At 36.2% G+C, this 72,089-nt stretch overlaps 3 protein-coding genes across 5 annotated transcripts in view; 2 read left to right on the top strand and 1 right to left on the bottom strand.

Annotated features, from left to right (window-relative positions):
- The window catches only part of LOC121413967 (von Willebrand factor A domain-containing protein 3B-like), a 73,841-nt gene extending 50,011 nt beyond the window's left edge, over positions 1-23,830 (bottom strand). For 2 of the 3 annotated variants that reach the window (XM_041606997.1, XM_041607014.1), the window contains exons 1-17: positions 19,831-20,294; positions 17,395-17,631; positions 14,957-15,054; positions 14,231-14,481; positions 13,433-13,592; positions 10,019-10,188; positions 9,450-9,661; positions 8,878-9,080; positions 8,000-8,154; positions 7,196-7,334; positions 6,125-6,355; positions 5,441-5,775; positions 4,613-4,878; positions 3,608-3,721; positions 3,179-3,233; positions 1,445-1,601; positions 1-169 (exon numbers count right to left, since the gene is read on the bottom strand). The exon at positions 1-169 is cut by the window's left edge and continues 1 nt beyond it. In XM_041606997.1, the coding sequence (XP_041462931.1) occupies positions 1-169; positions 1,445-1,601; positions 3,179-3,233; positions 3,608-3,721; positions 4,613-4,878; positions 5,441-5,775; positions 6,125-6,355; positions 7,196-7,334; positions 8,000-8,154; positions 8,878-9,080; positions 9,450-9,661; positions 10,019-10,188; positions 13,433-13,592; positions 14,231-14,481; positions 14,957-15,054; positions 17,395-17,631; positions 19,831-19,879 (3,001 nt within the window). In that variant the 5' untranslated portion in view covers positions 19,880-20,294. Of the gene's footprint in view, positions 170-1,444; positions 1,602-3,178; positions 3,234-3,607; positions 3,722-4,612; positions 4,879-5,440; positions 5,776-6,124; positions 6,356-7,195; positions 7,335-7,999; positions 8,155-8,877; positions 9,081-9,449; positions 9,662-10,018; positions 10,189-13,432; positions 13,593-14,230; positions 14,482-14,956; positions 15,055-17,394; positions 17,632-19,830; positions 20,295-23,664 lie in introns of those variants that run through there. The other variant, XM_041607005.1, reaches the window with a different exon arrangement.
- A 1,331-nt stretch (positions 23,831-25,161) lies between these two features.
- Positions 25,162-33,783, top strand: LOC121413959 (transmembrane protein 272-like). The gene is made up of 6 exons (XM_041606986.1): positions 25,162-25,349; positions 26,385-26,490; positions 27,690-27,806; positions 29,353-29,412; positions 30,224-30,442; positions 32,545-33,783. The coding sequence occupies exons 1-6, from the start codon at positions 25,332-25,334 to the stop codon at positions 32,727-32,729; spliced, it is 705 nt and encodes a 234-aa protein (XP_041462920.1). The 5' UTR covers positions 25,162-25,331; the 3' UTR covers positions 32,730-33,783.
- A 5,957-nt stretch (positions 33,784-39,740) lies between these two features.
- LOC121413951 (hyaluronan mediated motility receptor-like) lies at positions 39,741-70,059 on the top strand. The gene is made up of 22 exons (XM_041606975.1): positions 39,741-40,002; positions 41,705-41,812; positions 42,847-42,935; positions 44,068-44,160; positions 44,756-44,944; positions 46,753-46,842; positions 47,622-47,733; positions 53,852-53,917; positions 55,432-55,606; positions 55,971-56,165; positions 57,756-57,975; positions 59,082-59,183; positions 60,075-60,248; positions 61,013-61,123; positions 61,345-61,518; positions 63,398-63,496; positions 64,890-65,170; positions 66,797-67,093; positions 67,787-67,843; positions 68,579-68,627; positions 69,115-69,291; positions 69,765-70,059. Exons 1-22 carry the CDS (start codon positions 39,960-39,962, stop codon positions 69,924-69,926), a joined length of 3,063 nt encoding a protein of 1,020 aa, XP_041462909.1. The 5' UTR covers positions 39,741-39,959; the 3' UTR covers positions 69,927-70,059.
- The last annotated feature ends 2,030 nt before the right edge of the window (positions 70,060-72,089 follow it).

Raw genomic sequence — 72,089 nt, 5'->3', positions numbered from 1 at the left:
GATCCCTCTCTTCTTCTGAAAGAGCATTCCAGACGATGGTGTCAAGTCTGCGTCTATATAGGTTGAGGGCGCCGTTCACCTTGTCTTCGTAAACTTTCAGATCGACCGCTCCTGGGTTGATCAAGTTTATCTCTTGTTTGTTGCCAGTCACATGGGCAAGAGGAAGAACCTAAGAAGTGAACACAAGAAATATCATTTTTAAAGTTCAAACAATCCTTGGATACAAATGGGCTTCAAAAAAAACATTTTTTACAAATACACTGCATGCACTGTTCAGTTTACTTTGAGACATATCTTTCAATTCAAATCAATTGTTTTTATTTTCCACTTTCAATTGTTCATATTTACAATTGTTATACAGTTGACATAGTAGCATATAATCACATTTGAAGTATATATGAAGATTAACATAATATTACAATAGACAATTTAAAAAAAATGTTTTATGGGGATTTTTCATTGCTACTTGTATGATCAAATTCAGGTTATCCAGGAAAGCATTTCAATATCTGTGGAGAAAATCCATCATATCAGAAAGAATCAAATGAGAGGAGCGATCTAAAACTTGTTTTTATCAAAAGCGGTTATTGAATAAAAGACTTTTCGAAAAGTTTAGAAAACTCTTGTACTTTCTATGGGGATCTTCCAATTGGCAAACGTGCTTTAAAATGGCTGATTTTGTGGACAACTCTCGATTTGTTTTGTACACAAATTTTCAGATTTTCCTCATTATCTTTCAAATTGCATCTTGCCTCCTGAGCACAACATATGTCACGGGAAAATATAATTCACAACACATATGTCAAGGTCAGGAGGAGATAATGTGAAATATGTAAAATAAAGGGGGAAAATTTGAAAATTTGTGTACAAAACAAATGGAGAGTTGTCCAAAAAATCAGCTATTTTGAAGCATGTTTGCCAATTGGAATCTCCCATAGAAAGTAGACAAGAATTTTTAAAAGTCCATATCTGGCTTAGTTCATAACTGACTTTGATGAAACATGTTTCAAATTGTTCCTCTCATTTTACTCCTTCCATTTAGATTGCTTCTCTTCTTGGGTTCTGGTTTCCTTAAGGCTCTCTAGTGTAGACAACATGAATAATAGATGAAAAGCAGGGGGGCAGGCCCCCCCCCTGACGAGTCACAACCCATGCAAAGGATGTATCTGTGCCCCCCCCTTGACAAGCTTGAAGACCTTTTTATCATTTTTTTTGCTTGTCAATTTTTTGGGCGGACAAATTTGCCCCCACCCCCAGTGAAAAATCCTAGGTACGCCACTGCTAACAGTAAATGATACAAAATGACAATTTGTCCAAATGTTTGGTGGACAGACTGGTTGAAGATGGAACAGGATTAACCACATGAAATGAGATGAAACAGCGGTAGACATAGCACGTGTGCACCACTCGAGAATTTACTGAGGAGACAAGCGCTTCTTCTTACCTCGTTGAAAACTTGAGAGATGACGTATTTATCAAGTATGGGCACATATTTTGCTTTTTGTTTGACCATGGTACCCCCTAAAGCATCGTAGATGGTCAACTTCTTGGCTATCAAACCGTTCTTCTTTAACCAGCGCTTGGACGACACTTGAAGCGGACTGTAAAGGAGACGTAGAGATATTTTATTTCATTTAATATTCACACATGTAAATATATGTCATCATTGACAGTGACACAACATTGGATCCTGCAACTGCTCTGGGCTATAATTTGTCTGAGCTGTAGGGTTAGGGTTGCAATAGGGTTTTATGTTGGGTTTAGGGTAAGGTCTAGTGTTAGGGTATGGTGTTTAATCCATGATTTAAAGGGGAATCCAACCCAAATAAAAACTTGTTTTTATAAGGAAAAGAAAAATCAGACAAGTTGATAGGTGAAAGTTTGAACAATATTGGACAAGCAAAAAGAAAGATATGAATTTTTGAAAGTTGTAAATATTGGTAATCACTATACCCATGGAGATTTCAAATTGGCCGCATATAGTATGTCTTAGTGATGTAAGGCAAGGACTACTCTTCCATGTACTCCAATACATATTATGGCTAAAATGTCATTTTTCCCAAAAGTTTTATTTCAAATTATATTTTTCTTTCATGAGGACATAAAACAATATACTACACAGGTTATATTTAGATTACTGCCCCAGGGGAATGGGTACTTAGGAGAAAACCACAAATCCCTGATAATAAAGTACATGGCCTATGGGAAAGTTGTCCTTGCCCCTTGTCATAATTTACTTACCCAGTTGCCAATTTGAAATCTACATAGTATTAGTGATCTCAATTTTGAAGCAGCCATAACTTTCTTATTGCTTGTCCAATTTCTTTCAAACTTTCACCATTCTGTTTAATTTATTTTTCTCCTTCCCAACACAACATTTTATGGCCAAGGCTGGACTCCCCTTTAAATTAGTTATTTGATTAGTGTTTAAAATTTACAGCAGAGCACTAGTTGCTGGAGCAAACATCATGGAACCTCATAACATGACAAATCATTGTTACATTTGTATTTATATCCTTCAAAGAGTGTATTCATTTATAGAAGACTCATCATAAGCTCTTAGAGCTTGAAGAATATGTTCAAATAGAGAAAAAAAACATAGGTCAGATTTAATACAACTATTTCACCTTTATCATGGTTTACTCTTCCTTCCTTAATAGCAATCACAGTAAGCGATATCAAACCATTTGGATAGTTCGTTGGGGCTGACCGGATGACAGGTATTTGCAGGACCTTTCTTATTACAAATTGCTGTGTGAGGTGCATTTTAATAATTTTAATAATTGATTATAAAAAATCTAAATCATGTAGCTCATCTCTGCATCTATGTTTTTAATCATAACATAAGATTCACTAATATCATAAAGAACAATTTCTTTTCACTCAGATGAATGGCATTGATAGGCTAATAATCTGTTTTAAAAATACATGCACCATATCATCACGAGAAAGACGGCTCTTTCATTGTATCATAATTAATCGTTGACACATAAGTCAGATGTCCGTGTTAATACAGGATTCCTTGCTAAACTCAAAAGGTGTAAATTCTTACAAGCAAGTTTCATGAACAAAAAGCTTTTCTTCTGTTAACTAACATGATGCATTTCACAAAATAAAAACCTTCAAGTAGACATTAAAAATACATTAATAATGGCAGAGTTTAATCCTGTATACTTACTCAGCTTTCTTCTTTAATTTCTTTTTCTTTCCTTTTTCCTGCTGTTTCGCCAGATCTGCGGATAAGAGAGGTAACATTATGATATCTCCTTTTAATGACGACAGGCCAATTCCATAAGATAATCAAACTTTTGCATGTCCAATACCTATGTTTTCTACATTCTTTCATAACTGCCAACGCGATGACAATTTGGGAGCATTGCAACCTTTCAATTGGGAAGACACCCTTTATTTCTCATATCTGCGTTGGTAATTGCGTTTTCAATCACAATTTACTTTGCGTTTCAAATTTGCGAATCTGTAGAACACACCCCAAGTTATCACTGCCAGTGAATGCATCCATAATTATAATAAGTAATTAACTTTATCCCTCTGAAATATTATCAATATATACTTCTTTAATTCAAAGCGTGTTTTAACACTACCTTACCTTGTAATGCCGTGATGTATCTCTCTTGTTGCTTGTTGAGAAGGACTTGAGTCTCCGGCACTGCCCAGCCATCTAAACTACCTCTTAGTCTCAACCAACTGGTCTTATTATGGTCTAAACAAAAAAAAATACAGGCTATGATTAAAGCTTAATTTTAGTTTTGACAGATTCCCCATGAACGTATGTGCCCTAAAACATGTATGTCTTTCACAGATGTTATTTTACTTTAAGATTTATTTTAATCTGGTGCTTCATTTCTCAGACAATATAAGGTTGCCAACACTGAGGTGAAAACAGAATGATTTTTAAACTACTGACTGAATTTGCATAATTCTGCAGAGATTGTTAAGTATCCAAAATTCCGGAAAACTTCCCTTAGAAACAAAGGGTACGTTATATCCCAGTGAATTTATATGGTATTATAGATTTAGGAATCCCACATCTCTTCTTATGATCGTTCCTAGTTTTATCCAAACTCTCCATCTTTTTCTCTTATACCCCCGTTTTTTTTTCACTACTAAAAAATTTGAGGTGGCAGTTGGCCAATGCCCCATGCCCTCCCCTACCCCCCCCCCGTGCCACCCCTGAGTTAAGTGACTTCAAACCTTGTTTAAAATGCTGGTGCGCATATGATACATCCCATGCAATCTGAGTGAAAAATATGCATCAATGTGGTAATGCACTTTCTACAATGCACACAACTTGGAATTTATTTACAACTCTAAGATTGCATTGCAAGAAACTTGCAATTGATCGCAAGCCAAATTTAGGTTACAAATTCACTTGAAAATCATGAATTTCATTGCAAATTTGCAATTTATTAATGGTGATCAACAAGTATGAATTTATTTGACTTAGTTAAAATTGATCTACCTCTTGTAAATCTGCATCTGAAATTTGCAATTGATTGCAAATATTTTCTTGCAGCACCCTCTAAGTAACACTTCAATCTTTGTGAAACACCCCCCTCCCCTCTTAGAGTGTAGTAATACACACTAAACTTACATGCAATATTTGGAGTCTTGGACCTGGTCTCCTTGGCGGTGGACGGCCTAGGGCGGGGAGGGAACGTGGTGGTCCTGCTATGCCCCTTGGGATGGCAGTGCTCGTGGGAGGTGTTGGAGGTCATACTCAGGGCCGACATGGGACGACGAGGGGCGTAGGTCTTGGCACTCTGCGGTCGGCTGGTCTTGGGCAACGAAATGCTAGAGGAATCCCGGCTGAGGATCTGGGAAGCTGACCGGGTACCTGAAGCGGACATGGGACGCTTCCTGCAAAGAGGTTTCACCAAAAATTTGAATGCATAGCAAGAACACGAAGCAGTTAACTATCTAATCTATGTTATCTCCCGATCAATGTAGAGAAGCTTCATGGTTTATCATGTATTCTTTTGTGGGTGACGGTTTGATCCTGAAAAGGATCACCCAAACTTGACATTTCAAAAAGTACTGTAGGTGTTTGCTATCTTCAGGCACCGAAGACCAAAAATACAGTAAGCCGAATAGGAGTATTATAATGGTGTATAATGAAGCCTGCACACCGATTCATTCTTAATGCATAACACCAAGGTGTTGCATCGACATTGGTGTAATTGATACAATGAAGTGGTACTTGATAAAACTTGATCAACTTTTCAAAGACCAGGGGGTCATATATTATGAAACAAATGGTTATTTTCACTTACTTTTGGCAATAGCAATTGAAATACTTGCTTCTGATTGGTTCAGAGCAAAATAGTCAATGAAAATAACCCTTTATTTCATGAAAACCTCCCCGGTATACATGTTAAGCAGAAAGCAAAGAATGTTGTAGGTATAACATTAGAACACTCACGGTATTGCATGGTCTTTGCCACATCCCATTTCCTTGCTGCTCTTATTGCTCCAATCCAGGAGCGCACACTGCCCTCGTAGGTCCGCAAGTTTCTTCAGATCGTCTCGGCCTTTCTTGATCTCTTCCCTGATCAGCAACCTGTCCTCGCTCTCGAAGGGCAACGGACCTTCGGGCTCTGCCTCCAGATCATCTGCGTAGTAGTGATAGCGCCCTCCGGTGTCTGACGAGAGCAAGGCCATGAAGTCGTTGGCTTCGCGGTCGTTGCAGTTGAAGGAGATGCAGTGGATTGGAATGCTCTTCTGAAGCTGGACTTGGGCTAGGATAGTTGGTGGGGGCTAGCAGTGACAAAAAAAAGAAAACAAAATAATTGTGCATTCAAGTGGTCATTCATAGAGTAACAAAGCGATGTCACCAAAACAATCGCACTTCATTGGAGAATGATGGAAAACATCCACAACCAAAATTTCAATTTCAATTTGCGAGCATTAGGCTTGATAATGATGGCGGCCCCTTTACATATGATCATCAGATGTTCTTTATCATTAAACAACAAATTCAAAGAAATATATATTAAACACTCTGAAGTTAGGTTTGTGGATATTATAGCTAAAACCATGCTTCTTCTCATTTTTCTCTCTTTTTTTCTCAAAAGTCCAAGAGAAACTTATTTTGAGAAGTACTCACATGATCAGGTCTACCATCGGTCAGCAAGTAAATGGCTTGAGTACAGGGGTCAGCTAAGGCCATTTTAAGAGCCATCAAGGTATTGGTTGACCCTGCGACATCCAGACCTCTAACCCACTGCCATGCGCTCTGCATGCTACTCTCGTTGACCTCTACAGCGCGGTCCTTCCATCCCGATGCTTTACTGCCAAACTTGATCAGGTTGAACTTGGCCTTGTGCCTCAGTTGTTCCTATATTAAATAACAAAATGCCAGACATTGGAGAATCTAATAAAATGGCCACCAAAATGTTTATATGTACAATTTTTTTTAATGTGCTAAATGACTCTGGTAGAATATGTGTATTTGCTGAGAAATTGACAAAACAAGCAAGGTATTTCAGTTAGATGTTTGGTCTTTTCCATGTAATGATAATACACTGTCCCACATGACCTTATCTGTGTTGGTGATGTTCAACATGGTAATTTCTCAGCTTCGAACTCATGAATTTCCGAGAGTTTATGTACATGTACTTAAAGCAGATCAAGATTGAGGATGATATGGTGACAAAGGGGTACTCCAGGTTGAAAATAATATGATTTAAACAGACAAAAAATCAGACAAACAAAACACTGAAAATCTGATCAAAATCGGACAAGGAATAAGTTATAGCATTTTAAAGATATGCATTACCCGGGGAGACAGTATAAACATATAACTGTTTTCACAAAATATTATTACACCTTAAAATTCAATAACTTCAATATCTTGATTATCAGATTTTGATGAAATTTTCAGAATTTTGCTCTGTGAATTATACTTGATTTATTTAGATATAAATACTTTCAACCCTGAGTAACCATTTTAGTTTGATTTTAAAGACTTTCTTATGAAATCATAGTTTGCAGTAACTACAGACACTGGCATTTTTTAATAAAACTTTACTAAGTTCATTCATACATATTCATTTTTTCCCAAAAGTACAAAAATTAATAGAAAATTAGCGATTGTTATCAACTTCAGAAGCACAAAGAGATTAATCTTGGCTTGATGAAAGCTGCGTACCTGTGTAAAATAATTTGGCTTACTTACCTGCATTAGCCTAAACATCTTCTCTTTGACAAGACCCAAGTGGTTCTCCATGGAGTTTGAGATATCTATTAGAATATAGACCTGGTCCTCAACGATAGTCCCAAACAGTTCCCTGCTTCCCTGTTGCAGCCAGTCCAACCTAAATACAAATGAATTATTCATAATACATGTGACTCACCATCAACATAACATCCTCATATCATCGCTGGGCTGTTGAAAACTTGTATCCCAAAATATATATATTTTTTAAGACAGAACAGAAAAAGCATTACCTTCAGAGTTCCAAAATACATGTAAGAATCAAACTTCATTTACCTAGAAAGAGTTCTCTACAGAGCTCTTTTCAGACAGTATGAAGTTGCCATCATAGCCATAATTCTAAAATACTTTTCTTCCCAAGCTGCCCTCCAAATTTTTCATTTTGGGATGCAAGATTTAAACACGGCTTCATAAAATGATTTGGATATACTACTAAAAACAATGGTCAAAGAATGCATTGAGTATGTTTTGATTATGAGGATTTGATTTTCCTGAGGAGTTACTGAAACTAGGCTCCTTATCTGCAGAAAATAAATGCGTTCAAACTTTTGATTCAATTGTGATCTAGATCATGATTTCATCAAAGAAAACATTCATTGCCTTGCTTGCAGTAATCAACAGTTAATAGCAATAATTTGTTTGCGGTAAGCGAAACTGCAAAGATTTTCCAAGTAGATATATTACAGTAACATTATATTTGAAAAAAATGCAACTAAAGTTACAGAAAAAAGCTTTGCAACTTAAAAGTTAGAAAATGAAACCAACCTCCTTTGTAAATCTCCAAGGGCAGCGTTCATCTTTCTCTCGTAGACCCTGTGTACCTCGGCTGTGACATGGACGTGCTTGATGGAGCCATCTTTCCATTGGAAGTGGCAGAACTTATCACAGTACTTGGCATTCACCAACTTGTTTCTTGTCTCCTGAAGGTAGGAACAAAGTTTGGTGAAAAATACAAGCATTGGAAGTTAGATTCTGAGATTCTTCACTGAACAAAATGAATGTTGAAACAAAATCACAAGATTTATCCCCCCAAAAGATTTTTCATTTTACATCCTTCACATAATATCAGAGAAAATATTCAGAGATGCCAAGTTCAAAGACCAGCTATGCGTGAGATTTTCTGTGAATCTGAGTGAGATCACAGACATTGTGTACAATGTATATGGGGATAGGCTGTGATAGTTGCGTGAGACAGAGATTTGAGGGGATGAACAAGAGTCCAAAATGCTTGAGTCTCACGCATAATGCGTGAGACTTGGCAGCTCTGAATATTGCATGGAAGCTCAGGAAATGCTGGAAAGAGCCCAATGTTTAAAATGAGTGCCTTTGAAAATCCCTATTCATTGCCATGTTAAAGATTATCCAATGTTGCAGATTTAGGCAGGAGGTTGTAGAAAGAAGCCCCCCCAAAAAAAAAAAAAAAAATTTGCCTGAATTCTTTGAGTACCTGTTTACCCGTTTCACCAGAGAACAATATATCCGGTCCACTGAATCTATTGTTCACTGGTGAAACAATTAAAGAGGTAGTCAAAGAATGGTGACTGGTACTGGACATTCATGTCATCGAGTCATGGAATAGTGACAAGCTTTTGGGGGAATTCACCAACACTAAAGATCGGCTTCAAAACAGAGAGACAACTTACGGCATCTGTGTAATCAGTATGAGGTGCCTGTTTGATATCCACCACACCGTCGCAATGTCTGAAAGAACATGTCGCAAGGACATCGTAGAGGTCTAGTTTGCGAGCTTTGATGCCTCGTTTGGACAGCCATTCCTTGGAGCTCATGTACTGTTCGCTTCGCTCCTTCTGCGGTCCCTTTGCCTCCTCTGGTGCTTCATCGGGAACTTAAATAAAGAAGAGGATGTTTATAACACAGGATTCTGATTACTAATACTAACTATACAACATCTACATACATAATGAAATAAATATATAATGTTCCTAAGTTCTGCACAGTATTACCCTAGTTTCTCTTGACCATGTGCTTGTTTCATAATGCTGTTCTCAAGTAACGAGCGACTTTACAAATGACTTGTGATCCTTTCTTAAGGTAAGTAATGCCACACCAGATTTTTAACAGTGCAAAGTAACTTCGAAGAAAGTATCACCAGTCGTTCATAAACATGCTCATAACTTACAAATAGCTGTATGAAACAATTACCACCAGGTACTTATTACTCGATTCTGTTGGATAATGTTATAGTAGAACTTACCATCTTGTCTGGTGTCTGGTACATGTTCCAAGATGGTCTGGACCTCCCCCAAGATAGCCCTAGCTTCCTCCAGCTCTTGCCACATGCTAACCACATCCTCCCTGGTCCCCGCCCCAGGGGGAACCCCACTCAGGGGGGCCTTGGTATCGTGGTTGTAGGAACTGTTCCCGTTCACGTCAGAGTCCAGCTTGTTGAACGCAAAGGCATGAAACCTGCAAGAACGTATCAAAAAGGTAAATAGTATAAAAATGACACACCTCAATAAAGGCAATAGTAAAAATTATATGCACTGGGTACCTTTGAAGGGGGTCTAATATACCTGAGGATAGCCAACTGTTTCAAAGGTAACAAATGAGTAGAATTATTCTAATGCCTGAGCAAAATATTGTGATTTATGTGTTTTATGAGATAGTGCCGTGGACCCTTCTTATTTCCGACCTCAGTGCAAAACTATGACTAGGGGTGGGCAAATGACAATTTTTTGGGGGAAATGGGTGGATTCTATGGCCATTTCGGCTGCTGAACACAAATCCAACAACCATTTTGACGTACGTGTACACCTTACTCACCTTCCTCCCGTGAGCTGTGCTAGGTCCTTCATAAAGTGAACGGTCGTCGAGTCTGCACTGTTAAATGCGACCGTGTTGACAGGTAGAGGGCACCCTTTCACTTTCTGGAGTGTGAGCTCCATGGCGGTGTTGGCCGAAGATCCTTCGGAGAAAAGGAATACAGCTTCAATCTGGATCAAAAGAAAAATGAAATGATAATTTGAATTGATACAAATATGAATCAATATCATGATAATGACAATAATAGCATTAATTTGTATGTATGAGGCACTGGTTTTCTACATGCCGATTCAATGGCACACTATATACAGTACGAACCAGTGGCAGATCCAGGGGGGAGCACATCCGGCCCATGCCCCCCCCCCACTCCTTTAAAGAGCTATAATCAAAATTTTGTATGTAAATGTGGCATTTTTACCAAAACTCCCTCCCCCCAACCCCGTTTGAAAGCAAGGACCTTTTGGGGGTTTTTTTTTTGCTTGTCAAATCTTCCACAGATGAAAAGACAACCAATTTTAGGCAAAACCTATTTTTTCCCTTGTCAAATTGTCAGTGGGAAAATGTACCCCCCTTTTGGAAAATCCTGGATCCACCCCTGGTACTAACCCATCTTTAGCTCCAACTGCTAAATCTAACTACAACTCTCAATACTGAAAGATAGAAGAAAAATTTATCTCCCTCTGAGAAAAGGTATAATGCTTCAACATGGGTCGGGAGAAAAAAGAGAATGTGGAAACATGATACCAATTCATAGTTACATTAAATACTACTAAAATAGAAAATTTAAGCAAAACACTAGTAACTTTGTGTATTTAGGTTAATATGAATTGGAAATCATTGTTATTTTCTTAAATTAATGACTGAATTTCTTTGTGCTAGAGAAAGTGGCAGTACACTTATATTAAACCAAGTTGGCATTATGAATGAAATAAAATAATTCTTAAGTGCTGAGAACATGAACGATTTCTCAAATTAAACAACAAGACTGGCTGTCACATCCGTGCAACATCTGGCCAATAGATATTAAACAAACATGTACATAATGAGATACAGGTTTTTCAAGCATATATGTATCTTGGTATTTTCACAACGGTGCCTAATGGTCATACACAAGAATAACAGTATATTGTAAAAGTGAACTTTAGTTTAATATTACGTATTTCAGCTTTGGACACAACTGATCAATTATAACTGATAAAAAATACAGATGACCAACATGTATTTAATTGTATATTCCCAACTAGTTCCATGTTTTTTTCCCTTAAATACAAGCAAATACTGCAAAAACTAGAACATTAAGTCCTGTATTTATCTTCCCAATTTACACAACAGAATTTGGTAAATTGGATAAGTTACCACAGCAGTAATAATGCAGTTCATTCTTATGTTTTTTTTTACAAGGGCAACAAATATTTTTGGCAACTTTTCTGAGCAGTTCACCTTGTACTACTAAATATTTTTCCTACTCCTCCATCTTTCTTCTCCCACCCCCCCCCCCCCTCCTCCTTTCTCTTTTTTTTCAATTCATTCTTGAAACTCTTTTTATACTTTCTCTCTCTTTTTCATCTGCTGTCTCTGTAGCATTATTCATATTAATTTCCTCTACAATCAAACTCAAGCAAACTTTACAGTCGGTTCTATTGTCAACAGATTGCTAAATGTCTGTACATACAGTACATATGTACATGCACATTACTATAGAGCAATGTATCACTTTACATGTAGTGTGAGAATTCCAAACATCATCACCATGGCAACAAGGGCAAACAATCGTTTGTATTGTCTTATCAGTTTTCAAATCATAACTGATCTTTCTGGTTGAATGCCTATTTTCAAATGAAGAATTATTACAGTCATTAATTACCAGTACATTGCAGATGTACATTCATGTCAAAGCCAGACAATCGTAAAATCAATCGCAAAATCAATATTCAAATCAGGAGCCTATACATGTATCCATGTACAAAAACCGAACCCAGTTGCATGGTTCATTTGAGAGTGCATATAGCAATTATGTGAGGAGAAACACAATAGAGAGCTTGTTACTTCTTAGCAGGGATAATGTCTGCTATTCAAGGGTGCCGATGCATGACTGTAAAAAATCAATAGGTTACCTGAAACAGTTCAATACGAGCTCTGTGAAGTACATTATGGTTTAGGAGGATGGGTGAGGATTTAAGAAGAATAGAGGGGTATAAAAAAGGACCACTGGGGGTTTAGTGAACAATAGCTTTACCCCTAAAGAAGTTGCTTTTACTCTTCTGCATATGTGTTTTAAGTTTAATTGTTACAAGTGTGTTTCATTTGGTCTTTAATTTTCACATCATAATAACTTGGCAACCTTGAGAAGTTACTTTTAAATATTGTTTCCAACATCAAATAAACATTTGACATTTAATTTTGCTAATCAGTTTTCATTTGGCCTTGTACATTGTTTTTCCATGTCATAATAACTTCATACACCTGGAGAATGGTATCAAACATATAATCTTTAAAATTTCTTAAGCTACAAGTGGTTTATTTTTTTTTGGCTTTTTACCTTCATGTCATATCCATAGATAGATTACTTCAAAATATTGTCTTCACCATTTAGGCATGTATTCTGAAGTCGGGCTTAATTTAAACGTTGGTGTAAAGTTGTGGTTTAACTATGGATAGCCAATTGTGACATGAACCTCTCTAACAGTAGAGAGTAGAGTTCACAGTATCGGCTCATTTGACTCTCAACTCATTCTTAACTGTCTGGGTAGGATAAATAAGATAATTGCCTTCACCACTCAAGAATAAGGATATTACACAGAAGAAACATACATGTACCAAGTGAACAAAGTTTGACATGTTTGGCTTCCCATAATGTGAGCAGAGTCCAAGGTCAAAGTTCAACCCAGGTTTAGGATACAGACCTTAATTTTTAATAGTGTTTATAAGCTACAATCAGAATTTTCATTTGGACTTTTATATTCATGTAACCAATACTTCGTTCCCCAGAAGATATGTCTTCAGCATATGAGTTTAAAGTTCCATTGTGTTGAGCTACAGTGCACAGCACCAGGGGCCCTTCTTACAAAAAGTTGAGATTGATCCGATCAATCGCAACCGTGGATGGCCAGCAAAGTCAACATCTATTATGCATGTTTGTTTAAAATATTTTCCAGCTATGATGTATATTCATGCATTCAATGTTTACTTGAAAATTCACTGTGCTTCTCTTTGTTTACAAAGGACATTGTGCAAATTTCCTGTAGAAAAAATTATGACACTGATGGATTTCCATAGAGTTACAATTGATTGGATCAATCCTAACTCTTCATAAGACGGGGCCCAGCACAACCCCTTCTTGGGGCGTTGTCTCTGTTTTTAGGAAAAAGCACTTCTTCAAGGTTCACGGGCTTCAGAAAAAGTAATCACACTTACATTTCTATCTGTTAGAGCTTTGAGAATCCCTTCACACGCACTTGTTTCAGTAGTCGCTGCGACGCTATCAAGGGTTCTGATCCACTCCGTCGCTTCGTTCAAGGAATCCTTTGTGACAGGTACTGCATGAGGCTGAAACATCACCATGTCTTGCGCAGCCCTGACAATCACCCCAAAATAAGATAAAGAAAAAAAAATTTAAATCTAAAGCTGGCATAATGGCAATTAATTTGAAGCAGGTCCTGCATGAGGCTGAAACATCATCATGTCTTGTGCAGCCCTGGAAATCCCCCAAAGAATAAGTATAAATCTTTCCAATCCAAAGCTGGCACAATGGCAATTTGTTTGAAGCATAATTTGTCAGATCATAATAATCCAGAGTCCAGGGGCCCAATCATCGTATAACATTTTTCTAGGATCTATTGCATTGGCTATAATGTATAATCGATCGTGAAAATCAAGCAAACAATTTATCGCTTTAACATTTGTGATACTGGACATTGGTCTGTGAATAAATCTTTAAAACTGCTAAATACTATACTTGGGGGGGGGGGGTAAATATATATTTATATAATGTATTCCATGGAAAAGGTATGTAATGTTTTTAACTGTGTTTGTGTTGACCAGTGTTGCATTAACAAGCATTTTTTTTTCCTTTAAAAAATATAAATTTGGTGTCCATCTCATTCAATGCAGTAGCTAGGAACACATCGTGCATAAAAGTTGGTCATAACAGCTTCATGACACCCCCCAAATTAGAGACCATTGCTAATTAATTCAGACTTTGCTTCAACCTACCTGATGAGATTAAACTTGGCAATTTGTGAAACTTGGTCCTCAAGGACACGGATGAGGGCATTCCGACAGTGATCAAAGTGACTCGGCGAATTGGTCTTAACGTCGACCACAATACAGATACAATGTTCTTCTATCACACCAAACAGGCGTCGGCTCTCGCTCGTCAGCCAGTCGATACGACGCTTGTAAAGGTTGATGGCTTGAAGGAGACTATTCTCTATCTGTTTGATCTTCTCCTTGCTTATTTTTACCTGCACGTAAAATCAAAGTCATTAAAAATAGTACAATCAATCCTACATGTAACTGTTCCCTTTCTTTTACCCTCCCAATGTACCTATTTTCTATTATCATCTATTCTACAAACATACATTTTGCTATTTGGGACACCTGCTTCCAACCGACCCTCAATATCCAGTGTACATGTATATGATTACTACGAGCTTTCACATTATACCTTAATCAAAAGTGACAGACCAAGTCTTTTGTTTTCCTCTGTAACAGCGAACAAGTATTTTTTTTCCGGGGGGGGGGGGGGGGCCAATTTGAAACAACAATTAACAAGCTTGACATGATGAACTAATTGCTCATTATCAACTGCACAATAAATGTCCCCGTAATCTTAATGTTCAATGTTGAAATAACAAATAGCAGGAAAACAAACATAACACATTCTTTAATGCACATATGAAGCACTTTGTCAACCAGGAGCCAAGACTAAGTACTCACATTCACATTGTATATCTTGCCATCTCTCCTTGGAAACCGTGTAAACAAACCCTCGCCGTACCGCGAACAGACAGGCTTCTTCAAGGAACGATCAAAATCTATTAGGGGGAAGAAACGAAATAAAAGCATTAAAGGAGAGACTAACAATAGATATTAAGCAAATATAAATGACAAAGTGAAAACACGAGGTAATACCACTTGAGGAGAATATATTTGCCAAGTAAAGCTGTGTTTTATAAGGGTTTTCACATGAATTTCCTATTAACATAGGCCCATCTCCATCAGCAACTTTTTCAAATTATCTTGCCTTTTATGCTCCAGCACATAATTATCCTACTCAAAACAATCTCTTTATTATAATAATGATAATGAAAAAATAATAGTAATAATGATAACTACATATCATTATAATCATCATAATTATTAATATTATTAATTCATAATCACTATCACCCCTATCACTGTTATCATTACATCATCATCATAATTTTATTATTACAATTATCACTGCAACAATTCCCTACTTGGAATAATGGGGATGGGGTTTCACACATCTTGAGATCAATTGCAAAGACTGCTGACTTGAGCAAGCTGGGGCTGATAGAGAACTACTACTAGCATTATTGATATTAGGCTAATCTCTTGTGCATACAGATGTCTCCTTTCTGATGAGTAAGTGGTTCAAAGTATGATCATCATGCACATTAAGTCTGTTGAAGTACATAGACATGGGGGGTGTTTCACAACGATTTAAGTATGACTTAGAGTCGCACTTAAATGCTGAGTTGCGTACGGTATGAAAGGCTTGACCACATTGGTCAGATCGTGCTATGAGGACGCGCACTACTGCGTATCTATCAATAAGATCGTGCGTTGCATATCATGTACGCGTCGGCATTTAAGTGCGACTTAAGTCATACTTAAATCTTTGTGAAACACCCCCCTGATCTACTTTAAAGGAAAGGTCCACCCCAACAAACAAAGCTATTTGAATATACCGGATATTAAGAGAAATCAAACTGGCATAATACTGAAATTTCGATCAAAATTTAAGATAAAAATGTTATGACATTTAATAATTTCTCTTATTTATCACAAAATAGTTCTAAGCACATCACAGTGGTATGATAATAAGAGATTTGATGATGTCACTCAATCATTATTTCTTTGGTATTGAATTATAAATATACATTTCAATTATTTAGTCTTTTTTATAGATTTGACAATGAAGAGACGTTTCATCAAGTCACAATAAGCTGTAATGGCTATTCCACTTATTTAGGGAGAAATCAAAAATTCATTTCACATTATAAGATCAAAAATCAAATAACATTTCTTGTAATGAAATACAAAAACATTTAAAAAATAGTGACTGGTATCATTTGTCCCCATATTTGCACACCTACTGGAAGGTATACAATTTTGTGAAATCAAATAAAATTTCAAACTGTCATAACTTTCTTACTCTTTATTCTATTTAGCTGAAATCTAAGCATTCTAAAGTTGATTTTTTTTTATTATTACATCAACTTTTTTTTGTTGGGGGGAGTGAACTTGGCCTTCTTTGAATTGAATTGAATGGGGTTTTGTGAAAGCAAAACTTATGACATTAATAAAGTTTCGCCTACATGTAGCTAGGTCACAACAAGAAAACGTGTCAGATATGACATTTCAAGGTTTTATTTTTAACTATTCATAAATTCATAAATTAATGAATTATCAGCATTGTGGTTGTTTGAATTTTTAAATACTATTTTATACATCAAATCAATTTGTTTTGGGTGTGGACTTGGTCTTGACAGACCAATATGTAATTTTCTTTGGTATCTTTCATGTACTTAGTTATTGACAGATGACCAGTATAAGTTTGGCTCTGTGAAACGTCATTAAACTCATACCTGTGGGGGGTACAAAGAGTAAAAAGTGAGACTTAAAATCACGCCTAGTGTTGACGAGCACGATTATGCGACACACAATGTTATTGATTAAAGCACAGCCGCGCACATCCTCTTAGCATGAATGGACAAATGTGCTGATGCTTTTTAATACCGCATGCCAAAGGACATTTAAGCGCAACTCTAAGTCAGAAGTCATACTAAACTCTTTGTGAAAAAACCTGCCCCCCCCCTCCCGACACTTCGTCAAACAAATTTAACCTCATCATTAGATAGCCCTGTACCAATATTAGAATATAAGATTTTGGAAACTATTACTGGCAAAAGTGATATTTTTGCGCACATATCTAATGAGTTTATCACCATTCATATTAATTGCACAGGAGCATAGTCCATTTCAACACATTTATCATGGAAGTTACATAGTATTCTCGCTTCAAGTTTAGATAAAATATGTCCAATGTTTTTTTAAAAAATCAGAAAGCGTTTTGGCATACGATCACACCCCCTCCCCACCCCTTTATGTCTGATCCAGGACCTCACCATCACTATGCCTGAATCCAATGGTTCCCAGGATCTGGTCCAGTTTCAGTCTGTTCCTCTTTAGACCGTAAGTACTAAGCCACTTCTTGGCAGAGATCATGGCCCTGACGTCTGGCTCCCATGTCGTCTTGGGAGGAGGTTTTAACTTTATCACAGACGACATCTCCTCAAACGTCAGCTGAGCTTTGCTGGAAGTTGTGGAAGGACTTCTCCGAGGGCCCAAATCAAATTTGGGATCTAGAACAGAGCAATATTGAAATATTATATATAATATATATGTACAAAATACTTTGTAAATTTTCCTATGAATACAGGCCTACATATCACTGTTTTACCATCATATTATAAGAGGAAAACGTGGCTAAAATCATGATTCATCTTTAATCCAAAAATGTGGTCTCCCCATACCTTTGTTAAAACATTTGAAGTAAAACCTGCCATACTATTTCAAAATATCAGGAGTTGGGTGTACAAGTATTCCAGATCTGGCAAAAGTGGAGGCATCAATTTTGTCTGTGTATGACAGAAAAGTGGCACCTTCTATTCAGGCTCGACAAAAAGTGCAATACATGAAATGTTTTCTTGTTCTGAAAATTTTAATACCACACTAAAATAAAACCTGCAAAAATCCAATTTCAGAGATGGAGATCATCTCCAATATCAGAGACTTTTGGTATCCAATTTCAGAGACATGCTCCACCGTCTTTGGGTGGCTGTTGCAAAAGAAACTCTTCCCCAATATTTTAACACAATCTCATGAATTACCTTGGCAGCAAATCAAACGAAAATATCAGCAGATTCACCATCTACTTCAATTAATAATTCCACTATCTACTTCTTTTCTTAACAAAATCATGACATTAACATGTAGGCCTACACACAAAACAAAAGGCTTTGTACCTCAAGTGAGACAAAATTTTGGTCCAGGAAAATTGCCTTGTTGTGGTTGTTTCCTTTTAATATCTCTTTGCAAAGCAAGTCTCCAATATGAGAGATTGCCTCCCACACTGGTTACCCGATTGTTGGATTAAATTTTACTGTATACAAAATAATGTCTGCATTTTTATCCTTCCTCCGTTAAGGTCGGAGATCGCTAGTATCAGTAGAAATGAATGCAGACACTTCCTAAGGTTAACCTCGCACTAGTGGGAGTACATTCAAGTAAAGATTATGATAGAGAATAATATTAATGTGTGATTCAATAGACAACACTTAGATAAAAACCTTCACTCTGTACATTGGTGAGCTAAGTATGCAAAATGAGATGTACAAATTCTAGTCTTGAGGACGCAATGTTTTTTGATATACATGTACTGACATATACTTCTTCATCATTGACGTCTTGACACTGTAGCCATAGTGTCTTAAGCGAAGGACACGTTTATTTATTTATTTATTACGTAATTATAAATAATTTGTTATATACTACAAATTATTTATAATTACGTAATAGATTTTAATATTTGTAAAATAATAAGTTTTATCTATAAATGGTTTTTCAAAACGGCGTCGTTAGCCGGAAGTACGTCATACATAAGCTTTTCAAGGGTCGATGCTATTGTATTTCCGTTGTTTACATGTGGATCGAGGGGTCTACGCGGCATCAGTTAGGTAAGAAATCTTCATATTTTTACATTTTTATTAACATTTTTTAAAACCTTCCTATGCATTAGGCGTAGGAAGGTGTAGAAATCAATAAAATAAACATATTTGGAGCAATCATGTTATGAAAAGATGGATTTCCTAGGGAAATGATATCCATCTTTATTATTGTCCTTCGCTTAAGACACTATGGCTAGTGTCAAGACGTCAATGATGAAGAAGTATATGTCAGTATATCAAAAAACATCATCATTGCGTCCTCAAGACTATACACCTTCACTGCAGTAGTAAATGCTCTGCAAAAAAAGTGAACATAGAATCATAGACATTAGTAGGGCCTACTGTAGACCAAAAGCTTCGGTCTCTGTTTTGTTGGTTGTTCAGCTGAACTCCGTTGGCTTCACTCACCAAATACAGAGACCGAAGTTCTAGCGCGATCTGTACAGGGGACTCAATGGCCATATGTTTATGTACTTAAGATCGGATAAAACGGGGAAGTGAATTTGCGTGACAGCCGAGGTAAGTCAATATTTTTGTTCCTTTTAACTTCATTTTTATCCGTTTTTGGGCAATTACTGCCAAGAGGGAATATAAATTTGCATTTTGGTCGCGTTAATTTTCAAAATTTTTATTCAATAAAGACAAAAATTGAAGAGCCCCGACAGGGGGATTTTGCATTGCAAGTCCCCTAATGGTGGCTGCACGATAGCGAGCCGTCTGTGTATGAGGAGAATTACAAAAAAAAATGTTATAAAACTCCTCGAAACAGACGGCTGCCAGCTGTCTAGGCCTACTGATGACTAAATCTATGTTAAGCAGGGAAAAAAAACTTACTATCAAACTCCCTAGGAGATCGAACATTTGCTGGATCTATTTCATACATGTTGGAGTTTAAATCTAACTAGACTTCAATGAGGTGTCCAAAAAACCGACATTTACTGCACAGAACATAACTGCATAAAAGACCCATGTGGTGATGAATGCACGCCGGCCGGCCGTGGATCCGGGAAACAGCTGGACTCAGGAGCGAGGAGCTACTCCGCATATAATTAAACACTCAACAGTCACACTCACAGAAGAAATATAACATTTGATCACAAAACAACAATGAAATAAATCGAGTTTGGATAATGCATAGCTCTCTATCGGAATAGAAAATGATCGACTGCCATGACGGCTAACATGTGACAATCCAAAGTTCCCAAAAATGAAATGAAAAGCTGAATATTTTTTGTCCTGTGTCAGCTCCGCGAATTCGTCGTTGTCAGGTGCCGCTACCAGTTGCTGGGCTAGTTGATATCTGTATCCGTACACACACAACTACCAATCAATCAGCGACTTTTTAAGACCCTCGTTCACGTAAATTGTTATCGTAAGCATCATATTTCATTTGAAAAATATAATACAACAATTTTTTCACGACAAAATATATTTTTAACATGAAAATTTATTTTTTCACCTTGGCTTTAAAAAGTAATATGCATTTATTATAAATCTGACGTAGCTTTCTCCAAAACATATGGAATTACACCTGTTCCCTGAGAAAAAAATTGGTATGATCGTCATTTATTACCCCTAGCCGAAGAGTTTGATAAGCCTTTTATCCCCTGCTTTTATCTACCTCTATGGTTTTGAAAAACATGATTTAATAACTTGCTTTGATGTTTGCGTGGGCCATACCGCCTAAAGTTATTAGAAAAGAAGGACTCGTTTTCACCCGAGATATAGATTCATGTGAAAGTCTACATTTGAATTGGAAATAAACCATTATATCAATAGCCTCGGGGGGAAGGGCACTCAGCATATAATGCATAGTGGGTATGTGCCGCGGAGGGGACCCCCATTTTTACACCCAAATTTCCGTTCCAAGGCATAGCATTTTTGTCTTATTGAGAAAAAAAACAAAGAAAGCCGCTCCAAGGCATAGCATTTTGTTCTTATCGAGAAAAAAGAAGAAAGAAATCCGCTCCATAGCTTCGCATATCGAGTCACGTTCAATGGGTACCCCCCCCCCAAAAAAAAAAAAACCGATCTCAATAAATATAATGAATAAAATCTTCGATCCGATCAAGTTTATTACATCAATGTGTCAATTCATACTAAACTACCTGTCAACTACTTTAATTTTACGAGACCCTGATCAACGCGGGTTATTATTACTAATTTTTTATTGGCCCGCCGATCCCGGTTAGCTCCCTAGCGCTGGATCTGATTGGAGAGAGTGTATTTGATTTGAGTTGATTTGACTTTATTTTACATATTTCACAAGTACAAACAACAATATGTAAACAATATCAGAAAACCTATGAGAGAATACAAATCAGACAAGGCATAACAATTAATTCAAATTTAAGAAAATAGCCATTTGGAAATAAAGACAATTTAAAAGAGTGAAATATGAGGGAACCTGCATAAAAAAAGCAAAGCTTATTAAGTCTGCAGGATCCAGAAAAAATATCAGTCTTAATGAGGAGAGGACAGGTAATTGATTAAAACAAAGTAATGCCAAAATGTGACGATTGTGGAAATGTAAGGAATACAAAAAAAAAGAGACTGCATGCCATTCTATGTATGGAACCTGACAAATCGACATAAGCAATGATTCAAATAGAACATTTTATTAATTTCTATGAGTAATTCATTTTGAAGATTAAGATCATATAATATATTCATCTGATATATTTCAAAGGATTCAAAGCAATAAACTTTTTTTTAGAATCACATTGAAATGATTAAACTGCTGAAACAGTATTGTGTACGTATATCCTGTGATCCGGGCTTGTAATAAGATGGTTGTCAAATGGGTTCTGAAGAGGCTATAATGATTTCCAATTACATTTTGCACACATACCTAAAATCGAATGTTCTGGAACAGTCACAAAATTAGTAGGCCTATATTTATTAAAAAAATATTCATCTTGATCGATAATTGGATTAATTTCTCAATTCCCATTTCTCATAGCAAAATAAAGATGAATTTACATTGCAATATCAGAGAAGGCCTGATCCAATTTAGATAGGTGGATTAGAGATGGAATTTAAAGAAATAGGAACCAGCCCCAAAAGCATATACTAAAGGATGTGAGAATTTTTTTAGTGCTAAACATCCTGCTCTTAAGTCAATGCACCAAATGTGCCCTCGCACTTCGAGCTTTTATTACGTGATGTAGTGACGACTTAAAGTAATCGCCCCCGTTTAAGGTCTAAATATAAAACATTTCCAGTCTTTGCTTAAGCTCGCATTAGTGGATTGGTGAGATATATCTGCTCTTCATGAACTCCTCAAGTCCTGAATGTCTATGTTTGTTTGTTTTTTCTGGTCTGAATATTTAATAAAAAAAATCAGCTCGCCCTTCTTGCTCGCATCATGTTCGTTTGTAAAATACGCATGGTCTTCACTACTACAAACAGGCCTTAGAATGCCCCTCTTAAGGTCTAAATATCCTAAAATTTTAGCTCGCGCTTAGCTCGCAATATTTGATTAGTGAGATACGTAGGCCTATCATGTTCATGATTACAATGACTACAAATATTGCTTCATGCGTTTAGGAGTAATTCTGTCTAAAATAAAATAAAAATAAAAAAATCAGTACGCATTTGCGCTCGCATTAGATGACAATGGTGAGATATGTATCTTCATGAATTCCTAAAACAAAGTCCTTAAAATGTCCCCATATGGGGTCAACTAAATATATACAAAGTTTCAGCTCGCGCTTTGTGTTCGCACTGTTTAGTGAGGCCCCCTTCGCCCCCCGGCCCCGCTTCCGCGGCCACTGTAGTGTGTAGTAATAGTAGTAGAAGTAGTGGTAACAAATAAAAACCAAAATGCATTGGCCAGCCATCGTAAGCAAAATGCTTGAGAGAATGTAACAGCCAGGGGAAGGGTAGGGAGCTATTGTAGAGAAAACTTCACAGGTCTATAAAAATGATATGTCACATAATAATCATTTGAAATGTTAAGAAAAAGGGGGAAGGGCAACCGGGGTCAGTGAAGTGAGTGGGTATGGGTGCACGTGAAGATGAGAGTTTTACAAATACTTTGAAAACTAAAGAAAAACAAAGCGATGTAGCTTATTTGGCAAAGTGTTCTAAACATCAAGAAAGTAGTAATGGTATAGAAGTAGCAGCAGCAGCAGCAGTAGTAGTAATAGCAGTCGTGGTAGAAGTACTGGTAGTCGCAGTATATAGTAGCAGCAGTTTAAGTAGCCCCCCCCCCCCGCCCACTGAAACCCATATAGCATATTGGCGGTTTTAAAGAAATGCGACAGATAGAAGAGCTAGTTCCTTTTGCTATTCTTTACAACATTAACGAACAGCTGGTTGAATAAATTTGTTGCCGGTTGGAACTCTGGCCTAAACTTACTTATTGGCTAAAGACAAGTGAAACTGCAAAAAAAAATGCATGCAGCAATAACAATAAAATGGATGTCATATTGTCATTATAGTAATATCTCTGTAACTATGAAACGATCGAAGAGGATTAGTTTCTACATATTACATACGTGTATCTCTAAACCAATTTTCGATCCCATAAGACATTAAAATTTTTAACATATTCGAAACAGTGAGCTTCAATATTTCATTTTTAAATTTATAATTTTCAAACGAGTAATTCACACACGAACGCAAGAAAATATGAAGAAATGAAAATGAATCGTATGGGCTCACCTATGATCGGTCGCATCGTTTTTATCAGCTGCACAAATTGATGACAAAGAAATAAGGAGGCTCTTCCTCAAAATAGACGAATGGAGACATTCAGGTTTTACAGAGATTCAATTCCTAAGAAGCATGATTTGGGAATACAACAGATGTGTGCGAGCTACGTACCACCGAATGCTAATTGTCAAACCAGGTAATTATGAGCCTGATATATTACCGACATGCTGTAGTATCACAGTACTGCAGGTGTAGAGTTGTGGAGTCCAAAATGCAGATGGAACATATCGATAATTAGAATCGCCGTGGAAACGGCAAACATAATAAAATGGGTAGAGATATAATGCTACGTCAACAGACGCCGCACGAGTTCGACGTTCATTAACATAATGATATGAAGTGTTGGCACTGGGTTATATTATGCCATAAAATTAATAATACAGTCGAAAGTGCTTGAGCAAATATTTACCCTGATCGCATGCTGAATATGAATGGGCCTATAAACATGTCTAATATTGTACAACGATCTTCTATGTTAGTGGCTCGATTTAGTATAGATTTGATTTTTTTAAATATATCCCGTCCTTTAACAAGAAAATATATATTGCTGACGTCATCATTTAACTCGGATAAAACGAATGATATATCACATGACTTAATATAGGACCTATACAGCTTCGTACAGCTTTCGCCACATTTATAGTATTGAATATGAATGTCAAATCATATTGCCATATAAAATAGAAAAATGTAGAAAATAAGGAGGGGCAGAGGAGGGAGTGGAACAGAGAAAAGGGTGAGCGACTGATTGGAGAGAGAACCGAGAGGGAGGGGGAGAGAGCGCAACGGAGAGGAGAGATGGGGAGAGGGGGGGGGGGGGGTGGAAAGTATCAATGGAAAGGTGCTCCTGCTGAAAGAGTCTCATGTTGATCATTGCGAAAAAGCGCTGTCCATAAGGGCAGCGCTTGAATATAATTTACTATTTGCCTACACTTAAACTATCGCTATTTGTCTTCTTCTTTTCCTTCTTCTTCTTAATAATAGAAATAATAAAACTTGGAGGGCGCTATACTGGTATTTCTCCTCTTCCTTCTTCTTCAGGGGACCAACGACTTAAGGTCCTCTCCGAGGGACCTGGTAATGAGGATAAATGCCTTACCAAAGGGCGCTAGCGCATCACTTCTTTTTCTCCTCCTCCCTCCTCTTCCTCTTCTTATTTTTCTTTTCTTCTTCTTCCTGTTCTCCTCCTGAACGAGAGAGATGAAAAGTGATGAATGAGAGGAAAGATTGTAAAAAGAAATTTTCAAAAGGTCATTGTTGATTTTATATTACAGACCTACAGCTTTGTTGGAAGAAGCGATGAAGTATAGCAGGAAGAAATAAAAGCATCACTTGTACAAGCCACGCCCACAAAATTATTATCCAATCAACAGTCGAGGCAAAAAATAACAATCAATAAACTTTCTCGTCCCAGATCAATATCATTGATTGATGGCTATAGGTTAGCTTAAATGAAAAATATACTAAGGCGTTATATACCACAGAGTAAATATATCTGGAATTTCACAATCGAGGAAAGTTTAAACAGAAAAGGAATTAGATATACCACCTGACAAAGCACTACAAGTTTATATTTGGTTCTTGTTTGCGGGACGTTGTCTGTCATTGAATTTAGGATGTCATGCTTCAATGTGGTAAGTGTATTTGTATAGGATCTTTACTATAAATTTTATGTCATTTTTTTTTCTTGTTACCTCACTCTATACCACACTGTACATTCTCAGATTCTTTTAACCAACCCCAAAGTGTGGTTCAAATATAGATTTACCAACTGTTGTATAAAATCATAATTGCATGCAAGGTGAATGGGGATTTATAAATAACAATTAGTAGGTTCTAATTTATTCGACATTTGGGTTGGTTTACCAACATTCTGGAAGTGTATATAAACTTCGGTGTTAATTCAAAACCAGTCCGGTATCCCGTATAGGAAAAACACAATACGGTGACAGAAGGATATTTTCGGGGGTTGGGATTTGGTTGTAGGTTTCAAAGTTGCTAGGATGAGCAAAGCAAAAGTTGGCTTATAAACGAAATGTACAACAATAATCAGGTGAGATATTCAAAGAAATCTCAATCAATTAATGATAATACGGATGTATTATTGTATAACATTTATTGAATATGTATCCATATTCTCTTGCGATTCTTTTTTTTCTCGGAAGGTTGCATGCACGGGGAAGACCACTTCTCTTAAACCATTTCTACCCCCAAGGAAGTACGGTATACATGAGGCATTATTATTTGAAGATTATTTTAGCTCTCAGTCTCTCTCTCTCTATCTCTCTCTCTTGATCTATTTAAATGTCGCTGTTTCCATCTTCCTGTTTGCACATAGTGTCTCCCTGTCTCTCTCTCTCTCGCCATCCACCCCTCTCTCTCTCTTCCCCGGGCCCCCTTTCCCTCTATTTAAAAGGAGTAGTCATCCCTAGAATAATAATAATTAAAAATAATGATAATGATAATAATAATGATAATGAATTATTAATAATAATAATAAATGATAATAATAATGATAATAATAATAATAATGATAATGATAATACTAAAGAAAAAACATATTTCACAACCCTGCATTCTTTGCTGCACCAGTCGCAATGATAAATAGAATGAATAGCCAATTAATAAATGATAAGTTCCCCCTTTATCGCTACTTTTGACACATGCAGGAAGGAGAAAAACACGTTTCCTACGAGGATATACCGAATGGCGACATTTCTTTACAGTTCGAAAACGAAAAGCCCTTAGAATCACTTCAGTTCCCGAATAAAGGTGGTAAGTATAACAACATTGAACGTTGAAATTACATAATGCAAAGATTAAGGCTACACTGGAAAGGCGCTCCAGCATTCAAGGAATTACTTTCTATTGTTTACCCCAACAAAGTGGCACATTTTGTATACAAACGCCTTGTCAAAAGACGCAAGTGTCTTGATGAGATTCGAACCCAAGACCCGCCCCGGACCCTACCGTCGGTCCAAATTCCGAAACTTATATCCACTGAGCCACAAGACCTTTACCTTTATCATGTATATTCATGATATCAGCCGAAGTACCATGTTATCTAAATACAAAAGAGCTAATCTAGTCACTATCATATTCCTCTTGGAGTGATACCTTAGGAACCAATTCTTTTGCAGTGAATATTATAGCTTCTTCTGGATTGAACTGTGCATTTTGACATTTTCACTAAAAAATATGCAAATCCAATTTCAATGATGTGCACGTAAATCTGAAATCGTCTCGCTCCGATTGGAGTATTACATTATTTCGGACCAGATTGTAATAGCTCTTTTGCCTTTAGAGAGGATTTTCCGATTTGTGTAATTTTTTTCTGATAATATTTGTAGTTATCTCTACGCAATTATGACATTTTGCAAATCTAAAATTCTTTCTCATAGTTGAACTTATTGTCAGGTAAATACTTCTATGATAAAGTACAGTCATGTTAAGAGGAAAAAGTCTATTTACATACGGGTAAAGTTTACAATGAAAATGGCACCGATCATAAATATTATATCTTTCGGTATTTATCTATTTATTTATTTGTTTATTTATTTATTTATTCATTCATTTATTCATTTATTTATTCATTTACTTATCTATTTATTTATTTATTTATTTATTTCAAATTGGTAGAAAATTACTTCTCTAGCACAGTTTCATCTGAATGGGACGAAAAACTCAGGTTCTTCATAATACAATTTAATAGGCATACCGCTGATAATAATATTGTGTATGCTGATAATTTGTGTAACCATGACGACCATGGGTTGTGCCATGAGCTGTGAAGAGAAAAAAAAGTAGAGGAGGATATTAAGAAAAATATATGCTTTTAAATATAAAAAATATATATAACATGCATTGATAATGTACAAAATGGAACTCTTGGCCGGGTTTTACATTGAGAAAAAGTGACGTCACATTTAAGTTATTTTATCATCTCTTTTTCATTTATTTATTTTTTCTTTCAGATTCTGTCTTTAAGCCACCGACCCACTCCTTGTTGTATCATTTGAACCAGATCAAGAAAACGGCTCTCAATCCGGTTGACTTTGCAGCCCTTTTAGGAGAACTGGTGATAAATTCGAGTAAGAAATGTTGTTGCATGGGGTTTTCCTCAGAGGGCCGCGGAACCAGGGGCTTTAGCCTAACCCTCTCAAATAAAAAAAAAAATGTGTACAAAAACGTAAAAATGACAATCTGCATGATTGTTATTCTTTATTATTGTTAACCCCCCCCCCCACACACACACACACACAAGGGCGGAAATCTCTCCCCCAAAGGTAGGGACCAGGCGCTGGAAAATTTGACAAGGAAAAAAAAGGTAATCACCATGATGGCGGTCTCCTGCGTTCATTTATTACATTATATTTATATGTTTACATTTATAAAAGATTAATTTATACTCACATCCTTATTTGTATTTATTATGTAATATGACCACATTGTTTATATTATGAATTATTTTGTATTTTGTAATTATAAATAATTTTGTATTGTGTTTTTGAACGCAGAAATAAATGCAAACAAAAAAACCAAAAAAGTGAGGTCATCTCGTCCAAATTATGTTTTATTTCGATTTTGAATGATGTTTTTCTTTTCATCATAAAAGACCAAAAATAGTAGGGGGACATTTGATATTGTGTTCCCGTACTATTTTGGGTAGGGGGACCTGTCCCTTCTGTCCCCCTGGGATTTCCGCCCATGCACCCACACAAACTTTTGGCACCCCGCCTCCACTTTTTAAACTGTTTTGCGGCTCCTAAAAAAATGACACGATCAGGAAAGCAAGCATACTGTATTGTTGGGTTTAGTTCAAAGCTATAAATTACTTTAAATCTGATGAAAACTTACTAACACAATCTAATACCGGGCCCAGATTTAGGATTTCATACATGCTGGAATCCGACATGATTTATGATATACAGTATGTTAATCCTAAACTGATTGTTTTATTTGTATTTTTGTGGGGTATATTCATAATGATATACACTCTAAAAATATTGGTTAAAAAGGCCCCATGAGAGTAATATTATGTCTTCTTTTTTTTTTTGGGGGGGGCATTTTATCTATCTAGTGTGATGAAAATTTTACCCATTCTAAAGAAATTGCTGCTTATTTTTGTTTAAATTTCAACTGGACAAAATGCTTCCTGCATTGGGTAAAATACTGTCCCAAATTGGTTGGTGCTGGTCAAAAATTTTACCCAATATTTTTTTTTACAGCGGATAAACAATTATCCTTTGAAGCCAATTGCGAATAATCTCTCTGAAAAAAATGAGATTTGAAAGTCCTCCAAAGCAGAATAATTCATTGTTCGACTTGGCTTATTTCATTTATATAATTATCAAAGAGCACACTCTTCAAATAGTTGGACAAAAAATGCCCAACTTTTAACCAACCCTGGGCAACATACTGTCCACACAAAATTAAAACTGGTTAAAAATCTGCCCAAATTTGGTAATTAAATCTGATAATTGGGTAATAATTGCTTAGAATATATATATATTATTTTACCAACATACATCACCCAACACAGTCATGACAGTGGACAGTATGTTGCCCAACATTTTACAATATTTTAAGTGTGTATTTTTTCTGACCTCTCTCTCTGTCTCTCTTTCTCTTGGACAGTATACATGACTGTGTTGATGGGATTGTCTATAGGAATACCAATATCGATGCTTTACATGGGTAAGAATAATCTGGTTTACCTAAAACAGAATTTGAAAAAAAGATATACTTTATATTGCTATTTTTCTCGCAGACATCCTGATTTGTGTTGATAAGTGAGTTTAGTTCATCAAGTTAAGTACATGTAGTTAGGTTTTATGATGGAAAGCGCTTAGAGAAATTTTGTTAGGCGCTATATACCGGGTAAGTATTGAATTATTATTATTATTATTTGACATCAATAGTAAAAGCTAAGAGAAGATTGGAAACGGACAAACCTTTAAATTACTACTGCGATAAACATGATTTAGAGGAACAACACGTTCGTTTCATGTCTTTCATCTCGATTTCTTTTTGCAAAGAAAATATGGGGAAATCGTTTTTATGTATATTTTCTTGTCATTGTTGGGTATCTTGTAATTCACATAAGCCTAGAGCTTTGACCTAGACAAATAGGTAACATGGGCTAATATTCTTGTGCGTCCTAAAATTTTTCTAATTCAATAATAGTGACATTTAAAAAAAATCACCAGAAATATCACAAATTGACTACAGTGGTAACATAGGACATTTGAATTATAATAATGGCATAATATTCTATCTATTTTTTCTAAACTTTTGAGACATTGAGATAATCCATTATACACATTGAAAAAAGTGAACTAATTAAAAAAGTGAATTAAAATATATCCAAAATGTTAGATTTTTTGAGATGCCATTTCCACATTATTATTAACCAAAACAAAGTATGCATTGGGCTTGCATTGCAGATAATTATGATGAATCGATGAAGTGACAGTTCTTGATTTCATTATACCACCTTCACTTTCAGGTTTCAAATACTATGACAAATGTCCAGCTGAATTCCTGATCATCTTCTACCTTCTCGTGAATGGTTTTATCCTGACGATCAGACAGGTGCTTGACCTGAAGCTAAGGATCCAACGAAGATTGTTGCCCCCATCCAAACGACATCTTCCACAACAACTGACATGCGGGGTCTGTTGCAACCAGTTTCTTACCTTCCTCGCCATTTCATTCTTCCTTGCAAGTAAGAGCTTGGACACTGTCGTGCTCGTGTTTTTGCCGCCCAAAAAGTTGCACTCTATGGGGTTAAATGATTTTATTGAATTTTCAAACATGATTCTTCATCGATTTTCCTTTAAAGTCTGGCCCATTTGATTAAAAACCAATCTATCACATATACATGTATAGGCCAATATGATTTTTTTTTATTTTGGCTCACTTCCTTCGTTCCCTTGCACATTTTTCAAGCACAAGGCCTATACAACTTAAAACCGAAGATATACTTTTCTTACAAGTTATCTGTTTTTAAATATTGAAGTGTAGTCCATTGCATACAACATTAGTGTGTCACTCTAGTGCAATATTTCAATTGTTAAAAGGAGAATGTTTTCAGATAGGATATCGGAACAACAATGGCGAGTAAATGTATCAGGAAAGACTTGGTGGTTCTCTCAGATTGATGCTCGGAGAAGTAACACCAATCAAGACCGGACACTGGATTGTTTCGTATAACCATCGAGAATAGTATATAATTATAGTCTTTGAATACACCGCAAAAATAATGGTGTTAAATGACACCACAATAAACGGTTTGCGGAGGATCGATCACACCAAGTATTTCACGCCGTGAAATAACCCTTTTGTATGGAAGCTTAAAAGTGCCACCGAGATGTTGAGATAATTATCTTGGGAAGTCGACATCTTGATAGCAAAAGATCAGATGACGAGATCCTCGATCTCATCATGTTGACATCTTGTAAAAGAGATGATGAGATGACAAGATACCGGATCTCATCATGTCAACATCTTTTAGAAGAGATGATGAGATGACAAGATCCCGGATCTCATCATGTCAACATCTTTTAGAAGAGATGATGAGATGACAAGATCCCGGATCTCATCATGTCAACAACTTTTAGAAGAGATGATGAGATGACAAGATCCCGGATCTCATCATGTCAACATCTTTTAGAAGAGATGATGAGATGACAAGATCCCGGAAATCATCATGACAACATCTTTTAGAAGAGATGATGAGATGACAAGATCCCGGATCTCGTCATGCCGTCATCTTTTAGAAGAGATGATCAGATGACAAGATCCAGGATCTCATCATGTCAACATCTTTTAGAAGAGATGATCAGATGACAAGATCCCGGATCTCGTCATGTCGACATCTTTTAGAAGAAATGGTCAGATGACAAGATCTTCGATCCATGATCATGTCATCTAATCATCTCTTCTTAAAGATGTAGACATGACGAGTTACGAAATCATGACATCTGATCATCTCTTCCACTGGATGTAGACATGACGAGATCCAAGATCTTGTCATCTGATCATCTCTTCTACAAGATGTCAACATGATGAGATCCGGGATCTTGTCATCTCATCATCTCTTCTACAAGATGTCAACATGATGAGATCCGGGATCTTGTCATCTCATCATCTCTTAACCAACATGTCAACATGATGAGATCCGGGATCTTGTCATCCCATCATCTCTTCTACAAGATGTCAACATGATGAGATCCGGGATCTTGTCATCTCATCATCTCTTCTACAAGCTGTCAACATGATGAGATCCGGGATCTTGTCATCTCATCATCTCTTCTAAAAGATGTTGACATGATGAGATCCAGGATCTTGTCATCTCATCATCCTTCTAAAAGATGTTGACATCGATGAGATTCGGGATCTTGTCATCTCACCATCTCTTCTTAAGGATGTCGACATGATGAGATCCGGGATCTCGTCATCTTATCTTTTGCTATCAAGATGTTGACTTCCCAAGATAATTATCTCAACATCTCGGTGGCACTTTTAAGCTTCCATACTTTTGCCACTCTGACTAATACATTTTTGTGATTTGATTTAGCTCCTTCTATTCTTAACACCAGGTTAAGAGTGTAATACTTTCAAAACACCGACTGGTGGTGTTTTTTAACGACAAAAGTGTATGCCTAGACAGTTCGAGAGAGACCTCCCCACCCCTCACCTATACTTCACATTAGTTTTTAGTTGAAAATTTTCAAACCTGATTGATCACACCATGGACCTAGTAGGTCCATGATCACACAAACGATAATGGCTTTGATTATTTGTTTTATAATATTGTTATTCTAGGTAACATCTGGATTCTGAGTGTGAACCCCGTGATGAACGACCCGCACAGTCTCAAGTTTTGCCACCCAGTTCTCTACTCGTACGTGTGCTGGCTGACTATAGGAGTCTACTCACTGCTCGCTGCCGGTGTCTGCTTCTGTTTCGGAGGCACGGTGATCGGGTGCGTCGTGAGAGGTTGTGACTGAAATTCCGAGCAGTGGGTACATGCTGCTTCACTTCTCAGCTGCAGATCAAAACCATGCACTTGGAGACGCAAAACGTCAATTGATGTCAATTATAAATTATTTTTAAATTTTCCCCAAATGAGGGACCACATGGTGATGGGGAGGGGCTATCTCCATTTAGGGGGTCCCCCCCCCTCATTAAAAAAATCCTGGCACCGCGCCCCTGTATTAACCAAGAATATGAGTATAACAAAGAGAAAAGAAACTCTTATCCTTCTACTATTTTAGTATAATGGTAATATCCTTAGTGATCTGGTGATATGTTGTTGATTTCGACGAGACATCATAAGCGCTATTTCAAAAGTTACAAAGCGCTCTACAAATGACAAAAACGAATTCAATCGGTAAAAACTTAAGATAAAACTGCACAAAATGAAACTTGCAGTACTAGTAATAGCTATATAGTTATCTGGAATATCCTTTAAATTATACCAATATTACAGTTGCAGTGTAAAAAAATATCATGAAGACATGAACAGAAATCATTATTATGATCCCAGTAATAAATTCAACATAATTATGGAGTTTATAGTGATAATATGAACTTTGCATTTTCAACATTATTTTGTACATCTCTTTATAGGTCCCCATTCCACAGAGGGGAGACCTTTGAAGGACCTTTGAAAGACTGGCAAGCCATACAACAGTCTCTAAGATCACTGAAATTTGTCATCTCTGTGGAAAGGCTCAGAAAATCCCCTCAAAAGACTCTGAAAGACTGACTAAAGTCATATACATATCTTTCAATGATCGTTCAATAATCTTTCATGGGTCTTACAGTGATCTCCACAAAAAATCTTGAGAGACTGTCGAAAGGACATTGAAAGATCTGATAAGAACTTTGAAAGTTGAAAGAACGTTGAAAGAACTTCGAAAGACCACTGAAAGACTGCTGAAAGACCACCAAAAGATCATTTTCCTGAAAGACAGCTGAAAGACTGTTTCAAAAAGTTTTAGGGATCTCGAGGACCATAAAGACCACTGAAAGATCCACCAGGAATCGTGAAAGACCTCAGATATCTTTGAAAGTTCGTTGAAAGACCTTTGAAAGATCAAGCAAGTTTCGTGGTCTAATAGCAGTCTTTCAGAGGTCTTGCTCTCTGTGGAATGGGGTTTTCATTATGCAATATAATCTCACGAGAGAATATTTTGAATAAATGATTTTTCATGGCTTTCTTGAAGAAAACATATAAGAGTATTGATTCCTCAAATATAGGAATTCATGCGGCACTGCCAACTTCCACAAGTCAAGATATTGTTAGGATAAATAAATCGTTGCATTTTCATTCTCATATTTAAGACCCAGACCCCCCCCCCCCTCCCCCGGACCATTATCATTGGCATAATGTGTATGTAAAGTAATTTTACTCTCATAATATGTACATGTCATTCTTTGTAATCAACCTCATTAACAGTGTTTTTCGGAATGTCTTTATATTCCATTTCTTTGTTCTTCTTTATCAGGGGTGGCTTCAAGGTAATTCTGAGGGATGGAGTGATTATTTCTACATATTGTACAAAGAAATAGTAAAAAAGTTGCAAGACCCGTGCAGAACCCTTTTTTTGGGTAGTCCCTTTCCTTTATTTGTATTCTTTTTCTCCCTTTTCACTCACTACTTAAATAATCATAGAGACGGTGACCCCCTCCCCCGTCATCCCCCTTCCCGTTTTTCAAATTTGATTTACTTAGTACATTTCCACAGTGAAACGTAAATAGATATTTAAAGGTCCACCTCAGAAAATGTTCATTAGAATCAATGGAGAAAAATAATACAAGCATGCTGCTGAAAATTTCATCAAAATTGAATGTAAAATAAGAAAGTTATGACATTTTAACTTTTCGTATATTTTTCACAAAATAGTTATATGCACAATAATTTATTCAAATGCAAATGAGAGAATCGATGATGTCCCTTACTCACTTTCTTCTTGATGCATATAATTATCATCAATGTTATTTATAATTGTGTATTGGAAGATGTCTGACATTGTGTTTTATCGTAACATTCATGAAAATATTATGTTTCAAAGTTCTATTTGTTATATATATTTTATTTTGTATATGAATTGAAGTTGTCAATAAAAACTACTCAATACAAAAAAAACCTCACTATTTCTTTATTTTTTATTGTTTGAATTATACAAAATTTCAATTTTTACAGATTTGGCCGTAAGGACCAACTTGACTGAACCAGAAAATTGTGAAACAATAGTAATTCCACATGTTCAGGGAGAAATAATAAAAAATCACAGGACAATGAGGATAAAATTGAATATTTTACATTTCATATAAAATACAAAGAAATAGTGAGTGAGTGGTGTCATCCCTCATTTGCATATAATACCGACCGGGATGTGTACATAACTATTTTGTGAAATTAAGCAAAACTTTGAAAAAGTCATAACTTTCTTACTTTACATCCGATTTTGATTAAATTTTCAGTGTTAATTACACTCTAAATTACAGGGATTTAAAATAAGTCCACATGGACTGTAGTTAGGGACCAATCGATTTCTGGATTTACTTTAATCCTAAAGACTTGAATTTAAATCTCAAATGATTTAAATTTAAATCTTTCGAGATTTAAAAATGAATCTTAAGGATTCAAACTAAATCCGGAATTCGATTGGTCCCTAACTACAGTCCATGTGGACATATTTCAAATCCCTGTAATTTAGAGTGTATGCCAGTGAGATTTTTCTCTTTATTCAAATCAACTTTTTCTTGGGGGTGGACTTGTCCTTCAAAGATGAAAGTTAAACAGTATACTTAATTGCATTGATGCTCATGACTTATCATATATAGGTCTACATGTAAATATTAATAAATTGGTTTTTAAAGAGTCAAAACGAAACATTAGGCCGTTTCTTTCGTCAGTTATTGAATATAATCTTATCATGAATATTGTGTCACTTAGTGCCATAAAGTGAGGAACAGAGGAAACAAGAAAAGAAAGAGAAAGAGAAAGGAAGAGATGAGATGATAAAAAACAAGAGAGGAGAGAGGGGGGTATGGAGGAAGGGAGAGGAAGGGGGCGAAATTATGTCAAATGATATTAATCAAATGAGCGTATAATGCATGGGGCTCATGTTTTACCAATTAACGCTGGTACTGAATTTAACGTTGGTGTAAAAAAATTTTTACCGTCTTATAGTCAGAAGGTCAACATTTTGTCCTGGTAGTTGTTTAGTAAAGGTTAAATATGCGATGAAGCATTTTTATATTTCATTACGAGGAAAACGTCCGAGTCAGAGTAAAATAACCGTCTACTTCGTAAATATTTTCTTCTTACTGAGCTGACCGAGCAGCTAGCCCCCGCCCCTAAAATATTTCTAATATTATGCGAGGGGCGCGGCTACGGCGAGCGAAAAAAATCACATGGTCAAAACGCTTGAGAATGTTTTTCATATAACCTTTTCATTTCCATGTACAACGCTCAACATGCAGGGGATGATATGTAGATGAGGGCATGTGCCTACTCTTTATGATGGGGGGGCAAGAAGGGTCTGCGTTGCTACTCTCTCCAGACGTTTCATCTAAACTATACCGGAGTCGAGCCAAGTGAAAGATCTAATATAATGGAATATGGCAAGGAATGGGACTTAAATGGCACTGCGCCCCCCTTAAATATATTACGATCGAGGGAATGCAGTTACCGGGAGAAAATTTTCGACTCAAGTAAAACCCTGGAATTTAGAGCACTTTATTATGAACTTCCTAATAAATGTTCATCTACAACATCTTTAAATTCATAGTCAATTAACTCGCACATCCGGGGGGGGGCACTTCCATTCACGAGTGGATACCATGCGCGACCATGGGGTCTCGAAAAGCACCCTAAACACGTAATTTCCATATTCTGAAAATGCACCCCTTAACAAGTATTGGCGTGTGAAACCCTACCCTTAACAAATATTGGAAACAAAACGATACTCTTGGCAAATATTCCCTGAAATGAACCCCTAAACAAGTACAGGAATGTTTTATTGTTAAGGGTCCTTCGGTCGTCGGCTTTACCTTATTTGGTTTAGTACGACCCTACCTTCTACACCTCGCGCAATTCGGACTCTAAACACGAAGTGTTGGGGCAAAAAGGACATCCTTTATAAAACATTTTAATTTTGTTTTATCATCCCCGCAAATTCGACCCTAAACACGTAATTTTCCTAGCGAAATAGATACCCTTTTTTTCATTATTTTTGTGTTTTTGACACCCATATCACGTTACGTACGTAACGTGCCCTATCGTGAAAAAGACATCCTTTTTACGTGTTTTTGGGGTCGCACATGGAATCCACTCGTCAATGTAAGTGCCCCCCCCCAGGTCGCAGATGCAAAAGAACATGACCTTGGGATCGCTCCCCTATACATGTAAAACACATATCTATACAATAAATTCTATTGTAAAGAATAGAGTCAAATCACTCCAAACAGAGGCGTCGATCTTCGGAACAGGGGCAATCTACCCTATAAATATATAGGGGAAACATATCGCTTTACCCCCCCCCAAAAAAAAAAAAAATAAATACAAAAATGATAATAAATGAATGAATAAATAAATAAAAAGAAAAATAATAATATATACAGTGCGTATCCAAAAAAGTTTACACTTTGAAAAAGCCCTGGGAATTAAAAAATATACAACATGTGGGTAATTTTTACACATTTGGGTCTCATCTATCCAATGAAAGTAAAAGTTTTGACAGAATGTTACACTTGAGTGAGCACTGTCCATTTTTGTAAAGCTCACAGAAATCTGTTTGCGCAGATGGCTCATTTTCACGCAGTGTCAATATAGGGAAAGGGCAAAATCAAACTTACCCTGCGAAATATTTTTCATACATTTCCCTAACTCTTAGTCAATATATTAAAATAAAAACCCTGGATACATTCAAGCATTTTGTAACAATTTTGCCACCCAAATTATAATCTAAACACATAGTAAGCACACTGTACCCTATTTGTGGCAGCTGGATCTGATAACTGAATCTGAACAAAAGTTAATATTAGACATCTCCAGCATTTTTTCACTGTATTATCATTTAAAGTGGGTTCACATTTCATTTTTCATTCAATACGTGTCTCTCCACACTTTTCCCAAGCTTGATACTGATTAACCAATATGTAAATCACAGATCAGTGTAAAGCAAAATCGCCACGATGGTCACGTTGTGTGGGGGAGTGGGGTGGGGCGCAATGCACTCTTCGAAGTGTTTACGGCAAGGAAACAAGTTTTTTAAAAAAAGGTAATTACAAGTTATCTTCTAATTATTTTTTCTAGCTAAATTCCACGTGTTCTTCATGAATTTATTCACATAACTATTTCCGTTCTGCGCATTTTCACCGTAACTTTTCAAAAGTAACGGCGGTGCCCACTCAAGCGGAAATATTTTTGACAGTTATATCGTCATTTTAATTAAATGGATCTGTACCAACGTTAAAATGTGGAAAAATCTTCAGGATATTACAAATAGTTTTACAGGATTTTTTCTGAGTGTAAACTTTTTTTTGATACGCACTATATATATATATTAATAATAATTTGAAAACTTCAAAATATTATAATATGCCATGCAAAACATGTGGTTGATAAAGCATCAGAAACCAAGATAAATCAATTAGACTTGACATTCAACTATTTAACATGCAAAATTGACAATTTTCCAGCGCTCTTCACGCAGCGCAAAATTATTTTAGAGCGCAAACCGCTACACTGTTAGAAAATTTATCCTTAAAATAAAAGTTCCTGCAGCAGAGTCTCGAGAACACCTGTAATCTTAACAGATTGCGTAATCTTACAGGAAATTGGTATTTGGTGTATGGCATCTTACAAATTTCCTTGAATAAAACAGTCTTTTCACCTTTTTAAACAGACATGTTCTGTTAAATTGCAGAAAAAATCATGTTTTATGAATTTACAGAATGATTCTGTAATTACTTCCTGCAAAATCTTCTTTTATTTCTCTGTAAAATCACGAGTTTTTTAAGAGTGTAGCTTCTAACAAAGGTACCGCCATCTGAATCATGGATGACATCCCTGACTCTTTACTAGGTCTATGTGTTTTAAAAAGTTTATCATTGTCAGGGAGAATATATACCGAGCCATTTTCTCAACAAAGAGAATTATATCCGTATGACAACGGCAGAGCGGTGCCTTTTGAAAAAAAAATAGACAAAATTTAGAATTAAATCTTACATTTTACGGCATGAATGTGGTAATTTGAACAAATAAAAATGCAAGGCAGTCTATGACTTATAAACTCACAAAGAGCATAAATGTATGTGCATTCAGATGACATTTTGTGACGGAGAGTATTATGATCGAGAAAACGTTCGAATTTGAATTTGAATAGTAAAATCTGTACTTTTAGTGCACTTGACGACATACGCATATAGAGCCTTTTCCTCTTCGCGGTTGATTTCTTTTTTTTTTGGGGGGGGGGTGGGGTGGGGCTTAACCATAGAGATGTATGGGCTTAACCCACAACGGCGCCTGGTACCAGTGGAAAAAAGGTCTTCAATCACAAATAAAGGACATTGTACCAGATAAAAAAGTGACAAGCAAAAAAAAAAAAAGAGTTTTCAAGCTCGTCGGGGGGGGGGGCAATAAAGGTATTCAAGCTCGTCGGGGGGGGGCAAAAAAGGTCTTTCAAGCTCGTCGGGGGGGGGGGGGCAGGGATACGTCCTTCGCATGGCCATGGGTTGTGACTCTCGTAAGGGGGCAGACTGACCCCCGTCCCCCCCCCCCCCCCGTAGGTACGCTAGTGCTTGGTACTCATAGCTTACTTACTAAAAAGAGATAAAGAAGATACCTTTATGAATTTTTAATAATGATAATATAATATGATAAGATTATAACTTCCCTCGGTTTGTCGCCCTCATTTTTTATGATACTTTTCAATCGCAGCCTGTGATTGGCTAGCTTGAGCTACAGATCCTCTGCGGTCTGCAAGCTTCCTATTGTTACGTCAAACAACGTCTTTGTATTGGTTTGTGTACAATCTCTCGCGGCAGAATTTAAAAACAGCCAGAGATCAGCTGCTGCACAGACGCCGCGCCGTGAGTTCTGGGTCGAACGACTGTGTATTTATAGTGAACTTTCTGCCGGTTTATCGGACTGAGCTTTGCCTGAGGGACAGGAGAAATTGGATTGAAAGTAGATCTTCATCCAGGTCTAAATCAAACACACCATGTTTTCAAAATCTAAAGTCACACGTTTCAATGAAATCACTGGTAAGTAAACATCGTTGACGTTGGTACCGTACAAAGTACAATAGCCTCACACACACTCACTGTCAGACTGTGTGACTGTAGTGTGAGGCTATTGAGTATGGTTGGAACTACCCCTTATCGACCACCTAATCTTCTAAGCATCGTATCTGCGAAAATATTCATCAATTTTACCCAGTTTTCGTCTCATTTGTGCAAAAAATTGAGCAGATCAGATTCCCATGTTTCGCTCGGCGACTCCGATTCAATCCGCGTATATATCGACGAACAACGAATGCGACGATTTTACATCTGCCCATTTGCACCCGTCTTTTTAAACCGACCACCCGCGATACACTAAGTTTACGGCCGATTCTTGTCGCGGTGGCGAAATATTTTTACTCTTTCAAATCAGTTCTATGACGTCAACATGCTAAATGATCGCCTCACCACTTCCACTGCGAGCTCTGGCGCATGATTCGACGATTGACGACGGATATTTGTTCTAAAGCCGTTTCCTATCGGATTTCTTGGTTTTTCAGCTGGGTTTGGGTTTGGTCAATACAATTTTGATTAATTCTACTAAATTTCTACTTTATGTTGCTTCTTTTTTTCTCGTAAAATCGATTCTTACCGTTTCTATGGACACTGCGCCTACTCTCCCGCGCGTATCGTTTGTAATACGCAATAATTTTAACGCGCGCAAGGTGGTCGGTTTCAAAAGAGGTGGTCGATATGTGGTAGTCTCACCATACTGTGCACAAGTTAGGTCAGGAATTCAGGGAGACAGATTTTTCTGTTCTCGACAATGCCAATGAACATGAAATTCTTGTTTTTTGGCTGTGACTACCTGTGAATTCCGTTTCAAACTTTTTCCAAAAGTTAAATGGAAGTTTTGTTTGTCAGAGAAAATGTTCACACATTTATTCACAATTACGGTAGGCCTACTCAATACTCGGACAATAGCAAAAATAAAATCTAGGCCTAACCTAACCCAGGGGGCTCGCGGCCGCGTAGCGGTCGGGAGCCCAGGATCGTACGTGCAATTTGGCATACTCACCTGACAAGCGTGAAGTATGGTCAAAATAATTCTCCGAATAAATAGTTAAAACAGAAATCAAGCACTTATCACGATTATATGGATGATGGTCTAACGAGTGGCAGTTTTTCTGACATATGGGCACAGACTGGAACCTCAAAAAACGAAAAGTTCTCTCCGTCTACCCCCGTCTCGATCGGCCATTTTTGTTATGAATTGTAACAAAATGGATTCTTTGCAAGGACCGTCTTTTGTGTCGCCCATTTTTGATGATGCGCCATGTGAAACGCATTTTAAATAAATCATCTGCAAACATACTTTATTTATTCGTCCGTTAAATTAAACGAAATGTTTGTTTATAAAATGATGTGATATATCATGAAATCGTACAAAATTTGATTTAAAAGCAAGCTAAAAACGAATCTTATTTTTTTATCATGAATTTCAGAATTTTTTTTAAAGTTTTGTTATATTTTGTTTCATCTCAGTTTTGGAGTTTTTTTAAGGGAAACAAGTGAGTGTGGACTGTATGCATTGCATGATTGATTTTCATGAAACCAAGTGAAAGACTTCCAGAGCAAGAGTAGGAAGTAAGACTCAAGGGAAGTTTCATGCATTGAAAATCTATTTTATCAACAAAGGGGATAAACCATTATTCAATTATCTGCTTGTCTTTATTGCTTTCAGGCTGTGCGCCAGGTGTAGGAAGCTATGATGTCAAAGATACAAGGAAAGTTAAAGGAGCTGCAGCAGTGGCCATGAGTGACAAATCACAACGTTTCAGAGAAAACAAAGGTAATGATCGCGATAATATTGCAACATTAACATTTCATAAGATTCAAAGTGCCAGATGAATATGTATGAAATGATTAGAAAAGGCACATGATTAATATCTGGTCCTTTGCTTTTCAAACATGAGTGGTATGACAAGCTGTGTTTAAGGTCAGAGGACATGGTTAGATCATGACTACTGTATTGTTTTTTTATTCTTGCTTTCTTCCTATTTAATGTATTTATTGCTAGTTTTGTCATTAGTTTGGGGCCATGCTGTACAAGCTACCTGCCATAAGCAGATTTGAATAAAAAGAGAAAAATCAAACAAGCATGACACTGAAAATTTCATCAAAATCGGTCGTAAAATAAGAAAGTTATAAAGCCTCACTTCATTTCATAAAACAGTCACTTAATTTCATAAAATAGTCCTGGTCGGTATGTAAATCAGGAGACTAATGACGCCATTCACTCACCATTTCTTTTGTATTTTATTACTAGTATATGAAATATTCTAATATTCTCCTCATTGTCAAGTGAAACAAAGCTTAATTCCTCCCTGAACACAAGGAATTAGCATTGTTAATACTATATGGTTCAGTCAAGTTGCTCCTTATCGTCAAATCTGTAAAAAATTATATATTGTATATTTCAAACAATTAAAAAACAGAAGAAATACAAGTAGTGAGTGATGGACATTTAATCAAATGTCTCATTTGCATGCCACTGAGATGTGCATATAACTGTTTTGTGAAAAAATTAGCGAAACTTTAAAATGTCATAACTTTCTTATTTTAAATCAGATTTTGATGAAAATTTTAGCTTTTTGCTAGTTTGATTTTTCTCTATTTATTCAAATCATCATTTTTCTGGGGTGGACTTGACCTTTATGGTCTATATCCAGTGTGATTTTTTTTTTTTTTAATGTTATGGTTGATAAAATTGAATTATTGAATTTCTCCCTCTTTGTCTCCCACCCCCCCCCCCCATCCCCACCCCTCTCTCTTCTCTCTCTGCTTTCCCTATTATCTCTATGCTAATTCCTTCATTATATGCAGATTCAACCAGTAGTTTGGAGGACAGCGTAATGTTCAAGAGCTCCTCGATGAGTGAACTAAGAACCCCAAACAAGTCCAATGCATCTATGGTGAGATAGTAAAATTTTTGTATCAGATTTGAGGCAACTTGTCAAATAATCTGTGCTGTGTCTTTAAGCAGGAATTCCCCTATAAGAAAAATAAGGATGATATAAGATGCGTCTTTTCATTGCAGCTTTCCTGTAGTCCTTATGGTTTTGTCTATAGCTCTGACTTTTGACATGGTGTGTTATACACATAGCAAATAGGCACGAGTGCGATGGTGCAAGTTTTTTCATATGATATGAAAGAGCTTTATTCGATGAGGCGTATTTGTTTACTACTAGTATTTGTGTTGTACATTGCCTCTGAAGAATAATCACATTAATCCATTAAAATGAAGAAATAATTATTGAAAGCAAGAGGCATAATCCCTTTGATAGCATGCTCAGCGGTAACACAACATCTGCAAAACCCATTTAGCCATCGGGCCTACGTGTGTTGTACCGACCTTCTTACTCAGCGCAACGATTTTGTATCGTGCCATCACCTTAACGTACTGTATGTTACGTTTGCAATGGGATAAATTTTGCATCAAGCGAAGTTGGCATAGTACAATATAGGATAGTTGAGGAATTGGTCCTGTATGGAACTGTTAGCAGTCCATCTCAGGGTTCTTTCTACGACTTGTGAAGTTGTTTTTGATTAATTTTGTCTAAAAAAAGACATAAAAACTGTAATAGCATGCCAGGATTGAGTAGTGATGTAATCTACCTCTGAATCATTGGAAGATACTGTAATCAAACAGATTGATATCCAGAGCAGAAACAAAATTTTTCCAGTGACAGTACAGAGCTGCCAAGTAGCACTGATTTTCAGTATTTAGTACTGAAAAGTGAGAAGAATACTGATAGTTTCATGTAAAATACTGATTTCTAAAGTTTCAGTTGTATGTGTGGTCCTATGGTATTTTTTTTTAAATACTGATTTCCTCACCGAAATACTGATTTTCAGCTTCAAAAATACTGAAATGTTCCTTTTCAGGTTGGCAGCTCTGCAGTAGCCGCAGTGGTGTTGCAGATATCAACATTTTTGAAACGTCATAACTTTGAATGAAGTCCCTATTACATTACACTTTGGCAAAGGACTTTGCAGAGTATCGCATGTACATTGAAAATGTTTTTTTTTTTTTTTACTTTACAGGTTAAAGGAGTTGAGAGAAGAAGGAATGCTTCTACTGTGAGTACACCTCGTCATCAAGCAGAAAATGGCAAAATAAAACAGTTAGAAGCAAAGGTGAGTGAGTACTCATCTTTCATTAACATAAAAGATCTAATGTCAGGTGTCGAATAAGAGAAAAAAACACAGTGTGAAAGATTCGTCTTCGAGGTGCGTCTTTTCGGGCATCTGACATGTAATTTTTGTTGTGTTTGTATTATTGACATATTTTGGTTATAACTTATTCATGCACCTATTTGCCTGACACACAGCTTAGAGTGGGTGGATAGGATAAGATAACATGTTTATAATGGCTGTAGATATGATTATATTGCCCATACTGAGGATCTTTAGGATTGGTCAAAAGTCAGTCACCTGATAAAGGATAGCTTATCCATCAATCATCTCTAGCTGAGATAGAACTTTTTTGTTTCGCTGATCACTTCAGCTCATAGGGTCATAACGCATTATGAATTATTTTGAGTACGCGCGAAATAAGAGGACATTGCCCCTCAATTATTTTTTTTGTTCCATTTTTCTCCGATCACATGCAGTGAGGTTCGTGCCAGATTTAGATGGCGTACACGCAGTCCACATAAGCACTAGTAGTAAAACTTTACTAAAAATGAAAGTGCATTGCCCCAGCCTCAAATGTTTTGTTTTGGTTCTACAGATCAAACACCTTCTGCTTCAGGAGACGGAGATGGGTCGAAGGCTCCAGCAGGCGCAGGAGAAAACTGAGAAGCTTGACGGGAAGCTACAGGCCGCTTACAAAGAAAAGGCCCAGCTTCAAGCCCAGTTAGCCAAGTCAGAGAAGCAAATCGTAGAGCTATCAAGAGCCAAGGATGTCCTTATGAATAAGGTGAGTGTGAGAGGCCAATCAGATTCATTGCTGTATACTTATCTTTTATCAGAGCAATGACTAGGAACCAATCAGCAGTGTTATACTGTCCATTGCAAGTGTTTTTTAAACGGAACTGTTTTGCATTTGAGTCTGCATTTAGTTCTTATAAATGTTAAAGTAATATGTGAGAATGTAGAAGTTTCTGTTTCCTATTTATATTAATTAATGAAAATTACCATTAATTAATGGTAATTTTGAACATGGGTTAAAGTAATATATGTAATATGTAAGAATGTAGAAGTTTTGTTTCTTTTAATATTTTTGAATTACTTAAAGGAGACAACCGAAGAATCAAAAGTATTTTATAATGACTTTTTTTGGTCATCATTGTAAAGGGGAAGTATTACTAATCAGATATATAACTTCACCTTTTAAAATAGTGATTAGAGTTTGCAGAAATCAGCTCTCAAAAATGACTTATTATCATGGCATATTTCTGCCTTCGTCCGTCCTCTGGCGAGCTCCAGCTGAGTGACGTCACACCATGAGCAGTGAGCAGCTGAGCTGACAGCAGCCCATTGAAGACGATCTTTCCAATCAGCGTTTTTTGCTCTTAGAATAGTTTATTCCTCTCAAGATTGGTCTTATTACATAGATAAAAGTTTGAATTTTCTGAACAGTAAAATGAAATGCACATTTAACATATTTTGGTAACCGATATTTAGCTTAGAAAAAATTATTTGTTTTCAAGAAATATACGTGAATAAACAAAGCATATTTTCACTTAGAAATCATGCTTGCACCACATTGATATTATTATCAATATAAAGCATAGACATTCGTCTTCACAACTGAATAAAAATTATGAAATTTAATTACGTAGCAAGTTCAGGAACCACAAAAAACACGGCAATATATGATCGCGAAATGATTGGAATTGCACTTGGATTGCCGAAGCATTGCGAGGCAACTGCAGCGAACGCACTTTGTTCATATATCGCTATGAACACGGTCCATATAAGAACATGATCTGTGGACAAATCTGTACGCACGCAGGTTTTTTTATGAGTGCGGGGATCCTGGTTCGAAACTCTTTGATTTTTTTTTTGGTTCTGGATTTTTTTTTTAAATTATGTTCCTTCCCCATTCCTATCAGCTCTTTTTTCTCTTTTTATTTTCATGTGAGATTCTATTCAGTCCTGTATTTATTAAATCTTACTTCTTAATTGCTGCTTTTGATTTTCAAGTTCTTGATTAGATTCTCTACTTATATTATTTGGGCAGCGACTCACTCACTCACTGACTGGAGTGGAGCAACACAATGACGACTGCAGTGGACAAAATTGGTCTTTACAGTCCACAATTCAATAAAAACGGGCAAAGGAACACAGTTCTGAATCACGTTTGGTCTGAAGTTGTCGAAAACAGAAATTGAATATCACGTTACATGAAGAAAACGGTAAATTCGGAAGATATTGAACAGGTCAGTAAGGTGATTCAGTGCATGATGCACAGAGAGATGATGAGCACGTCGATTGTGTGACGTCATAATTCTCGACCGTTTTCGGCTGCGTGATTGTCGGTCTGGGGGGCTGAGAAGGGTGTCTAATAATTTCATTTCTTGCATTTCCACGACATCTATAAGACTTTTTAGTGACATATTTGTGTATAAAAAGACAATACCTTTCCATCCATATATAATTTGTCTATAATCATCACTTTCGTGAAATTTTCTTCGTGTGTCTCCTTTAATGGTAATTCTTTAATGAATAATTTATTGATTTGTGAGAATGTATACATTGTAATATTCTGTTTCCCATTCATAGGTTGATAATCTGGAGAGTACACATTCAAGGCATAACAGTACATCAGAAGAACTTGATGCCGCTAAACTTCAACTCAAGAAGAAAGAGAAGGTGAGACAAACAAATCTAAGAAATTTTTTAGTAGTAAAATGCAACATATACCTTTTTTTGACATTTTTATATCTTCTGTTTGTGGCAACTCGGCAGGACAGCATTTTTTGCTGGTAAATAACCAATTACCTTGGAAACATTTTACGTCTAGGTTAATCAGCCATAGTGGCTGACATAATAGACGACAGATATCACTCTTGGGCCTTTTTATCAAAGTGGAGACATTGGCAGAGTTGGGATTCGAACTCACAACCTTGCGATTATGAGTCCAATGCTCAAACCACTGGACCACACTTAGCTTCCAGGGAAGGGCACTCAGCTATATAATATTGCGTTATACATGCATGATTCCCCCCTTAAAAAATACTAACACTAAAATAAATGAAAATAAGAATAAACATAAAATGAAATTAAAAGAGATAAAAAAGAATTCTTCAAAGGGTTCTCGATCAGGACGGTTCACAGCCTTGATGCAGTTTCGGGTGTCATAAAGGCCAAAATTAAGAATAAAAGGGTATGTTTGTGGAGTGAAACACATATGTTTGTACGGGTTCCCATTCCCCTTACCGGGGTCAAGTGTGGCAAATGAAGATCATGCCTTGCCAAGGGACGTTAGTGCCGAGGTAGGCATTGAATCCTGAACCCTGTGAGCTATAGTTTGGGGACATATCCACTCGACCACGACACCTTTATAACAGGTTGTACATGTAGTAGTTGCCATGTTTAGTCATCCAATTCTCATTATACTTCGACTATCTTTCTCAATTCATTTGCTTTAGGAGCTTGAGCAAATCACAACAGAACTGAACAACAAGGTGAATTCCCTGCAAGCGGACCTTTGTGCAGCTCATACCAACATCAAGGCACTCCAGGAAGCCAGGCACGCTTTAGGTAAAGATGCCACATTCTTATCTTTCCTACGGGCATTGCAAGAAACTTACATTCAATTTGTGCATTTCATATTACATGCGCCACCAATGCTTTATGCTCATTACCATGAGAGGCCTTTTAATACAGGTCAACTAACATACTTTTTCCTACAGGCTTATATCATGCACTGTGGGTGAAAATTAATATCTCAAATCAATATTTTAAAGAAGCGATGTCACAATAAAGGGTCCAAGATGCAAGCGTTAATTATGAAACGCACAAATTCCGCATCAAGCATAAGTTGCAATTGAACATAAATCCAATTGCAAATTTTCATTAGATCAAAGGTCTTTAGCTCGATTTGTGGGCTTATGCTTCATTTGGATTTGAACGTAAGTTTTGTGCAGTTCTCCACTGGAGTCACTCTCTTTCTCTCGAGCTTTCTCTCTCTATATCTTCTCTCTACCTCTTACTCCGTTCTGTATCTTTGTCTTCATTGCACTCCGGCTATTTCTTGTCAACCTATTTTCATATCATTCCACCTTCTATTTTAGACCCTTGGGCCCATATTCTGATAACAGGTTTAACTTAAACTCAGGTTGAAAGTTGTGGTTTAAGTATAGATAGCCAATTGTTATAAAAATCACTAACAGTATAGAGATATCATATTTCAGCTCATTTGTCTCTCAAATCATTCATAATTGTCTAGGAAGTATAAATAGATGATTTTCTTCACCATCGATGAATCAGGAAATAGCACAGTAAACATAAGAAATGATCAACTTAATAAAAAATTGATACTTTTGGCTTCCCATACTTAAACCACAACTTTGAACCTGAGTTTAATTTAACCCTATATAGCCCGGGGGGGGGGGGGGGGGGGCCTAAAAGGCCCCCTCGACATTTTTCGCGATAATTTCTAAATGCAAAAAAATAATACGCTGAAATTTCATGACTTTTTTCTTTCACATCTCCCGCACATTTTGAGAACCTGTTTGCGAAAATCGGGGGTACACTTGCGGAGATATAGCACATATTCATGACCAATGTCACCGAAAATGGCAATTTCCATTGACTTTTGTGTGTACAATGTATGGGTTTTACAAGAAGTGTTGTCAGATGAATGTTTTTTTTCTGTTTTTCTTCACATAACTTGCTTTTCGGTTATCACCAAATATTCAAGATTTAAAAAAAACAATAAAAAATAGAGATTTTAAAACAAAGAAATACATAATAAATTAAAAACAAAGAAATACATAATAAATTGAAAACAAAGAAATACATAAGAATTTGGAAACACGGAAGGAAACAAGAATATTATCGAGAAAAATTAGCATATGCGCATAATTAATTACTATTATCTAATAATTATACAATTTCAATACAGTTGAGTGGGCTGTCTTTTAGATTACATGACTAGCTACTAACATGCTTGATTCCATTTCATTTTCTCAAAAAATGGGGGGAAAACTACAAAAATATGAAAATTCCTAGAAAAAATTTGAATATTTGCATAATTAATTAGATAAATAAAAAATGATAAGAAATATCACAAATTTGACAACGCATTCTTGTAAAATACATAATGAGACACCCACACACCAAATTTGGTCGCAATCGGTCGATAAACGGTCGAGATCTGAGAGGGGCCTGAAGTCAGGTTTAACCCTATATAGCCCGGGCTATTTTGAAATTGCATAGCCCGGGCTATATAGGGTTAAACCTGACTTCAGAATGGCCTTGGTGTATATTCTCCATCAATAGTAATTCATATCATGACAGTAGTCTAACACCATCTTGTTAAACTTTTAACCATGTAACCAGTTCAATAATCAAACAATTGGAGTTCCATCCATTTCTCACCCACAATGGCTCTAATAATTCATTAAAAATACTAGTTTCTTTCACTCCATTATTCTGTAACTTATTTTTTTTGTTCTAAATACATTGATACACATATTCTCTAACTACATGTATCCTGGTCTCATAACACATAGGTTAGCAATAATTAATTGCACACTTGATTTTTCACGATTAATTGTACATTTTAGTCAATGGAAGCAATCATAGAAAAATGTTAGATGATCATTGCTAAGCTTTGTGTTTCGGGCCCTCGGTCATCTTATCCATGTCTTCAGTTTTCATGATCTTCTTGAATCATAGATTACTTCTTTCTCTGCTTCTGTTATGATCTACATCTCATTTATTTTCCTTTTCTTTTCTTTTCACCCTTCTTCCTGCTTTTTCTCCTTTCTATTTTTCTGCTTTTTCTCATATTTTCTATTTCTCTTCATCCAGACAGCACACGAAGAATCCCCAAATATATGTAATGAAGATCCCTGCACTAATATGTAAATTGATGAGTTTGAAGGATACCATAGCAAATACAAAAGAAAATAGTCTTGTTACATAATCTTTAGTATTTATAAAACTTGAAACAGGGTCAACATCTCGATTATGATCAAGGATTATTTAACACTCCGGTGAGAATTGGAAATTTGACAGTGAGAACCATTCTTTTCATCATACATTTCTTCAAATTTCAAAAACTTTTAAATGTAAATGGAATGTACGCAAAAAATGCAGCAGACTCATGCATTTTGATACTTTTGTAGGCACATTGTTAATTTCTGTCCATTTCATTGTAGAGTTGTTAACTATGTCACACTGACACTAATGCTCTTTACTTCATAAAGCATCACTTTATTGACTGAAAAACATTCAAGAAGCATGCACATTACACTGCTTTAATTGTCAAAACAGTTATTTGTTTTTCATCTCAGCTTTTGGACCCTTGTGATGTAACCTCATTGTAAAGTAGAGTATTCAGAGTATTAAACATTCAATGAAACGGCAACTGTCTTTCTTGTTACTGTCTACTGTTTTTGTAAGTGTGTGTGTTTTTGTAAGTATCAGTGCACTAAAGCAAGAAAATGTATGACTACTTTTATCTTGCATCAAATAAATGAAAGTGCTTCATGTACAGGCATTGTTTTGACCAAAATGTAGAAAAAATATATAGAAAGGGGCATTACCTCACATTTCTGTTAAACTAGGGTTGAAATTCTTTTCCCAAACAAAGCATCGCTTTATTAAATACAATGTACAACTGTTAATGTTAAGTGGGGGAAAGTGTAGCCATTAACAGCAATGCAATTTGAATGACCTAACTGGTGATTTGGATGTGTCTTTAAAAAAGAAACAATCATCTGATAAAACTTAAGATTATTTTTTATAGATTTGTGGGGTTGAAATTTGCTATGATTTCATAGTCAAGTACTTTGGCTTGGAAAGGTGTGAAATCCATCTATTTTAAGTATTTGGCAAATGAAAAAGTTTAACATTATATGAGAAATTGCAGGAGGAAAAAAAATGTATAAAAGGCAAGGCTAGTTGGGGAATGACTTTAGGGAATAGGACTGGACATCTTTAGGAACAATGGGTGAGTATATACTGCAACTAGCATAATAGTCTAAATATATTAGAAAGATATAAGAAACATATTCAAACTGTTGATCTTTTGAATCATAAAAATCATAACAACTTCCACCTTCTTATGAATTGATTGGTATCTTATAGTATTCTGTTCAAAACAAAAATGTAAAACATAAAAAGCATATTTGTAATATGTAGGTCTGTTTTTCCGCCTTTTTTTCCTTTTTTTTTCCTTTTCTCTTTAATATATTCCAAAATATTGTAAATGTATATGTGCACAGTGGATACTTCATTGAGATTGATTGAGATTGAGCTGGTTTATTAAAAAAAAAAAAACATGCAGCCCCAAGGCTGATACTGCTTGCTTTACAAATAACAAAATCAGCATGTCATACAGAAACTGAATCATAATATAATACAACACAATTAAATGACACATTACTTAAAAAGTTACAAAATTAAAAATTTAGTTGTTGTGTTAAGGAGAAGGGAGGAGAATAAGGGACAGGAAAGAAAAGAATATAGAAAGGGAAGTATGGGAAAGATAAGAATAAGCAGCATTCATTGATAATAAAATGTAAAAATAGAGACGTGCATAAATATTACATCCATATAAAAATTGACATTACAGTCTACATATTGCACATAAGCATGATAAAAATAATTTTAACTATAACTGGTTAAGAAGACGCACTACAGAGGGGATAGTTGAGGAGCGGTATCTTTCAGTTCTACACCGAGGCACAGTGATGTGTTGTGAGTTCCTAAGCTCACGGCAAGAGGTTTGGCGACGCGTTGGAGGTAGAAGATCACAATGTCGTGCTGAATTAACCAGTTTAAGAGAAAAAGATTCAAGAAGGATGAGACGGCGAGAAGAAAGACTCTGGAGATTGAGGTGAGTAAGAGCGCTTTCATACGAGTACTGGTATCCAAGGATGATACGGCACACGCGTTTCTGCACTTTCTCCAGACTGGAAGCCAACTGTTGAGAGATTGATGTGGACCAAGCTGGAGAAGCATATTCTAGTAGAGGTCGGATGTAAATCGAATAGATGAGAGCCAGATCATCACATGAAACACCCAAACGACGTAGCCGACACAATATGTACAGTCGCTTACCGGCACGTGAAATCATGTCTGACACTTGTGAATTCCATTTTAAATCTGATTGTACTATAACTCCGAGGATTTTCTGAGAAGTGCAATTGGGGATAACCCTGTGGTCAAGGAACAGGGTTTGCTGGGCTGACTGAGTGCGCTTGAAGGATACAAGCATTGACAAACATTTGCTTGGATTCGGTTTCACATCATTTAATTTGCACCACTCTTCAAGATGGTCAAGAACAGGTTGTAGCGAGGAGGGGTCAGCATTACAATGGATATCCAACAGGCTCATGTCATCAACATACTTCCAACGATCTGGGTAGTTTGCTAAGGCATCATTGACTAGTGTTAGAAAGAGGAGGGGACCCAACCGGGTCCCTTGGGGCACCCCGCAGGTTAAGGTTCTAGCTTCCGAGATTAAATCACCAACTTTGACGGACTGGGACCGACCAGTCAGAAAACTGCACACAGTTGGAATAATTGAGGCATCGATCCCGTAAGTGATAAGTTTGCGAACAACGGTGCCATGATTCACTCGATCAAAGGCCTTAGAGAAATCGATAGTACATAAGGTGGCTGACTGGCGAGGCTTATCGAGGCCTTTCAGAATAGCATCCAAGAGGCTGATAAGATAGTGCGTCGTTGAGCTACCAGGAATGTTACCGAATTGCCGACGATCAAGATGAGGAGTAAGGTCGGACATCATACGTTTTGTTAAGAAGGTTTCAAACACGCGAGAGAAAATCGGAGTGATTGAAATCGGTCTAAGATCAGAAAAATCGGCTACGGGATACTTCTTTGGAATCGGAGTGATGACTGAAGATTTCCAGGAGGTAGGATATACACAGGAAGTCAACACAGCGTTGAAGATGTCAGTAAGAGGGCACGCTAACTCCACCGCGAACTCGCGAATTAACTTAATGGGCAAATCATCTGGATGTATTGCTTTCTTTGGATCAAGCTTCTTTAAAAGAGAATATACCTGGTCCCTCCGTATTTTAAATGGGGAGCGTGCTGGTAAGTATGCTGGAAATGATGAATAATCAAGAGGAGGAAGAGAGTTGCAAATATCAGCAAAGAAATCGTTGATATTGATCGCTTGTTGGCGTGGATTAAGACCTAACTCAGGTGGGAGAATAGAGCTATTCTTCGTTTTGTTCATACCAACAATATCGCGTAATTGTCGATGCCATTTAGATGGTTGCGATTTCTTCAAGTTTTCAATTTTCGAAGAGTAGTAGGTCTTCTTACGCTTCAAAACTTCATGTTATATATATTCTTTGTAATTTTTCACTGACAATAATTTGGCATTTTCACTGTTAATCCATCTTTTTTTTAAATTCTTATTTCTGTATTTATTTCATCTTTATTGAACAGGAAAGCCCCGTCAGTAATTAGAATACTGTTATACATGTACTAGGTAGCCCTACATAACATAAAACTTAACAATGCAATTTGTTTCACCCATATTCATGCATGCACCTGTTAATGATCCATTTAGCCATCAAATGGGTATTAATATTCTTTTCAATCTTACTCTCAGCTAATTTTGTCTGTACTTTGAAACCATTAATACATATTATTTTTTTTTTCATTTCAGAACAAACCAATCAAGAAATGAGAGACCATGGAGAGGTTATTGAGGAAGAGATCAGGCAACTTCAAGGTAATATACTGTATATATTATGATAAATGTAAACTTTAAAGGACAGGTCCACCCCAACAAAAAGTTGATATGAATAAAAGGAGAAGAATCCAACAGGCATAAGACTGAATTTTTTTTATCAAAATCACATGTAAAATAAAAAAAGTTATGACATTTTAAAGTTTTGCTTAATTTCACAAAACAGTAATATGCACATCCTGATCGATATGCAAATGTGCAGGCTGTTGACATCACCCACTCACTATTTCTTTTGTATTTTATTATATGAAATATTAACATTTCTAATTTTATCCCCATTGTCATGTGAAACACAATTTTATTCCTCCCTGAACATGTGGACTTAACCATTGTTTTATCAGTTTATGGTTAAGTCAAGTTGATCCTTATTGTCATATCTGTAAAACTTGAAATATTGTATAATTCAAACAATAAAAAGTAATATTGAGTGAGGGATATCATTGACTCTCTCATTTGCATATCACTGAGATGTGCATATAACATCTGATTTACATCTGATTTCGATGAATTTTTCAGCATTATGCTTGCTTGATTTTTCTCTGTAGATTCAAATCAACAATTTTCTGGGGTGGACTTGACCTTTAAATTAAAAGTCCCAGGCTATTTTTAATTAGTACAAAACTCCACCTTAATAATTTGACTTATTTCAATAAACTTGGACATACATGTAAGGGCAATTCTTAGGTACTTGATAGACCCTCAGTATTCAGGCTTTTATTTGGCCATTCTTATATTCATATATGCAATCGTTAAAGAAGATTTATAATTTCCTGTGAATATCATCAACCTTGAAGATCCAATTGATTTTCGACTTTAAAAGGAGAATGAAACCTTTGGAACAAGATACATGTATCTTGTGTGAAAACAGAAAAATCAATGAAACAGATCAACGAAAGTTTGAGAAAAATCGGACAAATAATGAGAAAGTTATGAGCATTTGAATATTGCAATCACTAATGCTATGGAGATCCTCAAATGGCAGTGCGACAAAGATGTGTGATGTCACTCGTGAACAACTCTCCCCATTACTTTGGTATATATTTCACTAATATTGCCTCTTTTATCACATCTATCAGTAGATCATGTGTTCTTTCGATAGGAGGCATGTAATACAGATTTTTATAGAATACATCATGGATAAAGAGTTTGTATCACCATAAGAAAAAGCAAAAAGAGACATTTTGAGGGTATTATATAGTCCATCAAAGGGGAAGTTGTTCACGTGTGACATCACACATCCTTGTTGTATTGTCAATGGGAGGATCTCCATAGCATTAGTGATTGCAATATTCAAATGCTCATAACTTTCTCATTATTTGTCTGTTTTTTTTCAAACTTTCTTTGTTCTTATTTTTTTATTTTTCTATTTCGACACAAGCCTACTTGTTCCAAAGGTTTCATTCCCCTTTAATTTTGCATGAAGTATGTGAATGGATTTCTGTATTTGACCTGGAGCTGACATATTGTGACATTTGACCTTACCTGACCTCTTTCAGCTGTAACCGATTGCCTTCGAGAAGAGAACATCCGTCTCCAGGACAACTTGAGCTCAGCCATCATCCAGCAGGAGTCGACAGAAAATATGATAGAAAGAATCAAGAGAACCCTCCTGGAGACTGAGTCAAGACTGGATGCATCTGTTGCAAATGAGGCTTCCCTCAAACAAGCCAGGTAAGTCCCCCCCCTCTTTTTTTTTAAACAGAAGCCCCAGGCAGATGAGAGTCACCACCTTTGCACATTAAGATCCTACTCCACTATTTGTATAAGAGTAGGGAGAACCCCTGTGTAGTGGTCCAACTGCACCCCCCTATTAGTTATATCGGGAGGAGAAACTGGTGGGTCATCGTGATTGAGTTCGCTTTTCGCCTCCCAGGCACAGGTGACACCAAACAAATAATAATAATATGATATTCTTTAAACTGGCAAACTTCGTATTTCATGTAATTATTATAAGTCTTAAATACTAAATCTTCATGTAATTGTTATAAATCTTGATTACTAATCTCTTTTTGTGTCTGTGTGTGTTTTTTTTTAGGTCCGAGTTGGGAGAGAATTTGAATCAAGCCCAATCAACGATCTCTTCTCTTCAAGAGGGGGAAGTTCATCTCAAAGAAGAGATCCTAAATCTTCAATCTCAGCTATCGGCATTACAAACTCAGTTTGAAGAGGAAACAAAACAAAGGAAAGATGCCGAAGAAAAAGTGACCAATCTGGAAGAAGAATTAGAGAGGTAAATCATTATTATTATTAAATAATAGTAAATAATAATAATATAGGATTTGTATAGCGCACGAATCCACCTTGCTAGGTGCTCAAGGCGCTCCTATATTACCCCGGCTAAGCTAGTCTACCGATTCTGGTTGCACAGCTTTTTGAGGAATTACTTCCTGCTGGTACCCATTTACTACACCTGGGTCGAGTGCAGCACAATGTGGATAAATTTCTTGCCGAAGGCTGTAAGATGGCTGCGCGATAACATTAATGCAGAGGCCTATAGCTGTCTCTTTTTCATGACTGGATGATCTATAGAATACTTTTAGCTAATTATTTTCCTCTTTATGAAAGGAGATCAGAATAAAAACCAAATTCAATAGCAAAATGCATTGCTTCAATTTCTTTTTCATTGAAAGCCCACTGTTAAATCAATTTACACTTTATTCACTTTATCAATGCCTGCAATGTAAAAATTGCATCTGATTGTCCAATTAAGCCAAAATGTAAATCTATAGTAAGCATTGTGTATAAAAATACAACCAGTTGTAGATATTTTTGGTTGCAATAACACTGATTTCATGAGAAAGTCTGTAAAACCAATGTCAATTGTCACCATATCGTAGCTCTAGACTGGTAAAGTTACATTAACTGAGCTTTGTGAAATCATGTAACCTCAGCTGAAAAATGATCACATCGGAGACCACCAACACAGATAAGCACGTGTGGGACTGTGTATCATTATTGCCTGGAAGAAGACCCAACATCTGGGTGGAACATGATGCCTTATTTTTGCTTATTTCTCGGCGATTACACAATTTCTTTAAAAAACTTTGGCACATAATTCTGTACAAACTCATTTTTTAAACCTTTTCCACAACAGGCATTTATCTCTTGTGAAACCTGTCCCAGGACTGAGGCCACTGCAATTGATTGATCAATTTACCACAATTTAATGTTTAGTAAACACTCTACCATAGATATCAAGCTTAAAGGACAAGTTCCATCCAAACGAAAAGTTTATTTGAATAAAAAGAGAAAAATCCAACAAGCATAACCTGAAAATTTCATCAAAATCGGATGTAAAATAAGAAAGTTATGACATTTTAAAGTTTTGCTTAATTTCACAAAATAGTTATATGCACATCCTGGTGGGTATGCAAATGACTGATGACATCATCCACTCACTATTTATTTTGTATTTTATTATATGAAATAGGGAATATTCTACTTTTCTCCTCCTTGTCAAGTGAAACAACGATTAATTCCTCCCTGAACATGAGGAATGATCATTGTTTAATACTTCATGATTCAGTCAATTTGGTCCTCATTGTCAAATCTATAAAAGATTAAATATTGTATAATTCGAACAATAAAAAACAAAAGAAATAGTGAGTGAGGGACATCATCAACTTTCTCATCTTAGTTGTGCATATCACTGTTTTGTGAAAAATAAGCAAAACTTTTAAGTGTCATAATTTTATTATTTTTTATCCGATTTTGATGAAATTTTTCAGCGTTTTGTTAGTTTGATTTTTCTCTATTTATTCAAATAAAAAATTCTCTGGGATGGACTTAACCTTTAATTTGTTTGTGAAACCTTCCCCAGGACTGAGGCCACTACTACGGAGAGTCTGAGACAGATGAGTGACAAATACCAGGCACTGGAGACCCTGCTAGCCCAAGCAGAGGCAGACCTAACCTGGGAGGCTGATACCCACAAGGCTCAGCTTGCTGCGGCCGAGGCCATCAGCCAACAGAGGGCAGCAGAGTGCGAAGCTTTACAGATTCAGAACAGGGATCTCATACATGCGTGTAATTCAGAGAAGGTTGGTTTTATTGTGGCCATAAATGCCACCCTTTTTCAATATTATTGTTATCTGTTCCATTTTTATAATAGAAGTGAACTGCATTTATAACTAATCAGATCTTGACACATATCTTTGCCATTAAATGCTTGATAATTTTAATCTACAGGATTGGATTGGATTGCAGCTTCAGCTGAATAAGAATCATTGATCTCGTTAAGCATGAATAAAGGTCTATAGTTGCACATAAAAAAAACAGATTTATAAAATACACCCGGTGCATATCCCCTTGCCGAAATCATGGCAGGTTGTGCAACACTTGAAATTTATAACAAGAACAGATAATGATTATGATTACAATCAAATCCTGCTTAGATTGGCTCATAGTTTGACTACAGAATGAATAAGACTTATAGGATTGACATCAACACCCAGGCAGGTACCAGATAAGATGCGAATGTGGATGTTGTTAGCTAAGTGATTAGAGTGTTATTAGAGCTCACTGTTTTGGGATAATCCCCATGGAGTGGAGATTGTGCATGTACTGTACATGGGCAAGCTGGAATCAAATGGCTGAGGAAGTGATATTTGCATACCTGGTAGGATGCGAACATCAATTGTGTTGGCCAGAATTCTACCCAGGGAGTGGAGATCGTGCATATACTCTGTGTGGTAAGCCGATATCAAATGACCAGGGCCCTGTCTTACAAAGAGTTACAATTGATCCGATCAATCTCAAGTAGATGGAAGTCCATCAATTTTTTTTCATTAGGAAATTTCCTCAATGTCCTTTGAAAACAAAGGGAATCATACTGCATTGTCAAGGGATTAGTGAATGTGTGACTATACATCATTTCTAGAAAATATTTTGAATAAACATGAATTTCAGGTGATGACGTTGCTGGCTTTCCAGAGTTAAGTTGGTCGGATCAATCGCAACTCTTTGTAAGACGGGCCCCAGGGATCTATACAGTGGTTAGACACACTATTTCCATTTAACAAGTACTACATGATAGCAGAAAATTGTATAATTAAAAGAGAGATCGCGGCTGATTGATGTATAATTCCAGATAAACTGCATCCATGTAATTTGAAAAAAAAAAATATTTTTTATTGTTTGTTTGTAGGAAGAATGTGATCTTCTGAGAGAGCAATTAGAAGAGCTTACAGTTGAAGACAAAAAGGATTTAGAAGGGATTGATAACAGGTTGAACCAGCAGGAAAAGAATGTAAGTTATCTTCATTATCTATTCCCTTTGGGTAAACTGCAGGTTCAGTAATGGGAAAGATCACAATTGCATTGGGGTTTCTCATTCTCATTTTCTCATATATAGGAAAGTACATGTGTAGTAAAATGTAAGTTATCTTCATCATACATGTATATTCCCGTTGATTAAAAGAAAGTTCAGTACTGGGAGAGATTATGAATTAAGTGAGATTTAATTTTTTTTTTTATATCATATGGGAAAAATATAGAAATTTTAGTTATCTTTATCTCATCTTTTCCCTTTGGGTAAAGGTTCAAAGGGGAAAGTTTATGATTGAAGTGAGTTTTCCCATTTTTCATCTCATATTGGAAAATGATAGTAAAAATATTAGTCATCTTCACATCGGTTCCCTTTTTGTAAAAGGGAAGATTCTGTGCTGAGAAAGGTTATAAATGAAGTGTGCTTTTTACTTTTATCTCATGTGGGGAAAAAATGTAGTAAGAATGAAAAATATTGTCATCAAAAGGGAAGCCGCAATACTGTTTAAAGGTTATAATTGAATTGTGTTTCAACTATAATGAATTTATGTACAGTACTAATTCTTGTTACTATTGTTTGTTCGGGCCATTCCCCACAAGCAATTTCCTTTTTTAATGGTCCTACATGGGGCCATATTTTGTATTTTTTATCACATATGTATATGTATAAGTGTATGATTTCTTTCGCATATTATGTACATGGTATGATTTGTATATTGATATTTTTATGGTTGAATCAATTGAAATTGAATTGAAAATTGAAGCTCTGATTCTTGACAGGCAAAGCTGCTGCCAAGGGTGAGGCATGCTTGGTAATTTAATATATTTCCTAGAAGAGAATACAGAACTAATTCTCGTTCTCAACACCTAACAGAGTGAAGACATGAAGGAGCTATGTGGAGACCTTAGCAAACATCTCAGGGGTATGGAGGAGGAGAAGACCAGGACCAAAGACCAGGTCCTGGCCCTAGAACTCAAGGCCCAGAAAGAACAACAGATGCTTGAAGAGGAGAACAACCAGCTTTCAACTGCCTTACAAACTGAAAAGGTTGGTGTCGTAAATAATAAGCCATTACGTACATACCATTTGCACATGAGTAGATGAAGGTCATGAAACCGAAAACCGAAATTCTAAAAAGAATACTGAGATGAGCGCGCTTATTCATATGTTATTTTAAAGCAGGGCTCCACACTACTTCTGGTCCGACTTGATCACGTCAAGACCATTTTCTCAATTTTTTACCGGTCCAAACCTAAAATTGACTGGTCTGCTAAAATAAAGGAAAACATAAAAAGATTAACATACAAACAAACATTACACACAACATAATTCATGAGAGTCATTTCTCAATATTGGAGAGACATTTATTAAGATGCCAGAGCCTTTTCTGCGATTTACAAAAGAGGAGAAAATATCATGCGTATCAGTTTGATATATTTTTTTCCTGGTCATGTCGGACCAGTAAATCTGGCTATTACTGAAAAGTTACTAGCCTGACGGCAATTTTTACTGGTCTCGGACCAGTGCCAGTGTCGCGCGCTGATTTAAAGTATGCTTGCTATTCCATGTAAAGCATATACACAAAGTATACATTCAGGGTTTGGTATATGGCAGCTGGTCAAATGATGGCCATTTTAAAAGCAGGCAATGTAATCTGTGACTGAAAACGTGACAATCCTTGATATTAGGAATGCCTTGCAACTTTCTATTGTGCTCCCTTTTGAGAATTCCATTTTGCAGCTGTTTCCTCATAAATATATCAACCTTTTACTTCATGCACCTGACGTTTTTTTTTTCATTTGTTTCCTCAGGAACAAGTTGGTTTTCTTCAGAATAAACTAGAGAAACTGGGCACTGAGATGGAAGAAGATTTAAAGGAAGTGACGGGGCTGGATGAGAGACTACAACTCCAAGAAAATGAGGTTTGTAGGTTGGGGGCTTAAGAAAGAAGAAGAAAATTTCAATAAACATTTAAAAAAATCAGATTGCCGGTGATTTTTTGCTGACTAGCTTGCTCTGAGCCTATCAGATGCTGAGATTTCAGTAGCTTAAAACAGTTGCCAATGAAAATCACCATTTGTTTCGTGCATTTCTCCCTTATGTGCACTGTGACCATTTTCATCATTTTGATCATTTCCACCAGATATGTGCAATGAGAGCAGTCAAGGACCAACTCCAGGCCAAGCTAGACGAACTCACGCAGGAGAAACTCCAGCTGATGGCATCAGTAAAGACAATGGAGGAGGAAAGGGAGGAGGTTACACAAAACCATGCAATTGAAAAAGAGCAACTATGTCAGGAACTTAACGTTGAAAAGGTACATCCTGAAGAACCACTCTACCATAAGATCCATTTGATTTGAATGAAGAGAAGACATGAAAGAAGCAAGACAATGAAAATTTGTTTGTGGATAGCAGCTGAATATGTGCAGATGAAAGCCATTTGTTTTTCCCTTTAACAATCTTGTTGAAGACATTAGTAATTAGAGCATTACAAATAAGCATTATTTGAAAAAGAATCGTGAACTTTGATGTGTGTTGTATTTGATTTTCTTCAAATGAATAAAATAAAACGGCAAGGAAAAAAAAATCAAATTCATGCAGACACTTTCAAGATATCTGTGAATGATTTTGATTAATATATGGAATGAAATTAGGATTGCAATTTTTTATTGTAGTGCAATATTTTTGTCGTTTCATTTTTACAACATATAAAAGACCTTAAAAACAATGGTTTATTAGGGTTTGTTGCACATACTTTTATTTTTTGTCCTATAAAGGGGAATGAAACCTTGGAACAAGTAGGCTTGTGTCGAAACAGAAAAATCAAAGAATAAGAACAAAGAAAGTATCAGAAAAATCAGACAAATAATGAGAAAGTTATGAGCATTTAGATATTGCAATCACTAATGCTATGGAGATCCTCCCATATGCAATGCGAAAAGGATGTGTGATGTCACATTTGAACAACTTTCCCTTTGATGGACTATAAAATACCCCCAAAATGTTTCTTTTTGCTTTTTCTTATGGTAATACAAACTCTTTATCCATGATGTATTCTTTAAAAGTCTGTATTAACATGCCCTCCTATAGAAAGAACACGTGATCTACTGATAGATGTGATATAAGAGGCAGTTTAACCCTATCTAGGCCGGGGTATTTTGGGAGTTCATATGGCCGGGGGGGGGCCTCCCAGGCCCCCCCCTAAGATCTCAGCCGTCGACCGCGCGATCGCGCCGAAAATTGGCATGCTGGTTGCCTGGGACATAATCTCCAAGATTGTATAGTAATTTTTTTCGTGCGAATCGCTATTAAGTGATTATGCTAATTTATGCGTAATTAGTATGCGAAATCATACTTTTTCCTCTAACTCCCTAAATAAAGCCCCAAATGTACTAATTTTTGGTATAGAAACTCTTTGTGGTGTTCTTAGCAAGTGTACATGAAAAAAATTGCGATATCAAATCATTTTCTTATGTATTTTATTGTTTTTGCAATTTCTTATGTATTTCTTTGTTTTTTGACCTTTTGTTTTTCATTGTTTTTTCAATGAAATTTGTTGGGGACTCTTCTGTGATCATAAAAAGCATAAAATAAATACATTTAGACCAGTAACTAAAAATAATCATACATTTATTAATTTTGGTTGAAAACACAATTTGCATTGACTTTGTACACGAAATCACGTTTTTGAGCAATTTTCGGTCTGACATGCACTTACATAATGTTGCGTAATTTCGAAACCACGTACCCGGGTGACGCAAAGTTGGTCTCAAAAGTTGCGCAAGACTTGAAAGTAAAAAGTCAGCGAGTGGCGCGGTCAAAAAATTTCGCGCGGCAAAAATATTGCGCGATTTGTTGAGGGGGGGGCCTCCGAGGCCCCCCCCCCCGGCCTTGATAGGGTTAAGTGAAATATATACTTAAGTAATGGGGAGAGTTGTTCACAAGTGACATCACACATCTTTTTCGCATTGCCAATATGAGGATCTCCATAGCATTAGTTATCGTAATATTCAAATGCTCATAACTTTTTCATTATTTGTCCGATTTTTCTCAAACTTGTTGGTCTAATTCTTTGATTTTTCTGTTTTCACACAAGCTATCTAATTACAAAGGTTTCATTCTCCTTTAACATATCTGCTTGTTGGAACGCTCAAGAGCGTACAATATCACTCATAGTGATTTGTTTGTTTACAGGAGAGAGTTGACGCGTTGGAAGTTCAGCTGACAGAGCTCAGTCATGATTTTGAAGAGCTGAGTAACATTGAACATAGACTTGCCAAACAGGAAGGAACAGTAAGCAGACAATAGAATTTTATGTTATTACCTAGGATTTTTAAGAGGGAATGCATCACTAAATAGGATTTTTGCCATTGAAATGGGATTGTTGAAACTAGCATGATTCGTTCCTTTTTTTTCAGTTAGGATATCAGCATTTTACAAACATCATTTTAAGTTAAGTGGGTTCCCACCGTCAATTTGTGAAAAGTCATGGAATTGCATTTACCTCTTGGTTATGGCAGCTTTCCAGTTTGTCATGTCTCGCAACTCTTATACTCTGTGTCGTGATCATTATTGGTGTCCATTTTTCCGTTTTGTGACATCCCAAATTCTATATAACTCACGGGTCATCACAGGAAGTCATGGTAAGCAGCAATTTAGTCATGGAAAGGTCATGGAATTTGGTTTTCAAATTTCTGTGGGAACCCTGGGGCGGTATTCTGAACATTGTCTTTTCTCCATATTTTATTTTCTCTCAGAGATATGACAAAATCGGTATTCTGGTGGATGTCATAACTTTTGTCACAAAAATTGTCATTAATTTTGTCTCTTCTCTTTAGTGCGCACCAAAAATACGCGGCTTTAAATGTGCATAATCCTTTTATACAAGCAAAAGATATATCAAAAAATTATGACAGGGGGTAGCAGTCATAAATTTTGTCATATCTTTTAGTACCAAATATCTCGATACCCTGCCGACTGAATGTCAAGCATAAAATGATATTTAGATTAGATTGTGACATTAGTTTCACTCATCATCCATTACAATTTTCAAAATTATTTTTTCATGCTACAATTAGTTAGTCCCTCTATATTATTTCCTCCTTTTTCCTCTGTTTTCCTTCTTATTCTACCTCTCTAAAATCCTTCACAGCTCCCTGTCTCTCTTTGTAATTAAGCGCAACAATATAATCGCGTAGTTGCGCGATGCCAGTCACTGTATTTGGGATACGCCCTACCTGTCACGGGGCCTTCCTATTGGCTAGAAGGGCTCCCACTGGGAACTAAGTACTAACAATGGTTTTGATTGGATTGCTTCCGAAAAGATGGGCAGGAACTTTGAGAGATATGACAGGGAAAAGACCATGTTCAGAATACCGATTTGTGACAATCATAGCGGTGTCACATCTCGGAGAGATATGACAAAATTTAAGAAAATAGTTATGACAGTGTTCCAGAATACCAACCCTAGTTACAAAATAATCATCAATTGCCCAAAATATGCACAGTGATAAAAAAAATAATAACAATTTGTAGATTAGAGCCAAGAAAATTGTTGAAAGGTTTTGAATATGAATTATAAGCTCCCTAAGCTTTAAACATGTACATACAATTTTATTGCATGAGCCAGATATTAGTCAAATGTGAGTACATGTACGTAACCACATTCATTTTATCATTTAAACAGGCTGAAAACATCAAAATGGACAAGGATAGACTTAGTTCCATGCTGAAGTCGGCCCAGGACAGGCAGGCAAGTGCAGAGCAGGCTCTGGACCAGGCACGCTCCGAGCAAAAGACTGTACAGAGGAGTCTAGAGGAGCAAGAGCAACTGAGTGCTAGTCTTGAATCCAGCCTGAAAATCACTCAGAAAGCCAAAGAGAGTCTAATGACACAGGTAGAGCTACTGCAGGCAGCCAAGAAAAAGCTCAGCGCAGACTTGCTGGCAGGCCAGCAGAATGTCCACAGGTAAAGTAGGATCAGGGCCTCGTACCACAAAAGGCTAGCGATTAATCAAGAACTAATTACGTGACTATCTGTCTACTCATGCAGACCGCTTTTCTCATCGCCCTTGATTTGATGGATTCAAGTTTCACTGTATCAGACTTGAAATCATGTCAATCTGTCAAGTCCATGTTAACATGAATATCTAGTAAGTCAGAGAGGATTAAGCCGGGATTAGCACCAAATAGCCACCAATCAACTACTGACCAATCACTATCCTCCTGCTTTCCTATTGGTTCATCTTTAATTACCTCTCCGTTCCTGCTTTCCTATTGGCTAAACCTTACTTTCTTATTACTTTCTTATAACCAACTTGGTTATAAACTTGAGTTTTCAAGTGGATCTTCATTCCGGATGACGACCAGAACACGCTGGTCGAAACGTCGATAACAGTTCTTTTCAGAGCTAACATATATTCAAGAAAGAATAACAGTCCTTTTCAGGACTACATACATGGTGTTTACCGTAAAACCTTTCGATAAGTCAGAGAGGACCAGAGTAAAGAAGAAGTTGTTTTTCTTGACTGGGGGGGATGTTTCACAAAGATTATGCGTGGCTTATAGTCAACACTTAAATTCAATTTGTGTGTGGTATAAAAGGCATTACCACATTGATAAAATCATGCTTAGAGGATGCGTTCTACGTACTGTGTATTAATAAGATTGTCTGTTGCACGTTATGTGTATGTTGGAATTTAAAGTGATTGGTTACGATTGGTTTGACTTTTAAAAAATCTGAGCTAGAAGGTCACACTTGTCACCTGTGTCTGTGATATGTTACAAAAATGAAGCCCAGAAAAAATTGCGTTCGAAAATAATTATTTAGTGCTTCAAAAATTGAAATATAAAGTGACCGGAAACAACATCTTAATTTCATCCCATACACTTATGTGTACTATTTAGGCGTCTATAAGATGTCTATTTACAAAACCTTGTAGTTTTAGCTTTTCATTCTCAATAATGGTTGTTTTCAGGGTTTATTAGTTCTAATACATGCACTTGTACACATGTTTCATCTTGGTTTGAGAATTTTTTAAATCGGCTGTTCACAAAGTTAAACAATACCTTTAATCATGACTGTAAGTCACACTTCACTGTTTGTGTAACACCTCCCAAGGAGTTATAATATTGTAATTTGAATTTGAATTTAAATTTATTGACAAACTTCATTCACATGGCATGAATATTTTGTTTGAAAATATATACAATGGTAACATAAACAAAAACATTCACAATTGTATGTCGTGTAAATCAGTATTACATCAATACATAGATTTCTAATTATTATAAAGATATACATCTATACACAAAGAGAAATGACAAATTGAAATTTAACATAAAGAAGGTGTAGCATAATACAATATATATAAGTTATCTAATTATATATTATTATAGTATATGATAGTTATCTAATTATATATATTATATAATTATATATATAATATAATATATAGCAAAATACAATATATATCAGTTATCTAATCATATATAACTATAGTTATATTATAGTTATCGAATTATATATATTATATAATTATATATATTAAATATTATAAGTTATCTAATATTGTAATTTGTGCTGCCCTTTTAGGCTTGAATGTGAAGCCACCTCAGCCAAACAGGAGAACTCCACCTTACGTGAGCAGGTCACCAGCATGGAGACCACCTGGAGGTCTAGGGTTCAAGACCTCGAAGAAGCCTGCAGCCACCAACGGGCGGAGTTTGGGCGTCGACTGGTAGACACCCAAACCAAGCTGTCGCAGAGCGAGGCCGAGAGGCGGAAAGCTGGAGAGGAGTACGAAGCCAAGACGTCGCAGATAAGAGAACGGCTTGAGGAGAGGATTGAGGGTCTGGAACAAAGACTAATCCAGCTTCAGACTGAGAGAGAGTAAGTATAAGATGGAAATTGCCAAAAGTTGATAGTTGATCAGTGAGGGCATTAATAGTGAGAATGATATTCACAAGATATTCTGCAGGCACAGACCCTGATTGAATCTTTGATCAACAAGTGGGTCTTCGCCAAGACTAGCACATTTTAAAAACTTGCTGTTTAAAATCGGTCAGAAGTCAAATTTCATGTTAAACAAATGCTTGGTCATGCGTAATTATTTACTCAAGGTGTGAATGTACCCTAGATTCTTATTTTGATAGGGAACCTTTCTGGAATTTTTGGCAAAGCAGCGGACCTCAATTTATGGACGAGCTAAATTTCCCATCAGCTCATTTAGGGAAGATAACATGAGAGGCTGTCAGGATGAAGATGTCATTTACCATGATGGAGGGGGGTAAATTTCATAATTTGTTAAGCATTTGGTTGATAAATGCATGAATTTTCATTTCACCTCTTGTCTTTACCTGTGATATATTCCATCAAAAATCCCACAATTCATGCAATACAGGAACCAAAAATATATAGCGCATCAACATTTAGCAAAAAGTTTCACATTAATTTTGTTGTTGTTTAGACACCAATTGATGTATCCTTTATGAATATCCTGAACTCTCTAAATGATCATATCTCATTGGTATAGTATACGTAATAAAAATTAATATCTCTTCACTTTATATTTCATTTTATCAGAAATCATCAATGCATGGATGAGGAGGCAGTGGAAATTCTTCAAACTGAATGTCAGAGGTAATAATTTCTCTTTGTGCTGTTTCAATGAGCTAATTCGCAGCAGCTCATGATCAACTTTCCTCGAATGACCTTTCCCAATTTTCATAAGGATGAGCACTAATAACACTGTCAAAAGGAAGATGTTTCTTAAGTTTCCCTGATAAAGTATCCTGTGGTATTAAAGAAAGAAAGGCATGGCATAGACCAGGTGGCTCGAATGGTTTGACAGTGCTCAAGTTTTGAAATTGTTTGTTGTATTGTCAGCTTTTGGCACATTGATTATTAAATTCCTAAGACTATGAACACTGCTACTCTTCAGCGTGGATGAGACGAAAAGAATATCTTAAACGGAATATACGAATAATCATCAAATTACAATGTCAGTGAATTTGAAAACCAACTTGATGGTTTATCTCATATGACCTTTTGCCGCTCATGCGCTGTTCCAACTGCGAAAAAAAAAACATATCTTGCAAAGAGTTACGATCAATCTGAGCAATGCCAGTTATGGAAAGCCAGCTCAACCAACGTCTCTTCAAATTGCTGTCTTATAGTGTCACAGAGGATATCCATTAAAAAAAAATAGAATTAAAAAAAAAAGAAAGAGAACAATCGTTAAAAGTATAGCACTTGAGACATGTTACATCTCATTTAACTAGGAAGAATAGATTTTATCAGATTCTGATTTTAAGACAGTTTGTCATGCAGTTTATCTTGACTATTTAATAAACTGATTATTTGTTTTATTTACAGTTGGAAGCTCAAGTTTGAGGAACTTATGGAAAAGGTAGCTCCTTTTGAGGTAAGCAGAAGAATGATGATACAACAGTTTTTAAGCAGTTCAAGAAAAATACAATTACAAAAAAATTATTTAATGAGTATTTAAAGAGAAAGCAGATGTAATAAGATAGGAGAGAGAAAAAAATAGACAACTATATGTCTGTTAGTGAATTGAAAAGAAATAAAATAATGCTTGTTTTTAATTACTAGATCGTCTATTTATAATTCAAAGACTTAAAATGAAATCTGAATTCAGAGAACATGGAAGAATCTCAAATATTTTCCATACAACATAAGAGCCTGTTAGACTTCTCAGAAAGGTGTATCCATACACTAACTCTTAATGACAATTTTAGTCATTATTATTTTTTATTTTCAGTGTGATGGTGTTTAAATAGCAATCCTTTAGCAGCAGTTTATTTTTCACTTTCTATAATATTGTGACAGAATTTGAAAGTAACAATATTTGGCATGATTTTTTTTTGTTTACCTTTGTTTGTTTTTGTTAGGACCAACTCAACCAATTTGAAATGGAGAGACGAATGTTGCTGAGTCAGAACGACGCAGCACAGAGTGAGGTCAGTAAGCTCAGTACCGATTTTGCAAAACTTCTTGGCCATCAGAACCAGAAACAGAAGATCCATCATATCATGAAGATCAAAGATGAAAACGCTCAGCTCAAGAAGGTATGTTGTATTCAGGCTAGTGAATAAATATAAAATTGATCAATTAACAAATATCGATCAGTCTTTCCAGGGGATACATTATTAGACTACATGATCAATGCATCATTCTAGTTATTTGTGTTTGGGGGCATCATGGTCTAGTGGTTACGACTCGCGTCTTTCAATCAGAGGGACATGGGTTTGAATCCCAGCCATGGCGTGTTTTCCTTCAGCAAGAAATTTACCCCCAATGTGCTGCACTCAACCCAGGTGAGGTGAATGGGAACCCAGTGGGATTTATTCCTTGAATGCTTTAGCTACAGCTGAGCTACAGCTAGAATGATAATGTGCTACCAAGTATCAGGCACCATATAATTGGACCATTTTTATCTTTATTTATATTATTTTGTGGGGGGTGCAAAGATATGTGAGTCAAACCTATTACTGTTCTTATGATTATTAAAGAATTCTTTGTATATTTTTCCCCTTTTTAGGAGGTTTCCAAACTACGAGATGAAAACACCAGACAGAGCCGCAACTTGAGACAGATGAAGGATAAGATGGAGAAGATGGAGGGAAAGAAGAAATTTGACGTCAGCACCGCTTTCCGGCACGGGAAGGAGAACCAGGCTCAGCCCCTCAGTCAAAGAAATTAGAAGCATTGCCTTGTATTCATTTGTTGTATGATAATACTTATAGTTTACTTTCAGTACCAGAAGTCTGTAAGCACTCGCCATTAAATATAGCAATATTACACTGGCTTTACACAAACATGACAAGCCCCCCCCCAAAGTTCATTACTAAAGAATGATTGGTATTCGAAAAAAAAATCATCATTCAGTTTTTAAGGATGTGCCCCCCCCCCTTTTTTTTTAGGCAGGGCAACTGTGAACATGTAGTTGTCATAACCCTTTTAAAATGGAATGAGAAGTGAGAATGTAACTTTGGGATCCAGGTGCAGCTTCAGGAGAAGTGTAGTGCGATGGCACTGAGTTCCGGGGCTGATCCAGGACCTCGAAATGAATTTTGCTGAAACTTCAATTCCGGTTCAAGCCAAATTTTCCTTTCGAGCCCTAATGTTATAGGATTGTAATGTCATTAGATATAATTTTGTTTTCCCTGAATGCCAAAGATCTCTTTTTCAACACCAAACACCAAATCCCCAGTTGTCTATAAAGTCAGTGCTTTGTATGAGACCACTCGTAGATGAAACAAATCTATTTTTATCTCCTTAGAAACAGAGAATAAAATTGTTGAGATATTGATTTTGGATGTTGTACCTCTCCACCTAATAATATACAGGTAAACCTCTTTTATTTTAAGCAGAAATCATAATTTGAAGCATTATGATGTTTTCTGCTACAGAGAAATAAGTACACCTCTTGTATATTTTCATAAAATATGGTTGTGTCAGAAAGCCTGTTGTTGAAATGAGCAGACAAATCATCCTTTTCAATGTCTCTATGTGCCCTCTATAAAGAGAAACTAGATCTTTTTATGAAAGCGTGGTACAAGTAGATGGATTATCGATATAACAGTAATTCTTCAATTGAATTAAATTTGTCAAATTATAGCAAAGTGAAATATGCTTAAATTGTTTGTAAATGAAATGTATATACTCAGAGTATTTGGTACATGTACAGATGTAGATTGTTTTTGTGAATTATGTTATCAGGAATGTTTTGGAAGGAAAATTCATAACATATTCCTTTAAGTAATATTGTTATGTTGTTCTGCACAAATATTGGTGATGTGTCTGTACTTTTTTGTTTGTATTTGTTTGTTCGTGTTTTTTTTTACGTTATGTGTATGTTAATCGTTAAATGAAACGCAAACTATAACATGTATTGTGCTTCTGACAACCACATGTTCCCCGATCAGTTTGCTGATGTAAAGCGACTCAAAATGAAGAAAATAATATGAATTATGGTTATGTAATGTATTTCCAGACCTTTTCTTGAATAACGGAGTCAGGGGGATTTATTCTTTATTAAAGGTTTATCGCATTCCAAATAATTTGATATAGAAGCAGGACTTTTTCTTATGCTGATATGATCAGTCATGCTAGGCTTTAGTCTGAATTCAGACTCTGACAAGTTCCCATTTCATACTTTATTTTGCACAGCAGATATTAGGGTTTTACTCTGTTCATTCTCCTCTTCAGACACAGTAAGTGAAACCAACTGGTATCCCTTCGTAATGAAAAACAGATATGTTGGCTAAATAAACTTTTAGATTAATTCAGTGAAATTATTAAAAAAAATTTTGAAGATTGATTGGCCTTTCATCACATTTACAATTTTTTTGCAAAATACAAAATTAATGAAAATAGAAATATATCAAATATTTGTTATAATTACAGTATAAATATACATGTAGGGGTACAGTATGTGTTATCTGAATAGAAGGGATCTAATACCCCTTTCATAAACCCAATTATGCGGCTAATAGCAGCATAATTTGGTCGTAAAATCGGAGGAGGACCAGAGTTATCCGCATTATTTTTATGCTGCTATTATCCGCATAATAGCAGCATCGGGACCAGATTTTGACTTTATAGACGCATTTCGAAAGTAATGCGGATAATTGCCATGGAGCGGTCACAAGGTCACCCTTTTCCAACGCAACCGCAACCGAGGGGGTGTGTGCGGTTGCCATGACGATTATCCTCCTTTTTCAGGACGGGCGCTCGTAAAAAAAGTGCGGATTATTTTCGGAGTTTATGAACGCAATTTTTATTGAATTATCCGCATTACTCTTAGGCAGCTAATTGGAGGATAGGTTTATGAAAGGGGTCTTAAACTCATTACATTCAGAAC

This window comes from Lytechinus variegatus, chromosome 1 (assembly GCF_018143015.1).
Source record: "Lytechinus variegatus isolate NC3 chromosome 1, Lvar_3.0, whole genome shotgun sequence".
NCBI lineage: Eukaryota > Metazoa > Echinodermata > Echinoidea > Temnopleuroida > Toxopneustidae > Lytechinus > Lytechinus variegatus.
Note: the sequence above shows the minus strand (reverse complement) of the source record. Positions and strands in the feature narration are given on the sequence as shown.

Coding starts and splice junctions, on each gene's coding strand:
- LOC121413959 (XM_041606986.1), top strand. Junction 26,491..27,689: donor TCAGTTCCCGAATAAAGGTG/GTAAGTATAACA, acceptor TTTTTCTTTCAG/ATTCTGTCTTTAAGCCACCG. Junction 30,443..32,544: donor CATTTCATTCTTCCTTGCAA/GTAAGAGCTTGG, acceptor TTGTTATTCTAG/GTAACATCTGGATTCTGAGT.
- LOC121413951 (XM_041606975.1), top strand. CDS start 39,960: ATGTTTTCAAAATCTAAAGTCACACGTTTCAATGAAATCACTG. Junction 61,519..63,397: donor AGGAACTTAACGTTGAAAAG/GTACATCCTGAA, acceptor GTTTGTTTACAG/GAGAGAGTTGACGCGTTGGA. Junction 68,628..69,114: donor AAAAGGTAGCTCCTTTTGAG/GTAAGCAGAAGA, acceptor TGTTTTTGTTAG/GACCAACTCAACCAATTTGA.